Source organism: Manihot esculenta, chromosome 11 (assembly GCF_001659605.2).
Source record: "Manihot esculenta cultivar AM560-2 chromosome 11, M.esculenta_v8, whole genome shotgun sequence".
In the NCBI taxonomy this organism is placed as follows: domain Eukaryota; kingdom Viridiplantae; phylum Streptophyta; class Magnoliopsida; order Malpighiales; family Euphorbiaceae; genus Manihot; species Manihot esculenta.
The window spans coordinates 15,366,174-15,438,262 of NC_035171.2; the positions used below are offsets into that span (position 1 = coordinate 15,366,174).

At 32.4% G+C, this 72,089-nt stretch overlaps 3 protein-coding genes across 4 annotated transcripts; 2 read left to right on the forward strand and 1 right to left on the reverse strand.

Annotated features, from left to right (window-relative positions):
* The first annotated feature begins 23,030 nt into the window (after positions 1–23,030).
* LOC110607697 lies at positions 23,031–24,502 on the forward strand. Its single transcript, XM_021746843.2, has 3 exons — positions 23,031–23,189; positions 23,295–23,360; positions 24,171–24,502. The coding sequence occupies exons 1-3, from the start codon at positions 23,142–23,144 to the stop codon at positions 24,216–24,218; spliced, it is 162 nt and encodes a 53-aa protein (XP_021602535.1). The 5' UTR covers positions 23,031–23,141; the 3' UTR covers positions 24,219–24,502.
* A 781-nt stretch (positions 24,503–25,283) lies between these two features.
* Positions 25,284–29,286, reverse strand: LOC110607696 (probable ribosome-binding factor A, chloroplastic). Of its 2 annotated transcripts, XM_021746842.2 has the most exons (5): positions 28,740–29,286; positions 28,475–28,648; positions 27,295–27,502; positions 26,508–26,683; positions 25,284–25,467 (listed from the first exon to the last, which is right to left on the reverse strand). In XM_021746842.2, the coding sequence occupies exons 1-3, from the start codon at positions 29,274–29,276 to the stop codon at positions 27,356–27,358; spliced, it is 858 nt and encodes a 285-aa protein (XP_021602534.1). In that variant the 5' UTR covers positions 29,277–29,286; the 3' UTR covers positions 25,284–25,467; positions 26,508–26,683; positions 27,295–27,355. The 2 variants fall into 2 exon arrangements, with proteins under 2 accessions (XP_021602534.1, XP_021602533.1); XM_021746841.2 differs by lacking the exon at positions 26,508–26,683.
* Positions 29,287–57,363: 28,077 nt separating this feature from the next.
* LOC110607694 (indole-3-acetic acid-induced protein ARG7) lies at positions 57,364–58,170 on the forward strand. Its single transcript, XM_021746840.2, has one exon. The coding sequence runs from the start codon at positions 57,459–57,461 to the stop codon at positions 57,867–57,869; it is 411 nt and encodes a 136-aa protein (XP_021602532.1). The 5' UTR covers positions 57,364–57,458; the 3' UTR covers positions 57,870–58,170.
* Positions 58,171–72,089: the final 13,919 nt, after the last annotated feature.

The following is a 72,089-nucleotide window of genomic DNA, read 5'->3' on the forward strand; positions in this document are numbered from 1 at the left end:
AACAATATACACTACAAAAATCTGTCGGAACAGTAACAGATATTAGTAATGGATTTAAATCCGTTATAAATTTATAACGAATTAGTAATGGATTTTGTATTTTGTTACTAATTTTTATTAGGGAAATTTACTTTTTAGTCCCTGAGGTTTAACGTAATTAACACTTCTGTCCCTCTATTTTGGCGACCCAACACTTAAGTCCCTCACTTTCTCTTCCGTCCAAATTCGTAGTCCTTCCGTCCATTTAAATCATTTGGTCAAAGAGTCAAAAGTGAGAGGTGATAATTTTTTCCAGAAATACCCTTCTCTTAATGTGAAATTCCTTTTTTTTTTTTTCTCTTTCATGCTTTCTCTCTCCAGTTGCAGAAGAAGAAGAAGAAGAAGAAGAAGAAGAAGAAGAAGAAGAAGAAGAAGAAGAAGAAGAAGAAAGAAGAAGAAGAAGCTGCTGCAGAAAGAGTAGGAAGAAGAAGAAGAAGAAGAAGAAGAAAGAAGAAGAAGAAGAAGAAGAAGAAGAAGAAGAAGAAGAAGAAGAAGAAGAAAGAAGAAGAAGAAGAAGGAAGAAGAAAGAAGAAGAAGAAGAAGGAAGAAGAAAGAAGAAGAAGAAGAAGAAAAGAAGAAGAAGAAGAAGAAGTTGCAGAAAAAGGAGGAAGAAGAAGAAGAAGAAGGTTAATTTTGTCAATTCACGTGTCCCAAACGGCTATTTTGGACGGAAGGACTACGAAGTTGGACAGAAAAGAAAGTGAGGGACTTAAGTGTTGGGTCGCCAAAATAGAGGGACAGAAGTGTTAATTACGTTAAACCTCAGGGACTAAAAAGTAAATTTCCCTTTTTATTATTTAGTAACGGATTAACAAATCAGTTACTAAATCTGTTACTTAATAAAATTATTTATAAATTTAATAACTGATTTTGAAATCCGTTACTAAATTAGCTAAAAATTAGTCACGGATTAAATTTGTTAGTTAATAAATTAATTAAATGAATAAAATAGTAACGGATTTGATAACGGAATGCAATCTATTATATAATTATTAACGGATTAAATCCGTTACTATTTTTTTAACAAAAAATAACTTTTTATTTTTTGAAATTTCATATTTTCTTTTTAAGTTAGTAACGGATATAATCTGTTATTAAATCCGTTACTAATTCGAAATTTAGTAACGGATTCTATAATCCGATACTAAATTTTATAGAATAAAATACCACGCTTTTATTTTAAAATTCCGCCTTTTTTATTTCTAATTTAGTAACGGAAAAAATTTATTACTGAATTCGTTACTAATATAAAAATTAGTAACAGATTAAGAAATCCGTTACTAAAATTTAGAGAATAATACCGCATTTTTTTTTTAAATTTAGTAACAAATTCAATCCGTTACTAAATCCATTATTAATTCGCGTATTTATACACTCACTCATTTTATCTCTCTTCATTTCATTCACTTTCTTTCTCCTCTTCTCTCCTCTTCTCTCCTCATTCCTTCATTTTCCTCCTCTCTTATTTTCTTCTCTCATCTCCATTCATTTCATTCATTTATTTTATTTATTCTCTCCTCATTCCTTCATTTTTCCTTTATCTTATTTTCTCTCTCAATTATTTTCTTCCATTTTCTCTTTAATTTTCTTTTATTTTTAATCTTCCTTTTATCCCTTAATTTTTGTTTCATTTTCTTTATTTTCTCTCCTATTTTTCTCTTTCATTTTCTTCTATTTTCTTTCATTTTCTTCCATTTTTTTATTTCTCTTCCACTTTCTATCATTTTCCCTTCCTTTGTCTTTCATTATTCATTCATTTACTTTCTTTTCTCTCATATATATACTCTAACTGTTTTCTTTCATTCTTTCTATATCTTCATTTTCTATTTATTTTTCTTCATTTTTTCTTCATATTCTCTCATTTTCTTTTCTTCTTTTTTTTTCTCTTTTTTCTTCCTTTTTTCTCATTTTTTTTAATTTCCCCTTTTCCTTATTTTTTCTTCATTTTTATCATTATTTTCTTCTATTTTCTTATTTTTTCTTTTGTATCTCATTTTTTTCTATTCTATCACATTTTTTCATTTTTTAGATTTTTCTCATGTAATTTTATAAGAATTTTCTTATAAAATTAATAAAATTTAAAATATTAAAGTTAATATTTAATGTAAAATACAATGAAAAAATTAATAGTTTACCATAATTAAATTATTATTTAATGTAAAATATAATGAAATAAATTAATAATTTAATATAATTTTTTAAATATTTTTTAAAAATTAACCATAAATTTAATAATGTAATATAAATTTAATATATATATATATATTTTTTTATCAAATTAGTAACGGATTAGTAACAGATTTTTATTCGTTACTAAATTTAGTAACGGATTTAATTTATATATATATATATATATATATATTAAAATTTTTATTAAATTAGTAATGGATTTTGAATCCGTTACTAAATTTTATTACAAATCCGTTACTAAATCCGTTACAAAATTAGTAACGGATTGCTAATCGATTACTATTGCATTAGCAACGAGATTTATAGTAATGGATATAAATCCATTACTAATTCGTTACTAAATAGATTTGTAACGAATTTTTCATTTATTAGTAACGGATTTTTCCGTTACTAATCCGGAAAAATCTTGTAGTGAATGCTACCATTTTAACTTTTAACGACATATCTTTACAATTTTTTTTTTTTTTTTTTGAAATGGGTATCTTTATGCTGTTAAAAGCTAAAAACATGCAAAATAAGAATTATCATTAATAATGTAATTGTGTATGAATTTTAAGATAAGTATTCGGTCGGTTTGATTTAAAATTGAATTGAACGGAATAAATCGAAAATTAAAATTTTGATATTTATGAAAATCAAACCGAATTAATTTTGATTAAAAATTAAACTGAATCGAACCGATGTGATTTAGTTTGATTCAATTCGATTTGAACGGTTTAAACTTTTATTAAATTTTTTATATTTTACACTTTTTTTTAACAATTTAAATTTAATTGAAATATTTTAATTTTGATATAATCTAATCTTTATATATTATTGAAAATAATATATTACGATCACTAATCGGTTCGATTCAATTTTTATGATTTTTTCTTACTAAAATCGAATCATATTGAAATTTTTAAAATTACAAATTAACTTAAATCAAAATAAATAAAAAATAGAATTAAATTTTTAAATTAATTCGATTTATTTGAGTTTTTCAATTTAAATTAAATATTGTTAACACACTTTCACACTAATTTATAGCACTACTATGCATAACAGTCTATTATTTTAATATATTTATTATATTTATACCATGTGTAAAATAAATATTAAAAAACTACCGTTAAAATCTAATTTTACTATAGTGGAAGTATCCGACAAGTGGTTAACTATTACCCTTAATCTCTCATTTTAGATCCAGTTTTCCTCTAGAAGCTAGGTCTCTCTAACTCCTGCTGTCCCATTGACGATTAGAAGGGAGCCTCTCTCTTGACTGCTCGGATAGTGGATTCCTCTCCTCCAGCTCCATATGGTTTTTTTTCTTTTAGTTTCTTTTATTTTTTTACTAGATCCAATTGAGATATTAAGGGTTTGGTTAGATCTACTGCTCCTCTTTTTGCTTGCTATGTTTTCTTTGACTTTAACTGATACGGATAAGGAAATAATACGATACTTCAAAGATTTAAAAAGGGAAACTCCAAATCATGACAAATCAAGTTACCATCGCTTAATTCAAGGCTTACGAGATGAGAACTATATTTGGGAAGTATGGGAGAATAAGGAAACAAATCAGACTCTCTTCAACACATGTAGACGCACAACACAATTTCAGATCGCATAATGCATGTATGGCCAAATTGCATTTAGGCCAGTTTTATTATTTTGGTATTTTAGTATTTTGTGGGATTTGTTTTAAATTAATTTGGCCTATATTAGAAGCCAAATTCGTGCAGCCCATTTAGGAAGGAGATTTCTCCAAGATAATTTAGGAAAATGATCTTTAATGTAATCCAGATTTGACTATTTGACTAGATACCCTTCCTATATTGTAATTACACCTTCCTACAATAGAATTAGGGTTTGAAGGCTATAAAAACACCCTTAAGGTGGCAGCCACGAGAAGGCAGTGAATAAAAATGATTTTTTGAACAATATTTGGTTCTTCTCCATTATTTGGTAACTTATCAAGGTTTAACCTTGTGGCGTTCTGATATGGATTTCCTCCATGCTTAGTTAACTTATCAAGAATTTCTTGTGGCGTTCTCGAAGCTGGAATCGCTTGATTATCTATGTTTCTAATCACATGGTTGGTTAGGGGTGTGGTAGAGCAACCTTCGCTTGATTATCCATGTTTCTAATCACATTCGTTGGTTAGGGGTGTGGTAGAGCAACCTTCTGGAAGATATCTTTATCTTGTTCATGTCACAGGACGCTTTTGAGCACTGCGCCTGTGCGGCACTTGGACAGGCCCCAACGAGGTTACAGCCCGCCAAGTTCAGCCTATCGAGGAGTTCTGCCATGCTGACTGGTTTCGCCCTGCCTTGGGCTCATCAGGGGAGCGGCTCCAGCCCCCGACCAGGGTGTGCAGGCTTGATGATCCCACACACAACGGCCCTTCGAGTCACTCCCCACCCAATCTTTACGGCAACATCTTCCCCAGTATGGTGTCACGGCATCCTCGAAGATTTATGCACGTGACAATCTCCCCCACTCAATCCATGCTCGCCCTCGAGCATGTCTTCAATTAAGTACTTGATTCCAGCATTGTTTCTCCGAAGTGATGCTTTTTCACCCAAGCTACGAGCGCAACGAGCCAATGGGGACGTCCCTATCCCGTCGGAACGCAGGCTTCACCTTGCCTTGCCCCACCCGTTGAGGCACCCGAGGACCCCTATCCTCGCTCACTCAGTTGCCCCGCAATACTTGCTCTGGACATCACATTCACCTAGTGAGTCTGATGTAGCACCTCGGTACGCGCAGCATCAATCCTTGCTCCCCTCCACCAAGGAAGCTCAACTCAACTACGCGCAGTCACTCTGCTGGTTCTCCACACCAGGAAAGACAACTCCTCTTCTCCTCTATTCTTCCAGGATCTTCAGGCGGGATGGCAACAAGCCATGCGGAAGCCCACCTTGGCTCTGATACCACATGTCACAGGACGCTTTTGAGCACTGCGCCTATGCGGCACTTGGACAGGCCCCAACGAGGTTACAGCCCGCCAAGTTCAGCCTATCGAGGAGTTCTGCCATGCTGACTGGTTTCGCCCTGCCTTGGGCTCATCAGGGGAGCGGCTCCAGCCCCCGACCAGGGTGTGCAGGCTTGATGATCCCACACACAACGGCCCCGTCACACAACTTGATAAAGAACAAGATAAAGATATCTTCCAGAAGGTTGCTCTACCACACCCCTAACCAACGAATGTGATTAGAAACATGGATAATTAAGCGAAGGTTGCTCTACCACACCCCTAACCAACCATGTGATTAGAAACATAGATAATCAAGCGATTCCAGCTTCGAGAACGCCACAAGAAATTCTTGATAAGTTAACTAAGCATGGAGGAAATCCATATCAGAACGCCACAAGGTTAAACCTTGATAAGTTACCAAATAATGGAGAAGAACCAAATATTGTTCAAAAAATCATTTTTATTCACTGTCTTCTCGTGGCTGCCACCTTAAGGGTGTTTTTATAGCCTTCAAACCCTAATTCTATTGTAGGAAGGTGTAATTACAATATAGGAAGGGTATCTAGTCAAATAGTCAAATCTGGATTACATTAAAGATCATTTTCCTAAATTATCTTGGAGAAATGTCCTTCCTAAATGGGCTGCACGAATTTGGCTTCTAATATAGGCCAAATTAATTTAAAACAAATCCCACAAAATACTAAAATACCAAAATAATAAAACTGGCCTAAATGCAATTTGGCCATACATGCATTACGCGATCTGAAATTGTGTTGTGCGTCCACATGTGTTGAAGAGAGTCTGATTTGTTTCCTTATTCTCCCATGCTTCCCAAATATAGTTCTCATCTCGTAAGCCTTGAATTAAGCGATGGTAACTTGATTTGTCATGATTTGGAGTTTCCCTTTTTAAATCTTTGAAGTATCGTATTATTTCCTTATCCGTATCATTCTCTGCTTCTTCAAAAAGATTCGTCCTCGAATCTTCAACCATAATGATAAGAAAAGAATCGATCGACATGGGATTCTCCTTGAATTTAGTATCATATTTCACGAATAAAATACTAAATTTTGACATCTCTCCTCTTTTTTTCTTTTTTTTTTCTTTTTGAAATCAAACAATTGAAATAATTTTTTTTTTCTGTACTCTTCTTTTTTTTTTCTTATCTCTCACTTTTTTTTTTAAAGAAAAAATCTCACTGAAATAAAAAATAAATTCTCTATTTTTTTTTCCTTTTTTGTTGAGAGAAATTATAAAATAAACTGAAATAAAAAAAATAGAGAAAAAATAAAAAAAAACTTACGAAATAAATAAATATAGATAAATAGGAATTTATCTATCACTAGGGGTGAGCATTCGGTCGGTTCGGTTCAAAACCGAACCGAACCGAATAAACCGAAAACCGAAATTTTAGATTTTATGAAAACCGAACCGAACCGATTTTGGTCAGAAACCGAATCGAACCGAACCGGTCTGATTCGGTTCGATTCGGTTCGGTTTGATCGGTTTCGATTTTTAATATTTTTTAAATTTTTTACACTTTATTTTTAGTATTTTAAAATTTAATTAAAATATTTTAATTTTAATATAATTTAATTTCTCTATATTATTGAAAAAACATATTATTATTCCTAATCGGTTCGGTTCGGTTTTTTCGGTTTTTTTCTGATCAAAACCGAACCGAACCGAAATAACCGAAATTTCTGAAATTTAAAACCGAACCGAACCGAAATGTATAAAAAACCGAACCAAATTTTCAAATCGGTTCGGTTCGGTCGGTTTTTTCGGTTCGAACCGGATTCTGCTCACCCCTATCTATCACCGTGCTCTGATACCAACTGACGCGGAACCCTATGGCACAAGCCTCAAACCCACACGCACAAGTAGATATGGAATCCAAAGATCTGATAAACCCACCTCCTATGGCACCCCAAACTTAGAGAAGCTGAAACACCAATGATCGAAGGATTTAGATGAGAATCCGACAAACGCCACAACGAATAGTTGATAAGTTAGCCAAGATTCCTGGTGCAATTGATGAAAGCAAATCCTCACTCTCACTCAAAGCAATACACGCCAAAGGCATGAAAGAAATTCTGAAAAGTTTGATTAAAAGCTCCCTCTTACAATTGTTTCTTATCCTTATATAGTAAGGAGAAAAAGAAATAAAACCCTAAGACACTCTTCTTGGGCCTGACTTAAACACCTAAGACCCAAGCCCAATCACACACTAAAATAACATATAAGTATTAAAATATAAGCCCACAACATGGCCCAACACTCTAAAACTTAAAAGATAAAATATGGCCAGAATACAAGCCCAAACAAAACTAAAATAAAACAAGTGTTTAAATAATAAAACTAGCAAGCCCATCATAACAAAGTTGAATCTTCACAAAAGTCTTACTTGATCTTCACTTTAGGCTTTCCTTTATGTAGTTTTAGCTCATAGGTTTGATTAGGCTCCCTCAGCCTATGATTGCAAAGTTTGCACCAAATCTGTCCCATATGAGTTAAAGCACGCCCTAAATATATATGGATTATATGAATATGATTTTGAACTACTCTTGGATCCATTGGAATGATATAAGTTTGCTCCACACCATTGTTAGAAATTTGTCCTATTGGATCCGTATCATTCCCTCTTTCTTTAGAAAAGATTCGTCCTCGAATCTTGCTGATATTTATGTCAAGAAGGAAAGCTTTAGGCACCCATGTATCTTCAAAGACCTCCTTTTGAATAGGTGGAAATAGTATAAAACTTTCATCATGGATGTTTTCATCAACAACCTGCACATCAAGAACAAATGAACTAGACATAAAAATATTAGTCATAGAAAGATCATGTGGATGTGACCCATTCTCCTCTACAACTTCCAAAACAGTCTTATTCACCTCCTCCACCTCATCAATCATGTGCTCCCCATGTCCACCATCATTCACAACCTCTTCTATAAGTTCATTAATGGAAATTTCAATTTCAATCTCTATGGAAGTTGACATTGGAACTTTAGCCTCTTCTTTCTCCTTTTCTTTCTCCATCTTCCCTCCTTGAAGTAGTCTTGATTCTTTTCCAGCCTCGTTACCCTCAAACTCACTCTTTTCTCTCATTTTTTCCACAGAACTCAAGCTCTCACTCTCCTTTGTAGCCAAGGCCGAAGCCTCCCTCTCCCTCTCCAGCATTTTTATGTGATCGGCATATACCTCTTGAGGTGATAAAGGAGCGAGTATAAGCTTCTGTCCTTCATGAGTGAAGGAGTACTTGTTATTGAGCCCATCATGTTGCACCTTTCTATCATATTGCCATGGCCTACCCAACAATATATGGCTTGCCTGCATAGGTACAACATCGCACAAGATCTCATCCTTATACCTACCAATAGAAAATGGTATAACCACTTGGCGTGTAATTCTGACCTCACCACAATCGTTCAACCATTGCAATCTGTATGGCTTAGGGTGTTTAATAGAAGCCAAGCCCAATTTCTCCACCATATACACACTAGCCACATTTGCACAACTACCTCCATCAATAATGACAGTACACACTTTTCCATTAACCAAACACCTAGTGTGAAATATGTTTTCCCGTTGTTCCAGGCTTTCTTCCTTAACCTGCATATTCAGAGCACGCCTAGCAACAAGCATCTCACAATGTGCAGCAAGCAACACATTATTAACAAACACATCCGAATCATCACAGTCATTATTGCAATTATGAGTTCTTTGAGGTATTCTTGTAGAAGTGGACGTTGGTGAGACATTCTGATCTTTACTCATCCTACCTTTAATCAACAAAGAACAAAGAGAACTAGCAAATATTGTGTTAGAAAAGAAAGAACTCAAGTGTTTGCACACTTACCACTCTTTTGCTGATTCTTCAATTGCACTTCAGAAACTAAGGTCAACCAACTAACCACAAGGTGCGTTTAATGAAACAAAAAAAAAAAAAAACCTAAGGAAAGAAGGAAGCGCACAAAAACTAGAAAGAAGACACTGACAATTTGGAAAGTAACACCAGAACTAGGTGGTGTGCTACTTGAAAATATCACCTAGAGTATAGACACAAGCAAATAATACTCCAGCAATGTCAAGGAAATAAAAACAAGCTTAAACCAAAAAGGAAACTTAGAATTCAAATAAAAACGAATCTGGAAAATTTTGAATTTAATTCACTTCAAAGTAAATTAAATATGGATCTATTAAAATCTACCCAAAAAGGCAAGTATCAAGACCCACAAATAGAGACAGAAAAAAAAATCAAATAAAATTCAATAGGCAGATTTCTTTTGTCTCTAATCTGGATTCAACCCAATTCAAATTTCAAATTTCCAAATTGATTCCCACAAACTACAGCAATCAATTGAGATAGGTACGAAAATATAGATACAATCACAATTTCTGCCAGAACAAGATAAGGCAAAGGGAATTTTTTTTTTTTTCGTTTTTTTTTTTTTTTTTTTTTGTATTGCGATTTTTTTTTTTTTGTGATGCACGAAGAAAAGGAAAACTCAGAAAAAAAAAAAAAACTCAGAAAAAAAGGAAAACTCAATAACGAAGAAAAGGAAAACTCAGAAAAAAAAACTCTAGATCCTGAGATAAATAAGAATTTACCTCACTTTGGCTCTGATACCAACTGATGCGGAACCCAGGACCAACTTGTGATCAAAAACCCCGTCACACAACTTGATAAAGAACAAGATAAAGATATCTTCCAGAAGGTTGCTCTACCACACCCCTAACCAACGAATGTGATTAGAAACATGGATAATCAAGCGAAGGTTGCTCTACCACACCCCTAACCAACCATGTGATTAGAAACATAGATAATCAAGCGATTCCAGCTTCGAGAACGCCACAAGAAATTCTTGATAAGTTAACTAAGCATGGAGGAAATCCATATCAGAACGCCACAAGGTTAAACCTTGATAAGTTACCAAATAATGGAGAAGAACCAAATATTGTTCAAAAAATCATTTTTATTCACTGCCTTCTCGTGGCTGCCACCTTAAGGGTGTTTTTATAGCCTTCAAACCCTAATTCTATTGTAGGAAGGTGTAATTACAATATAGGAAGGGTATCTAGTCAAATAGTCAAATCTGGATTACATTAAAGATCATTTTCCTAAATTATCTTGGAGAAATCTCCTTCCTAAATGGGCTGCACGAATTTGGCTTCTAATATAGGCCAAATTAATTTAAAACAAATCCCACAAAATACTAAAATACCAAAATAATAAAACTGGCCTAAATGCAATTTGGCCATACATGCATTATGCGATCTGAAATTGTGTTGTGCGTCTACATGTGTTGAAGAGAGTCTGATTTGTTTCCTTATTCTCCCATACTTCCCAAATATAGTTCTCATCTCGTAAGCCTTGAATTAAGCGATGGTAACTTGATTTGTCATGATTTGGAGTTTCCCTTTTTAAATCTTTGAAGTATCGTATTATTTTCTTATCCGTATCATTAACCTTTTACATAAAGTTTGTGAGGACCTTAGTGACTGATTGTGTTTGCTTGAGGCATCTGCAAGAGATGGTCATACACTTTGAATGGTGCTCTGTTGATACGTGAAAAGGGTCTGACTTTTAGGGATGGGTATCTCTTAAGAGTCTTGTACAAGACTTTATGATGGTCCTCAAGACTTAAATCTACTGAAGAGTTCTGCACACTATCCCTTGTCATTGTTACTGATGTTGTTACTTCTTATCTTGGCCACGATGATCTCAAAACTATCAAGCCTTGGCTCTATTATCTAGACGCTCAAACCCAACTCTTTTGTCCTGTTTGTTTTTAATGTGATGGGTTTTCTCTCGCACTTCATTTAATTTATTTGCTTGTAACAAAAGTGATTGTGAAATGCTCTAGATATGGTTTTTTGAAGTCTTCCACTTTGATGTGGTTTGGAGCTATTTTGGTTCTTATATGCTATCATACTTGTATATCTTTTAAAATTCTCCAATAAAAATTTAATAGAATTATCACCGTCATATCACCACACCATATCAACAAAATTTAAAATTAATCGCTATAAAATAAAATTAATCGCTAAAAATATTTTATATATACTTTTATTTTTTATCAATTAAATTCTGTCGTTTTAGTGTTTGACTAAATACACCTATTACTTGTATAATTAGAAATTTATAAAATTATAAATATATTCTTTTTCACTATTAAATATATTTAAAATTATTAATTATATTTTTTTTATTTTTTTATTTTTTATCAATAATTTTATAATAATAATTCATCTTGATTTTATTTTAACTAAAATTATTATCAATCAATTTTTCTTAAACCTGTCTAATATGCTTACTATTTAACATTACTTTTAAAATTATCGTTAAAGAAAATAATCTTATTAAATACATTAGTTATGAAATATTAAAAAATAATTTTTCTTGAATACGTATAATATACTTACTATTTAGTTTTATTTTTAAAAAATAATCTTATTAAATATATTAGTTATGAAGTATTAAAAAATAATTTAAAATAATATTTAATATTGATTTAGTTTGAAAATATTAAAAATAATAAAACAATTTTTTAGAATATTTTTTAAAATTTTTTTTTTAAATTTTTTTTAACTTTCAAATATAATACTAATTCATTATATTTTTTAAATTACATTAAAGTGAATTTTAAAAAAATTAATAATATATGAATTAAATATTTAATTATTTAGTCTCAGTTTGTTAAGTGATTAAAAAAATATTAATTATCTGAAATTATAAATTTAGTTTTTATTTCTCTGTCTCTTAAAAAAATATTAATAAAATAAATAATTTTTTTTAACTTTTAATTTTATTATAATTATATTCTAAATTTTTAAATTATTATTAATTTTATTTTGAAATTTATTAAAAAGATACATCGATCTAGTATTATGTGATAAATGATGTGATAAGTGCATTAAGTTTTAACACGATATAATTAAAATAATTTTAAAATGTCAAATTTTAATTAATAAAAAAATATGTAGTGAAATTACAATAAAATTAACTTTATTATCCTTTATAATTTAAATAATAAAATAAAATAAAACAAAACAGGACAAGACAAGACAAGAGAGATAAATAGAGAAAATAGTAGACAATCAACTCTTGAGGAAGGCTTAAAAGAAAAAGTAAAAGAGTATGAGATTGTCAAGTTAAAAGCAAAGCATTAGTGAATAGTCTACATGTTTAATTTGAGGATAAAATATATTTAATTAAATTTAAGATTTTTAGGTTTAACATCCAAATTAAATATTAAAAAAAAAAAAACTCTCAAAGTTTTTGGTTGATTAACCAAATATATAAAATAGTATAAGTGAAACATATAAAAAGTTCACATTGTCAACTTATGAAATAGTATTTTTGGAGACAAATCTATGAGATTGTTTCTAATAATATTGGTTAGTGACAAATAATTTGTCACCAATGCATATTATTCTTTGCTTACAAAAAAATTTTAAAAATTTAATTTCTAATGTTATTATAATTAAATAAAAATTAATATTAGTTATATTTTTGTATTATGACAATTAATAACAACTTAACTTGCTTTTGAGATTAATTTATTTTTAATTTTTATTATTTAAATTAATTTGAAGTTTATACAAATGTAAATTTTTAGTCTTCCTTGACTTAAATTTCAATAATTAAGTCCTTTATTGTAATTTAAAATAAATTTTTAGAAAAATAGTTCTTATTTTTTTAATTAATTACTGTTCAAATTGATTTTTTATAAACAATTACCAAAAAACGAGAAATTCATTTTTATTAAACAAAATTTTGATCAATTTAATAAAAATTGAATGAAAAATAGAAATGTATATAATTTCTTAATGATATTTATATTTTTAAAAATGAAGTTTATTACTCTTATTCAATTCCAGAAAGTAACAATAATATATAAATTTATATTATTTAAAAAATTGCCACTTTCATGTCTATAAAAATTGAACTCTAGCATTCATATTTAAAAAAAAAAAATTAAATTAAATCTACTAAATAAAGATACATATTTCACCTTCAAGACTATATAACACTCCTATCAAGCCAAAATTCATTATTTTGGTAAATTAAAAAGCATATTTTTATTAAAAGAAATTAAAATTTTATTAGCTCGAAATAATAAGAATACAAACGGAGATATTATAAAACAGAAAATATAGAAAGAAAAGCAAACATAAATTAATTTTTATGTGTTTCAGCATAAAAATGTGCCTAAAATATCTGTGGACATTACAGAAATGAGAAATTATATTTTTATTTTATTTTAACATTAATATATTCCTAATATAAATCGAATTTACATGATCATTCAATAATTTAAAAAAATGAAAACTAATACTTCTTTCCCTTTCATTATAAAGCTCATATTAATTTATATTAAATAATGTATTAACAAATATAATTTTTAGGAAATAATATTTTTTTAACAAACAGGAATATGTAAAGCAAACATGACAGTAAAATCCCCTAAATACAAAAATGTATTAAATTTTGGATTGAAGGTTCATATTTGATGTTATATAATAATAAAATGATAAGAAACATTTGCTGGCACTCGAATATAGGCCATGTCTAACAAATTATTACACTCGAGTAATGGAGTGAAAATTTTAAATATCTAATTCTTTATTAAGACTCGTCCTCTCTCAAAGAGGCCGAGTGTTCACATAAAATTATCCTAATCTAGCAAATCACCATTACGTCTTCCTTTGAAAAGGCTGAGTCTTCACATAAAATCACGGTTAATCTAGTAAATCACGCAAATTACCACTACACCTTTCCTTGAAACGAACGAGTCTTCACATAAAATCATGATTAATCTAGTAAATCACTATTACGCCTATAATCATAGAATCACCAACCGATTAGTTTGCAAGATCTCTTATCAAGGCAGCCAGCTCCATAATCGCCAAATTATCAGAAAATATTATATTAACTTCATCATCTTACAGTATAAAAAAAAATGATCACAGAGACAAACATACGTTGTTCTCCAATACTAGAAAAATTCTAAACAATCCATTATATTTGCTCCATTCTCCAGTATACTGATTTGAGTGTTGGAGTGGCTGCTGGGAGTACTCATCAACTCACATTCTCTCTTACAGACTAATCACAATATAGATTCATTCTAACCATATCATCAATTTCGTTTGAGTAACATCAATATCAAATCAAAATTTTTCTACTTATTTTTTCTTAATTATTAAGTTGAAAAAATAGATTAAATAATAATAATAATAATAATAATAATGGATTGGACAAATTTGGAGGTAGGTTAGATCAACATATAGATGGCAAGTTTTCACTATTTTGGTAACCTAATTGACATTTCCAATGAATTATTAATAAAAAACATCTAAAGTTTTACGCAATTATGGTGTATGAATCTTAGATATAAGTCAACTGTAAGAAATTAGTTACGGTTGTAATCAGATTCCTAAATCTATTCAATTATATATAAAAATTTGATTACTCATAGACTATTATAGAATGAAATCAAGTCTAATTTTTTTTTAATTATTTTTTTAGATAAATTACATTTAATCTCATAGTTATACCGTAATTAATAAATTAGTTCTCATATTTTTAAAATTAAACACTTAAATCTTTTTATTTTAATTCCGTCCAAATGCAATCTCTTCATCCTTTTCTACGTTAATTTAAAGGTAAATAGCGGGTCAAATTTTTAAAAATTATTTTTTCTATACACAATACTCTTATTGCACCATATAATACATATAAAATAAACTTTTACATCTAAAAACTCAAATCCTCCTTTTTCCTTTCTCAAATTTACTATAATTTTTAAATTTATTTAAGTAATTTTAAATATTTAAGTCTTTTTATTTATATACATTAAAACACATTAATTTTGGAAAAATTTACATTTTTCTTAGATTTTTTATTATTTTCAATTTTCTTAGTATAAAATTAAACTAATTATGTAACAGTTAACTCCATTTTTTTAAAAATTAAAAAAACATGTTCCGATCTAAAATAATTTGAAATTTTCTAATTTACTGTCATTTCTCAATTTTCTGAATATAAAATTCAATTAATTATAAACACTTAAATCATTCATATTTTATATATTAAAACATAACAGTTTCTGCGAATAAAATCACCAACGGCCATTAAAGACTAACACTTTCATTCATTCAAACTTTTGTACAATTAAAATATTTTTGCTACTAGCACAAGTAATAAAAATATACAAATTAAAAATAAAGTTTTCAAATTTTCTAATACACATTCAACCATTCCAAATTTTTCTAAAATAATTTTAGGATCTTCTTTAACATCCTTCACATTATAAAATGCCCCATAACCATTTGAAATAGAGATTTCTCTACCTTCAACTATCCTTCAAAGAAGAGAATGAGAAAGGAAAAAAGAGGAATTGTGTTTTTTATTTGTAAAAGTTTTCTCTAAATATGTTGCAGGGTACTGTAAGAGTATTATGAGAATAAAAATATATTTTATTAAGTTTGACCAGCTATTTATCTATGAACTAACAGAAAAATGAATGGATAGAGAGATTGTGCATTTGGATGAAATTAAAAAAGAGAGGTTTAAATGTTTGGTTTTAAAAACATATAGACTAATTCGTTAATTATGATATAATTCAGATACTAAAGTGTAATTTATTTTTTTAAATATAATATTTTAAAATATACAATTTATAACAAATATTTTAAATTTTTTAAAATGTAATTTTTAATTCATTTAATTTCAAAATTTTATCTTAATTTTATATTTTAAAATTTAAAAATAACGTGTTTTACCGAGTCTAATTAAATTTGTACCTAAAATAATAGTGATATCCATATAAAATCTCATATATTTATATTGCAAATTCATATAGATCGATGTAAGTAAGAATTATCCCTGAAATTGTTTTAAATCTCCATGAATTTTTTAAAATTTTAGAGAGGGCGGGCTGGGATCATTTGATTTTGGATAAATAAGTGTAATTTATTTTTTTAATATAATATTTTAAAATATACAATTTATAACAATATTTTAAATTTTTTAAAATGTTAATGTAAACACAATCAAGAACACAAAAAATGATGAGATAGCATTGCCTCAAGGACCAATTACAATGTTGAGATCCAAGAGGTTGAAGAAAGCACTTCAAGAATTCATGAAGGAATATATTGAAACTTTGCAAGTTCATTTTGAAGTTGAAGAATAATCTGGTCATTCCAAGTCAATTAGGCTGAATATATCCTTATTGACAATTCAAATTTTGTATTTATAGTGGGTAGTTATTTAGTAGTGGGTAGTTATTTAGCAGTTGATAGTTAAGCAGTAGTGGGTAGTTATCCAGTAGTGGATAGTGGCATAGATCATGGATCTATGCAGAGTAGTGGGGGTAGTGGCATAGATCATGGGTCCATGCATAGTGGTGGGAAGTGGCAAAGATCATGGGTCTTTATTTAGGTTATATAAAGCATCTCTTTTTCCATATTGTACATAGAATATCAATTATTCAATACAGTTACTTTATGCGATTCTTCTTTGAGAGCTTAAGAGAGATCTTGGTTCTTGATATTGCATCACGAATATGGTTTGATACTAATTTGTATGTTTCTTATTATTGCTGCTCTTAAAATTAATCAGTTATAAGTGTTCTTAATTGCATGTTAATTAAGGGGGCTTTAGATTAGGGAATTGTTTTCTGAACTAAGTTCTTTTTACTAGGGTATGTGTCGTTTCAGTCTCTAATAGACTGGAGTTCTGCATCAATTGGTATCAGAGCTAGACTTAGTAATAATTTCTTAAATATTCTTTGTGTCTTTTCTTCAATCTTACATGATCTTTCCGTTTGTGATACCTATTAGAGTCGAATACATTGTTTAGTTACTGTTCAAATCGAATTTTACTCTAAATTCTTGTTTAGGCGGAATTACTATCTTCAGCAGTTTGGTTTGTGATTTTTGCCCTAATTCGTATACTTCTATTCTAACACTCTTTGAATAGTATTTTCAGTGTTTTACTTTAGTCCATATAAAAAAAATACAAAAAAGAAGAAAAAAAAAAAGAAAAAAGAATTTCTGCAATTTGGGTCAATTATTCAAACTTCATTTTAATATTGATACCTACTGGTATAAATCATATTTCATATACCTTGAACATATTTCTGGGCTTGGGATTCGAAATACATGTTTGGGGTAGGTTTAGGGCAAATTTGGGTAGTATTTTCACAAAAACAGTTGTACTTAATACTTGCTGTTTTAAGTGTCTATTTTGTTTACTTGCTTTGAATTGTTTTTGTTGAGTCAATATTAAGATCAGTTAACCTAGGATTGCATGCTTAGGGATAACTTCGTGTTAAGCACATCCGTTTTGTTAATTTTTTATTCTTAGTTTGTCAATTTGGTGTCTTTCTGTCTGTTAGTTCCTTACACTTAGTTTGACAAATTGCACATTGTTGAACATCTAATTACACTTAGTACATGAAATTTGACTTTTGTGTGCTAAATCAATCCGTTTGTTCATTTTAGTCAGTTTGCATCTAGTGTTGTTTTCTATCTTTTCTTATTAGGTCTTTCCTTGCTTTCCTTATTATTTGAATCACACAAGCTTGGCTTATTGAGTCTTTATTCTGAAGTATACTTTTGAGATACCAAGTGATTGCATGAAAGTTAAACACGTGAGTTGAGAGAATTGTGAATTTTTCTATAATGTTTGGGCATAATACTGGTGATACTTCTGACCCTACGTTTGATCTTAAAGATATGTATAAAGCTTTCATGGATATCATTCAGAAGCTAAAATTGAGAATGGATAACCTTGAGGATAACCTTAGATCTTCAAAGGGCAAGTCCAATCAGGGGGATGACACTTGATCCATCCTATGAAGAGGAAAATGTGGCACAATCAGCCCCTTTTCGAGCCAGAAGGTTTAATGATCTTGTACCCTATGTAGATAACAATATGAACTCCATAAAGATAAATATTCCAACCTTCAATGGTAAGGCTGATATTGATGCCTATTTAGAGTGAGAGCATAAAGTGGAGATGGTTTTTAACTGTCAAAGCTATTCCGGCGATAAAAAGGTAAAACTTGCTGCCCTTGAGTTTTCAAACTATGCACTAATACGATGGGATGAGCTTGTGAAATCTAGGATAAGGAATGGAGAGTTACCCATTGCTACTGGGGAAGAGATGAAGCGAATCATGAGAAAGAAATATGTGTCTACTTATTACCATAGAGATCTCCATCATCAGTTGTAAAGATTAACTCAGGGATCAAAATCTGTTGATGAGTATCATAAGGAGATGTAGTTGCTCCTGATCAAAGCAAACATACTGGAGGAGGAAGACTAGACTATGGCTCGTTTCTTTGGTGGTCTAAACAAGGAGATTGCAGATGTGGTTGATTTGCAATCATATGTTGATTTGGAAGACTTGGTAAACATTGCCATTAAGGTGAAAAGACAAAGAGGCAGAAGTAGATGGGGGAGTAACAGGGCTGCTCAAAACTCCAACAACAAATGAGGTTCCAAATGGAACACCAAGACTGATCCTAAAAGGTTTGATAAGTCTTCAACTCAAAAATGCATGTTACCTTCCAAAGAAACATCCAACTCTCATGGAAAAAATGAATCAGCCCCTACATCTAATAGGACTAGAGATATTCATTACTTTAAATGTAAAGGGCGTGGGCATTATGCCAATAAGTGTGTTAATAAACGTGCCATGATGGTGAGGGGAGATGAGATAGTCTCCGAAATTGATTCTGATTCTAATGAAATACCACCTTTAGAAGATTGTTCTGATGTAGAGATAGAAGAGTACCCTGTTCAGGGAGAGTCCTTGGTGATATTGCGTACTTTAAATGTTTCTATTAAAGAAGAGAGACTTGAACAGCGTGAAAACATCTTTCACACTCGTTGTTTGATAGGTGATAAAGTCTGTTGTATGATAATAAATTTTGGTAGTCAAGTTAACTGTGCTAGTACTATTTTAGTTAATAAAAAATAAGAATATTTTTATGGTATTTTTATTTTAATTTTGTATTTTTTTACACTGTATTATAGTTACATATAATTCTATTAAATAAATGAATAGAAAATAATTTAAGTGATTTTTATATAATATTTTTTAAAATAAAACCGCAACAATCATGAATTTGAGAAACTGCGAGTCTTATTCACTTTAAATTGAATTTAAAAAAAATGTTATTGGAAAGACTTTACTGCAAATACCCAAAAGTTTTATTATTTATAAATAATTTTTTATATTACTCCCATTCAATAATTTTTTTATATTACTCCCATCCCAAATCGATATATAATTTAACACATATTTCTCACACTCAGAATTATATGAAAGCATAATATATTTACGAGAGACTCCAATTATGTTAAATTTAAATCAAACTTAACTCACTCCAAAAGGTATTTGAATGAGTAGGAATGCCTAAAACTCTTATAGGACACATTATCTCTATTTCAAACTGATATAAAATTTATGGAGATTTATAATTTAGTCCCTGAGTATTGTCATTACTAACAAGTCAGTCCCTGTATTTTTAGAAACCTATTAAAACGTCTTTATCTTTTCTCTCCGTCAACAAAATAATCATTCCGTCTATTTTTGCCGTTAAAAATATAGTAAAAGACTAAATTACCCCCCATTATTTTCCTCCTCCTCCTCCTCTTCCTCCTCCTCCTCCTTCCTTTTCTTCTTCATCAATTCTTCCTCCTTCTTCTGCTTCTTCTTCTGCTTCTCTTTCTTCTTCTTCTTCTTCTTCTTCTTCTTCTTCTTCTTCTTCTTCTTCTTCTTCTCCTTCTTCTTCTTCTTCTTTTGCTTCCCTTCTTCTTCTTCTTCTTCTTCTTCTTCTTCTTTTTTTTCTTCTTTTTCTTCTTCTTCTTCTCCTTTTTTTTTCTTCTTTTTCTTCTTTCTCTTCTTCTTCTTCTTCTCCTTCTTCTTCTTCTTCTTCTTCTTCTTTTTCTTCTTTTGAGGAGGAGGAGGAGGAGGAGAAAAGAAAAGATAGGGACTATTTCGTTGACAAAAAGAAACGATAAGGACATTTTAATAGATGTGAGAAAAAATAGGGACTATTTTGTTGACAAACAGAAACGATAAGGATGTTTTAATAGATTTCTAAAAATATAGAGAGGGACGATTTCGTTGACGGAAGGAAACGATGAGAAATGACTATTTTGTTGATGGAAAAAAATGATAAAGACGTTTTAATAGATATAAGAAAAGATATGGATTATTTTATTAACGAAAAGAAACGATAAAGACGTTTTAATAGATATGAAAAAAGATAAAAACGTTTTAATATATTTTTAAAAATATAAGGACTAACTTATTAATAATAACAATATCCAAGAATTAAATAAAGGATTTTATTTGAGGGTAAAATTGGATTTTAAAAATTTTCTCTCTCCTCCTTTATCTAATTTAATTGGAAAAGAGGACGGAAGGACTATTTCGTTGACGGAAAGAAAACATAAGGATGTTTTAATAGGTTTCTAAACATACAGGGACTGACTTGTTAATAATGGCAATATCTAGGGACTAAATTATAAATCTCCCTAAAATTTAATAATAACAAAATCAAATTAAATAAAAAAAATTAGCCTATTAAAAATTAAACCCTAAATAGATCAATAAGTGTTTATAATAGAAATTATTTTAGATGAATTTTAAGGAAAAAAAAGTCTCATTTCGATTGTCACTATATTTATAATGAAATTAATAGTATTTTCAAAGAAAATATTTTTAAAAATATTAACTGAGATATATAATTATTTATTCTAAATTTCAATTAGAACTTAAATCACATTTGACATATATAATTTAAAATTTTTACCATTAAAAAGAAATTTTAGTGTGGTTTTAAAATGTTCTATGAATAATTTTATTGGCAAAAAAAGTTATGAAATATTAAATTGTTGTTTTAAAATAAAATAATAAATAATTTCCTTAAAACGCTTAGTTTAAAAAGAGATGAGTGTAATAAAAGTAATATGAAATAATCTTAAAAAAGAAAGTGAGATGAAGGTGGTTAAGATTGGGTGGAGTATTTTGAACTGGATCATATTATAATTGGTTTAAGTAGTTTACAAACGGTTTGAAATGGTTTTGATTTTAAAATTTAATATTCGTGATAAATTTAGATGGAATTCAAACCTTATATGTTTTTTTTAATCATATAAAAATTTGGGTGAAAGGTGTAATGTCAAAAAATTCAACATATCTATGACCTAATTCATAGTCATTGTTGCGTGACTGCCCATAAACAGCACCAACCGAATATGTTGTTGAGATATTGACAGTGCCATTACTAAAAACCAATAACTCAAAAATGTTAAAGAGAAGCAAATATCACCGAAAGCATGGTAAGAAAAAAAGAACAAAAGAGCAAACAAACTTAAAAGAAAATCTCTGAAGTAATTATAGCAACAACAGGTGAATTCAAACAAACAAAAAAAAAATAATGAATCAAATTGAACACATAATCAAACATGTAAAAATCTAACAAATCGAAAAACTAGCCAAAAGTAAAGACTATTAGAACTGCCGAAACCAGAAGCTAGAGACTTGAAGAATAAAACCATCACCCAAATAGAAGGGGTGCAATAGAGTTCAGCCATTTATTGACCTAAAGAAACATAGATCATCATCAAACATAGTGGTACAATTCTCGAGATGCCGACGTCAATGATTGAAAGTCATTCCCCTAAACAAAAATCATTGTACTCAAAACAAACAAATTCAGAAACCAGCAAATCTTTTCAAACTATCAAACTTAAAATCAACAAAACACTCGTATCTAAAATAATTAAGACAAAACAAAGTAGAACTATACACCAAATGCCTAATTAACAAAGGGAAATCAAAGCTCTCCCCGTTAACGCTACCTATTTTCTCATTCTCACGTTCTCTCTTTAAATCTCTTCAAAATTTTATATGATGTATAATAATTATTTAAATCTATTTATATAAATAATTAATTTAATATAAAATATATTTTTTATAAAAATATTTATAAATTTCGTATGTATTTTTATTTAAAAATTTAAATTTAAATATTTTTTTAAAATATTAATTTTAAAATAAAAAATATTAATGAAAACTATGTTTTTATATAAATTATTAATCAAAATATATAAATTAAACAAAACAGGTGTTATCTAGATTATAATGATTGGATTTTGAAATTGGTTTGGATAATTAGGATAAATTCTTGTTATGTCTAGGAATGTAAACGGGTAGGGTACCCGCGAAAATTAAACTATTCGAATTCGAACCCGATTTATATTAGTAATATCCGAATCCGTTCCGAACCCGATTAAAAATTAATTTAAATTATCTGAATCCGTCCCAAACCCGAATATTATTATCCGAATAAAACCCGAACTCGTTTAATTTTACATATTTTAATTAATAATTTATATAAAAAATATTTTTCATTAATAATTTTTATTTAAAAAATCTAATATTTCTAAAGAATATTTAAATTTAAATTTTTAAATAAAAATATATAAAAAAATTTATAAATATTATTGTAAAATATATTTTTTATATTAAATTAATTATTTATATAAATGGATTCGAGTAGTAGGTACCTACATATAAAATCTGAATCCGATCCGAACCCGCAACGGGTATTATTTTTAAAATCCGAACCCGTCCCAAACCCGATTATAACTACCCAAATTCATTCTATTAGGATTCGATCGGATTGGGTACCCGAAAATATCCGATCCCTTGCCATCCCTAGTTATGTCCCAAGACTAAGAGAGTTATACTGTAATTGCAGTAGACAGGAGTGTAGTGAAGTAGAGCCATTTTAATATTTAACATTTCATTATACAGGTAGTGAATCGTCTCAAAATCTAGGGCTTAGAATAGGAGAGACTCTCATTGTTTGCAACCCTCTTCTTCTCCTTTACTCTTCTTTGCATCCTGCCTCAAGAAATGACGCCGCCGCCTGGACTCTACTCCGGCACCAGCACCTTCGCCCTGGTTATTTTCCCATCCTCTGTTTGCTTCCCTAGAAATTACAGGAAAAGGGAAATAATTTTGCAAGTCATTATTGTTGATTTCAATCTTCTGTTGCTGTCATTTTAGGTGGCTCGTGTGTCCGCTTTCTCTGTCGGTCTTGTGTATGGGAACCTGAAGCTCAAATATCTCAGGGTACGTACTTGATTTTTTTTTTTTTTGGTTTATTGATTTTTTGTTTGTTTGATTGTAATCCCATTGCTTTATAATGCATTTGCACTTTCTTTTCGTCCTTTGATGGGTTTGTGCATTTTCCTTCCATTTCGATTGGTCTTTAGGTTTTGAATGGAGGATATTGTCCGGTCTGTCATCTTGGACTTATCCATTTGATTGGTTGTTGTTTGTAGTTCATCTGCTGAGTTGTTTTTCTGCTTGGCAAATTTTGATCTATTAAGAAACTCAAAAACTCATCTTTGAGAAGTTGGGTGTAAATGATTAAATGAAGTTTCTTGATTGCTTGTAGATTAAATTGCTAAGTTATTTTCGGTGCTTAACTGGATATTTGTTTGTGGGACTTCAAAGATTTGAAGATTGCCTGAACCTACGAACGACAAAGCTAAATGTCCAATGGGCAATGCCAAATCACGGCTGGATAATGAGAATAGATCAGATGGAGAAACTTTCTTGATAAGATGAATCTGTTTTTTTGTTTGAGAGTTGTTTTTTTTTTTGTGCTTGTTTAGTTTCACTTCAGAAGTTGCCGCTGCCTTTTTTCTTTTGGTTCTTGTTCTGTTTAACTTATTTTCTTCTTCTTGCTCTATTTTATTTGTTATTAAAACATTTTTAAGTTAAATTGGATTCCATATGACATACTCACATTTGCTTATGGTACTTACTTCTAATAGAGGACATAATTGAAACTCTCTCTCACACACACTCGTTCTTATCACTGATGATAGAGAATACATATAAATGCTTACTTGATGCCTTCTTTTTCAAATATAGGCAAAAGCAAAGTCTCACAAGAAAGCCGAAGCAAAGGCTCATCACTGAGAAAGATGGGTTATTGGAAGTTAGAAAATCTGAGTTTTGCTGGCATATATTAATAATGCAATTGCATGGAATGGAACTGTACCCAATTATCAATTTGATGTAAAGCTTTTGTAGGCCACGTGCACTGGTTATTATCTTTTCAAGGCTTTTTGGTGGAGGTTTGTAACCTAGTCTTTTGAGAATAGTTTACGTAGCCTGCCCTGGCATTGCTTAACTGACACTTAAATGTTGGAAGATTTCCTTGATTGAAATAATAAATATCCGACTTTCCCCGATTGAAATAATGCAGTAATGTTTTAGTTGTGTTTGGTTTGTGCGGAAGTTGATCCATGCATTAATCCTATTGTCTGTGATGAACGTTTGAACCCCAAACTTTTGGAGGAATACTTGCTTCCTCTGGTTCTTTGATTTTCAATGCCCTTGTTAACACGCAGTTGACTCGTTCTATTTCTTCTTTCTTTCTTCTTCGTGCGATGGTTCTCATGTGAGTTGTATGCAATTATAGCGAACATTCAAGTGTGATGTTGAATTAGTTGAATGCTTGGCTTGTGATGGTGAATACACTCTTTAGAATCCTTTGCCTTTAGCAGATTGCATAGTGCTTGTATTACATAGAAGAACAATACTACCTTTGGGAGGAACCTACACTCGTGCACCTAATTGGTTCCTTTAAAAGGGAATTCCATCAAAGGGGCAAAAAAAGATGGTTTGCTGTATCTTCTCATGTTATGGACTTGGGAAAGATGCGGTTCAAAAGCTAGCTATTGAGACCATCAGTAGTTTTAATTTGGCCAGTTGGAGAATCATATTCTAAAGATGTTGAAGTGATATAGGGTTGAAGTCCTTGTGAACTCCACATTGAAATCCAATCCCGGGTATTTTAAATTATTGAAATAGTGTTCTTAATTTGAGATTTTCTGCTGCTCGTATGTCAGTTGAGGATTTGCCACTAGAAGCATGAGAATTAGGTGAAGCTAGACACGTGACTTGATGTACTTTCTGTTGAGCCTAGCACGTTAGCATTCGAGATGTAAGCGATTTTCAATACTGTTCCACGTCCGATGCTCGCATTAAAATCGAGAACGTCATATATACGACATGAATAAAATACATAGGAGACCAGTAAGACATGAAAAATCATGGCCAAGTTTATACAGTACGAGATAGTTCAAATCTCTGATTTAGTTAGATGAGCACCAGGGGGCAGATTTGCTTCAGCCATATTTAAAAATATGCTTATGTCTCTCCCCTGCATCAGATCAAGTAAAGGCTTTATAAACAACAGTTAAAGCATCCAAAGCGAGCAAGTTGAGACACTACATGCCCGAGAATAGTTCCAAAATAAAAACATGAAATGTGTGATATACTATTCAATGAATCTATGGCCAGAAGCTTAGGTTAGAAATATGCACTACAACAGCATTTTGCTTTGAATCATCACAGAGAGTACACCTACTGATAGGCTTTCCGATCAAGGTCATCAAACGTTTATATATATATATATATATATATATATATATATATATATATATATATATGTATACATATATATCAAAATGGAGTCGGAGATCCACAAAGGAGTAAACCCAAATCATATGACCACAAGGTTTTATGAACTAAATAGAACAGCTGCCAAGTATGTAGCTTTACAAGTAAAACTGTTAAAAGAACATAAAAAAGCTTTTCAGCAATGCATCGAGTGATTTGATCATCGAAGTAACGTCTCTATGATCAAAGTCATCAATGTGCGAATAACTATAGTCACATACCAATTTGACTACTTCACATTTTTTTAAAGTTCATTTCTGGAAAATTTATTAATAAAGCAACAACAGTATTAACGATGACTATTCTACAGTCTCATCAACCTTGAGGTACATCATCAAGAGAATAATGTACGTCCAAGAATAATGTACACGAAAACATAAAATGTAAAGACTAATATTATTATAGGAAATTAGCAATATTTCCAAATATAATTTTTTGCCATAATATTTCCGAATATAATTTAACAATGCTTAAGTAAATAATTTAACATTTAAAACTTTAACTTTAAGAATGAAGAAAATTTGGTGCCAAATTGAATACGCCTAAAGTAAATAAAAACTAAAAGTACGACTTGGTTTGCTTAAGTAAACATTTAGAACTAAGAACTAGGAAGGAAAAAAGATATTCCATACTGAACAAGCAGCAAAGGTTTGCTTGCTCGGAGAGGTGAAACTTAAAACTCAAATTAGTAGAATCAGGGGAATTTTATGAATTAACCATGTAAAACTGAATTGATGTTACCTTAAAAGCACTGATAGTCCAACTCTTCATTTTACCATGCCATACCCGTGTCAACACAACACTTCGTAGGATATAACATGAATGAAATATGTGCCGCGCACATATTTGTGCAGTACTTGAATGACATATTGATACATAGTTAGTCCAGCGTTCTTTCACTTAAGATGATCTTTAGCCTGTATTTAGAAAAAAATAGTTATTTGATTCTATTTTAGACGATGTATTTGATAATCTATTTAGACTATAATTATTACCATATAATTTTATATTTTTTTATTTTAGTTTATTTCATATAACATAAGGTATCCAGGCACTTTTGTCTAAACTTATATCCATATCTCCATATTTTATATTTAAAAAGTTGACAAGTCAAACATAGGGATACACACCCATTTTTGACACCTATATCCGAGTCCAAGTAACATAGCTTACAAGCATGAATTTGACACCACTTTTATTGGCTGCCATGTTTGTAAATTTTCAAATTGTGCACATATTTTTAACTCAAGGTCATAAAACCTACAAATGAACTCTCAAACTCATAAAACAACATTAATTCTAATTACGTTTTGCATGTTCAGCTCCTCTTTAAGTTAAAATAAGAATTCCTTAAATAAAAGTTTTATATTTTGCAGAATTAGTAAACCAAGCTATTATTAGCAATGCAGATTTTTGTATTGCTGATAGTAATATAATTACACGTGTAAACTGCAAACCAACTAATAACAAAACCAGATAAAAGCATCCTCCATCCAAAGAAGAGGGTCAAGTGATAAGGAAAACTAACCTGATATTTACAACCATGCCTAAAAATCAAACAGCTGGAAGCCAGGCAATTGCTGATGGGTCTACTTTACATATATAATGTCCTCGTCAGGGTCATCACCCTCCCAATCTCTATCCTCTTGAGGTGAATCAGATGATTCAGAGAGATCATCATCTTCATCAAAGCCATTCTCCTTCTCAGCTTTAATTCTGTCTAATATTGCTATCACCTGAAAGGTTAAATTGAATGTATCAATATCAGCTAAAAACCCAATGATTGATTCGCAGAAGATAGAATTATTTAACATGTTGCAAGAATCATGCAAGAACAAATACATAAATGAAAAAACATATTTCATTATCATTACAGAAGAAAAATTCAAACCAACATATTTAATGAGTCTTGGTAAGATTGGCCAATCTTCAAAGAGATTCTTTGACAAAAAATAAAGCATATGCAACCTATAAATTGATTAAGTAGGTGAATAACATACACAACATAACAACTTAGCATCCGCCCAGTTGAACAAAAAAAGCTCTAACTAGAACCAACTGAATGCTATATGAGGAAAAGGAGAAATAATAGTGCACAAGGACTCAAGGACAGACCAAAATAAGCAAGAAGTGGACACAATCATAAAATATCCAAAATTGAGGGACAAATACCAAAATCTTTATTTCTCACCAAATCATCTGTAACAGATCCTTAAAGTTGATATAGGCAAATGTCAAAACGAAATTTCATGGAAAGGGGCATATGATAGATTTATAATGCATTAAAAGACCACTTTAACAGGTTATCCAAAAAGACCATGTCAAAAGATAGATATCATGAAATAAAAGCTGCAAAATCCCAACAATCAGTCATCACTTCCAGCATCCTCAAGGAAATTGAGCAAACGAAACCATAAAAAACATACGCAGTAAAATACATCAACATATGATACTTTCCTGAGAAGCCTCCCTAGCTACGTCAATAAAAATGTGATGAGCATACAAGAGTCGACTCCATACGTCTCATCTTTCAAGAGACATTCTACAATGCATAGCAATGTTCCACCTTTATCATGGCAACGTTAGTACCTAATTTTCATGGCTTCACTAAAAACCATAGACTTGGTTTTTAACTTTTCCACTAGCAAAGACAAAACATTTTTTTCCCCAATGCAGAGATGCATATAGAGGCATAATAAAGAGCTTACCCTGCTTCCTCTCTCCAGAGATTCATCTTCTATAAAACGTATCTCAGGAGTGAGCCTCAACTTCATACGCCTTCCTAACTCACTCCTAACATACTTGGCTTTCGATTTCAACCCAGCAATCGCAACTTCCTTTCCTCTGTCATCTCCAAATACAGATACATACACTTTAACCACCTGCAAACACACGGACCACCCACTTACTCCACAAAACATCACTCACCTTCACGAATAATCAAGAATATTAACTAATTCAACAATTGGGTACCTGCAAATCAGCGGAGACTTCAACGTCGCTGATGGTGGTAAGAGAAGACAGATATCTATCGGCACCCAAAGCAGACTCCGGCAGAACGGCGTACTGTAGCACCTTATCTGTTAGAAGCATATCGGAAAGCTCCCTTTGAATCTGCTTGGCCACCATTTTGACTCTTCTGGGTCTGGCCATACATGTTATGGAATTAATTAAGGGTTTCGATCGAAAGTGAACAGAGGCTATTGACGCTGGGTTGGAAATGGGGAATAGGTTGGAGTGGCTGGTGGCGATTGGAGGTGAAAGTCGCCGGGAAATGAGTATAGGCTGGTGTGGATGGAGAAGGCGAAGATGAAGGTGAACGTGGAGCATTGCTATAAAGAATCGTAGCTCTTGGCTTCTCTGGTACTGCCTGCAAGTGCTTGTGCTTCTTGTGGATTTTGGATCATTTTCCAGAATATCCAGAAGTGAAGACACTATATCTAAGGGCATTTTGGGAAGAGGAATATTGAGCTGGATCAGTTGCCTTTCAAGCCCATGGGCCTCTGACATAATTTGTATGAAACCCTAATAAATTCTTAAATTCCCAATTTTGTTTCCTTGCTTTTGTCTAATAAGGAATGACGCTGAAGTGGCTAAGCAATTGCGCAAAACGCTGCGTTTAAGATAAGTAAAATGCAGAATAGTTTTTCCCTTCACCACCAATTATTTTTACACCCTTCCACTCCTCATCCTTACCTCTCATCTTAGGTTGGCAAACTCAAAATCGAGCCAAATTGAGCCGGTCTAACCATTTTAGACTTTTTTATATATAATATATATATGGCAAATACTATTAACTGATTAAACGATAAGAATTAATATTTTTTTTTTATTATTTTAAAATATATGGTCAGACATACTCAAACTTAATATGTTACTTTCTATATTCTATATCTTAAAAATAAAGAAATTCAATTGAATTATCCTGATTGTTATTCAAAATTTTTATTTTTTAATTTGTATTGTTTAAGTTATTAATAAATTTAATTAATTAACTGCCTTATATCAACATTTTTTTCCCTCAATTATGCTTTAAAATAAATTTTACATTAATATGTGAGTATTTATTACATTAATTTTTTTTTTCAACCAGTGATGAAATTTAATAAGTTACACAATTTTTTTTTACCAATGCAAATAAGCTGCATTTTAAACAAGGCTCAATGGGCTAGGAACAGGTTACAAACAACAAAAGCAAAATAGATGGATGGTGCCAATGCACCAGCAACCGACTGCTTCACCAACGGCAAGCAATACACACTCTCAAAGAAGACAACGACACCAACCCATCGATGCAACCAGATTTAGATAACAATCGAAACCCTTGGCATGCAAAAGAAAGGAAACTAAAGCAAAATACAAAACAAAGGATCATTTGCAAAAATCCAGATGAACCCTGAACACAGAGGACCACTATTGCGCGGCATGCAAGGACGACCACCGCCGACAGCCACAAGATAGAAAAAACACCGGTCCATGACGATTTCAGTCCTTATAGTCATGGAGCAGTCCAAAGAACTAAACTCAGTTCCGGCGCCGAAAAGTCACCGTCTCGCAAGCGAGATCGAAATAAAATCAAGACCACCTTTTCAAATTCAGCTGCAACAGAAACCAAAAATCACACACCAGCAAATAATAAAAAAAGACTATACAAAGCTGACAACATTAGGCACACCCTGCCCAAAAAGCAAAGCAACCCGATGCCCACGCCAACAATCGTTCTCTCTCTTGTCTCTCTCTCTCTTGTCATTTTAGAATTTTAGTCCCACAATTTGGCTCACTTTTCTTCAAGTTGATAAAAGAGTTTGGCAACCAATTGAAACCACCTCAGATTGCTGTGAAAAAAGAATATTGATTTTTCCCACAGGAAAATAAATAAATAAAAAGTCGTTAAATAATTTTAATAATGTGAGAAATCAGAAATTGAAACGATAATTAGTAAGAGACAAAGCCATGTGAGAGATGGAGATCGTACATAGAAAAAAGCATAGGGCCTATGGACTACTATCGAGATTTTGAACGACTTTTGACTCGGATTTTTATTTGCGTTTCTTCTGAAGGAAAAAGTGAGCCCTTCTCGCACGAAGATAGAGATACAACTCGGAGTCGGAGGTGCAAATGATTCATTTGTTTGAATTTTTTTTGGGCGGAAAGGGCTGCTAGCCTCATTTCGTTCTCTGGCCGTGGTAGGCTTAGTCTAGGTTTAGTGTTTTGCAGGTTCGATGCTGGATTGAGATGTGTTAAAATTTAAAAAATAATATTTTATTATTAAAAATAATATTATATTATATAAAAATTTATTTGATTATTGAAAAAAAATATAAGAGTTTAATTAGTTAAAATTTTATATTAAATATTTTATTATTAAAAATAATATTATATTATATAAAAATTTATTTGATTATTGAAAAAAATATAAGAGTTTAATTATTTAAAATTTTATATTAAATTTATTTACCATTAAAAAAATATAGATATAAATTTAATTAAATCTATGTATTTTTTTCAAAAATTAAATAAATTTAATTTATTTTTTAAACTAATTAAACACTTCTTCTTCTCCTGCTTTAGCAGTGGAGTGGTGCTGGTGAGTTGCAAATGGTCTTGAATTGGGCTGATGAATGGGTGCTTTGTTGGGTTTTTTTGGTACTGAGTTTAGATGGTTTACTTTTATTTGTTATTTATGACTATATTCTTAGCTCAGTAGACTATACAATAGTTTTTGCCTTGTTAAACAAACATATAATTAAAATATATATATATATATATATATATATAATATAATATTAAAAAGAGTTATTTTAAATAATTGTAATTGTTTTTAGTAATCTATTTAAAAGAAAATAATGCTTCATGCCAAGGCTGCTATGAAATTTCATAAATATGATTTGGAGGATTGACAAGTTGGCTTTAAAACACTCTTTGACCAAGTGTTTTAGAAGTAAGCTGGCTCTCAAGAAAACACTCTTTTTCTTCCTCTTCTTTTTTAGGATCAAGTTTCATTAGTGATTCAAAAATAAAAAATTTCTCCCATAAAAAAAAATTTCAAATAATTAAAAAGCGAGTAAAATAAAATAATTTAAAAAAATTCAAAAACATCACCATGCTTTTAAAGCTCAAAAATGCGGTAATGCATAATTTCGGATCTACCCTACTCAATTAATTTAAATTATAAATTTAATTAAATATTATATTTTATTTATTTAATTTATTTAATTATATATTAAATTTATAAAATATAATTATAAAAATTATATTAATATTAATATTATTTAATTTAAATTATTTGTAATTTAATATTATATTTATTAATTTATATAATTTAATTAATTATATATTAAATTTATATAAATATAGTTATAAAAATTATATTAATATTATTATAAATATTAATTATTTTAATTTATTTACGATAAAATATTATATTTTCATATTTATTATTTTATTTTATTATTTTTATTATAATTAATTTATAAATATTTAATATAAATATTTATAATTATAAAAATTATAAAAAATTAAAATTTATTTTATTTCATATTTTTTCTCATAAGTTTTTTTACTTTCTCATATTTCCCACAAAATATCCTATAAATATTGATTTTTAATCTTTCTATAATCTTAACTGAAAGGAGATATAAATGATAATCGCTAATCATTTAAAACTCGACATTCTCGGAAAAGGAGGAGACGACCATATAGTACGGGAGGAAATTTGATCATCCTTAATATTATTTTTTAATTTTATCATTTGTATATATATTAACTTATTTTTACTACATTCCACTATTTCTAAGTATTTATATATATTTTTTATTTAATTTTTTATATTTTTTTACATTGATAAAAATAATTAATAAAATAAATTCTACATATCCTTAGCATTAATTAATACATTTGTAAAATAAATTATATTAATACATTTATATATATTCTTAGCATTAATTAAATTATATAAATTAATAAAATAAAATGATAAATATGATAAATATAATATTATATTACAAATAATTTAAATTAATTAATATTAATATTAATATAATTTTTATAATTATATTTTATAAATTTAATATATAATTAATTAAATTAATAAAATATAATATAATAATTAATTAAATAAAAATTAATTAATATTAATATAATTTTTATAATTATATTTTATAAATTTAATATATAATTAAATTAATAAAATATAATAATTAATTAAATAAAAATTGAATTTATATTTTGAATTGATTGAATGCAGTAGAGTCGCACTCGTACGTTACTGCAATATATTTAATTTTTTTTGTTTTAATTACTCTATTTGACCGCAACTTAAAAGTGCGGTAGGTTCGTCTTTTCATATAGAAAAAAATTTTTTCAAGAACAAATTTAAGAAATTTTTTTTTTTTAACTTAAAAAAGCAAAAAGCTAGATGGAATGCAACTTCTTTCTGCCTTTTCTAATAAGGAGAGCTCTCCTTCTTCTACCTTGTCGAGAAGAGATTGTGTATATTTATATTTTATTTTTTTTATTCATAAATCTAAACTTTATTTATATACGAAAGTTCTTGCATGTGATATATGTGGGTTTTGCTTCATTTTCTTGCCTTTTTTAATTGTTTTACATTTATTGGTTCGAATTTTTGAATGTTATCAACTAATGATCTTGAAAGTGATGACATATAAATAGTCTATAGAGTTAAAGTGAATAAAAAATTTATCCCCCTAAATAAAGAATGACTCGTTATTTGGAAATAGTAATGACACTCGTGATTTATGAGTTCCTTAAGATTCTTATAAACTATCTAGAAAGTCAGAGTTATGTCATGTCCTCTTTAAATCGTTTATTTCTCCATGGTGTTACTTTTCTTTTTGAATCTTCCTCAATTCTTAGTATTTCTAGATTCCTCTAATTTAGAGCTTATTATGCTTGATCTTTTGTATGCCTATGGCTTTTAAGTTCTTAGGAATCAAATAGGTGCTTCTCTAAACTGTTATAGATGATGATGGCGGCAAGTTCTATTGATTTATCTACATCTTTTGATTTAGATCATATTCACTTTTTTTTGTTAAAAAAAATTAAAATAATATATTTTTATTTTTTTAATTTAATTATAAAATATTAATTCCATATTTAACATTAAAATTCTAATTTATAATTAATATAAGAAACATAAAAGTAAAAATAATTAATGTTCATTACAAAAATAAAAATTCTATTATTTTTATGTATAATAATAGAAGTTTTAATATTAACTATAATTTAATATTTTATTATTAAATATTGAAAAATATTATTTAATATTTTTTAGAAAAAAATGGAATAAATTTGATCTAAGTGATTTGATAAATTTTTTAGGTGCAAAAATAAGATTTGGCTGTGAAGTATTATAAAAGTGATTTGATAAATTTCTCTTAAGAGAAATATTAAAAATGTCTTATGTTATTAATATGATTCCATAATAATACAACTTGTACTTATTCAGTAAGAGAAATAATATATGTATTTTCAGATCGGGTAATATAATAAAAACTTTAAAATTTAAATTATAATCTGATAAAATATATATATACCGCTAAAATAATTAATAGAATAATCAATGAATTTTAATTCATTGTTTTGGAGGCACTTTACAAAATATTAGATAAATTTAATTTAATTTAATTTAGATAAAAAATAATTTAATATTTCTATTTAAAAAAAAAACTACTGTTTGTATTAATAAAATTTTATCAAATAAAGAGGGATATCATCCCAAACAGATAGATAATCATGCCTAATAGATTTTCTTATCAAAATATGAGTAATTAGAGTGGCATGACAACGAACTCATTTAACAAAAATATCAGTTGTAGAATCTAACAAAAATTTACAATCATTCAAAATCAAATCAAGTTCAGAAATGTCTAAATCTATAAACTAAAACAAAGATTTATAATCATTTAAAATCAAATCCAGTTAAAAAATGTTTAAATGTGTACACTGAAGAGTTTGAACTACCTGCAAATAGTTTATAAGAATACAGCCATTAAAAGACAAAAATTATGTCGTAAAGAGCAAATAGTGACGGAAAGAGCAAATAGTAACGGAAAGCTAAAGTTTCAACAATTACTGGCGTACCATTACCTTCCGAAAAACCAGAAACTCCATGTTGAAATATACTCTCAGAGTTTTCCATAACAAAACCGTAGTCAATAAAATCTTGAGTTTGAAACAAAATCCCATCAACTTGACAAAACCAGCTGAAATTGTCCAAGCTTGAAGATGACGCACGAATTTGGAGAGGAATAGCTTCAGGATCACGAGCAGGGTTGGAGAAATAAAACAAGTTCTTGCCTGATATAAAGTAGCAGTGGTATTTCCATGCAAAGCACCAGCACATTGAGTAGCCTTCCAATCCAAGATATGATGCATGATGTCTTCCACAAGGTGAGCTGCTGAATTTTACACCTGGTTCCATAATAATGAGTTTTTTGCTAACCATAATCTCCATGCACAGACCATTACAAAAATTTTTCGAAACTTGTCTTGGGACTTAAAAAATCTGCAGTAAAAAATTAAAAAAATTATCATTAGGCTACACCAAGGACATCTAGCATCCACATCCACACCCTTTTGCCTTAAGTTATTTCGTAGACAATATATTTCTACAAGCTCTCCAACAGAAATCCTTCACTTTTGGAGGGAGCGAAACATTCCACAAACTAGTCCACAACTCACCCCCATATTAAAAGATGATCTTCCTAGCAAGTCCATACACACAAAGTATGCGGACGTCACCGTATACACACCTCTTTTATCAAAGTGCCACAAGAATGAATCTTTCTTATTGGTAATACTAATAGGAATACTAATAATAGCCCTGATATCTCTTGAAAAAAAAAAGCTCCATTAAAAGAGCAATGTTCCAAACCCTCCCATTACCTTCAAAAAGATCACAAACACGCAAATGTGGTTCAATAAAATCGGGGCCATCATTCGCAAAAAAAGTATCCTCCTTAGGAATCCAGAGAGCTGAAGCCACTAAAATCTTCTCTCCATTACCCACCCTCCACCTTGTATCCCTTTGAATTAACTTCCTTGATGCCATCACACTTTTCCAAACAAAACTAGCACCATTACTTACATTGGCGGAAAATAAATCACAATTTGGGAAGTATTTTGCTTTAAACGCTCTATAACAAATAGTATTAGGATTTGTTAAGAACCTCAACAGTTGTTTGCAACCTCAACAGTTGTTTGCCAAATAAAGACAAATTAAAACTCCTAAAATCCCGAAACCCCATACCCCCCCCTCCTTCTTTCTACTACACATCTTCTCCCACGCTAGCCAATTAATACCCCTCCACCCTTCTCTTTTACCCCCCACCAAAAGTCATTGACCATTCTATGCAATTCATTCAAAATGGTAATGGGAATCAAAAAAATATTCATGCAATATGCAGGTATAGCCTGCAACACAGATTTTATAAGAACCTCCATGCCTGCTCTAGATAGAAATCTGCTGCTCCATGAATTAATCCTCTTCCACATTCTTTCTTTCAGAAAACCAAAAATCACTTTTTTGTTCCTCCCAATAAGAGAAGGTAACCCCAGATAGACACTATGACTCAATTGTGAATGAACATCCAGGATATTACTGATATTAGACCTTACAGAGGAGACCACATTGGGACTGAAGAAAATGCCAGATTTGTTGAAGTTCACCACTTAACCAGAAGCAGCTGCATAGGTATTAAGAATAGATTTAATACTATCTGCTTCCTTCATTCTAGCATTAAAAAATAGCAGAGAATCATCTGTAAAAAATAAATGTGAGATCTTTAGGCATCTAGCACCTACCCTACAGCCCTGCAACCAGCCCCTAGATTCAGCATCTTTAAGTAGTAACGATAAGCCTTCCGCACACACCAAATAAAGATACGGAGAAATAGGATCATAAGCCTTAGAAATATCAATTTTAAGTGCACAATTACCTTCATTTATGCCCTTATTAATTTTCATATTGTGTATCATTTCAAACGCAACCATAACATTATTGGTAATCAACCGATGAGGGATAAAGGCAGACTGATTCTCAGAAATAATCATAGGAAGGACCCTTTTAAATATGTTCGCCAAAACTTTAGCCACAATCTTATATAACACTAATAACGCAATTGGACGAAAGTCTTTAACAGTTTCAGGGCTATCCACTTTAGAGATCAAAACAATCAATGTTTCAGTAAGAAAAAAAGAAAAAGTACCTTGTTGAAACCATAAGTGACAACCATCGAAAACATCATTGCCAATCAAGTGCCAAAATCTCTGGTAAAATGCAAGATTTAACCTATCCGGCCTAGGTGCCTTGTCTGAATGCATCTGAAAAAGAGCAGTTCTAAATTTCTCATTCGAAAAGGGAGCACAAAGATCAGCATCATCGGCATCACTAATCAAGGGCGACACCAACTCAAAAATCCGTTCACAATCCACATAATTGCCATAAAAAATAGATTGAAAATAATGCAGAACATGATTTTTAATTTCCTGCTCATCCTCAATCCAGGTACCCGACGACTCCTTTAATTTAGTAATACAGTTCATTCTTCGTCTACCATTAATTTGTGCATGAAAAAAATTTTGTATTTCGGTCCCTATTTTTAAGCCAAAAGCACTTTGCCTGCTGTTTAAGTCTAGCTTCTTCCTGCTCAAAAAGACGATTCCAATCTTCCTTTAAAGAGGCGTGAGAAACAGTACTTGACTCATTATCTAATAATCTCTGTATAGTCTTTTTCTTTTGCCAAAATTCTCTATTTCTAATCCCACCCCACAACAAAAGAGCAGAAACTAAATCATCACGTTTCATCAAAAGATTGCGTGGTATAGAATTAACCCAAGCTCCTTTAACAACCTCAGCTAGACCCTCATCACATAACCATGCATTATCAAATCGAAATCTCCTTCTATCTCCCCTATTATCCTTAGGAGTTGTATTAATCACCAATGATTTGTGATCCGATCTAGGAACATGAACAACCGAGCAGACAACATTAGTGATTTTACGAGCCCAGTCCTCAGTAGCAAGGGCTCTATCAAGCTTCTCTCTAACCAGATTATTCGACTACCTGTCCTTCTCCCATGTGAAGAAAGAGCCAACAATGGGTATTTGAATAAGATTACTGTCCTCAAATGCCTATCTAAACACCTGCATGAGATAATTTGACAAAGTTGCTCCTCCTTCTTTCAAATCTCTCAAGCATAAATCATTGAAGTCTCCCGAATAAAGTCACGGAAGAGAGCTTCTACGAGATAAAGCTCAAATAAGGTTCCAAGACTGACGTCGTCGTTGCGATTTCTGAAACTCATAATAACCAGTAAACCTCTATTGGACATTACCTTGCGAAACAACCGAATCAATAAAATTTGAAGAAAAGCCAATCACAGAAACAGATACATGATTCTTCCACATTAACGAAATGCCTCCTCCCAATTCTTGTCTATTGACTGAGAAGCAACTATCAAAATGTAAAAAATTATGAAAAAATTCCATACGAGAACTAAGAGCTTTTATTTTCATTAAAAATAAAATGTCTGACTTGTAACTAGTAACCAAATCTTTCAATGCATTAACTGTTCGAGGATTGCCGAGTTCTCGGCAGTTTCAATACAAGACGATCATTAATTTTGGCTATCCTGACCTTTGACGGGATGAGCCGTTTCAAAGAAGAAGTTAGGTTTAGAAAGAGGTAAAAACGAGAGTATCGAGTCACAGAGGAACCACAAAAGGAAACTTAATATTTCTACTTATATATCAACCAACAATAATTTTAATAATTAAAAAAAATTAGGAAGCAAATGAGTGGCTACTTTAATGTAAAACATGAAAATATAATTGACAGTCGTCTCTTTCCAAACTACCACCACACATGTTAGATGAGTTTTTTTTTTTTTTTTTTCTTTTTTTTTAAAGGCTCTTTCTTCTGCAAACAGCTGCATATATTTATTATTTAATTTATTTCATCATTTTGAAGCTGCCTATTTATATAAAATTCTGAATCCTAATAATAAAATTAATTAGATGCTCTGAACCTCAAGACTGTATCTTTTATCTGATATGTTCATCAGTTTTAGTTCCTTCAGTTCTCAGACTGTCTTATATATTTGTTGTGTCTGTTTGTCACTAACATTACACTATTTCTTTGACTGTCTTATTACCCGTTTCCACATCTGCTCAAAGATTTCCCTTTTGATTTGTCCCCTTTTTTTTTTAACTCACTTTAATATTTCTTCTGACAATGTATGATATATGTCTTAACAACATGATGAAAGATAATAATAATAATAATAATAATAATAATAATAATAATAATAATAATAATAATAATAATAATCTTTACTTTTTATTTTTTTTCTAAAATCTTTTTCAGTATAAAATTGATTAATTTAAATTTCTGCTCAATAAATTTATTGAAAAGATAAGACTCTCTTTTCCATATTTTAAAGATATGTTATATTTAAAATTTAGTCTCAAAATATTAATTAAAAAAAATTCACGTAATCTCATCTCTTGAAAATAAAGGAAAATTATTACTGACATGAAAAAATTTAATAAATTACTTTTTAATTTAAAAAAATATATTAAAATATTTTTAACATTTTAAAAAATTTATTAGTTAATATTTCGTTAATTTTAGTCTTATATATTTTATTATTTAATTTTTATAATTTTAAAAAATTTATTTTTTTAAAATAACTTTTTTATCATAAAAATATTTTTTTATTAACTATATTTGCTGAATATTAAAAAATATAGAAAATATTTTTAAAATAATAGAATAAATAATTTTAATATTAATGAGTTAAAACCTAAAGATGTAACATATTTATTGGGAAAGGAGTGATGGGATTTGAATGATTGGTGTGATGCTTCATGTCAACAAGTGTCTGAAAAGAAAATGCCAACTCAAAATGTTGCTTAAAATCCCATTTTGAAAGGTAACAATCTTGAATTATAAGTGTAATGTGTTTGGGTTTTGAGAGGAAACAAACAAATCAATACAACTTGAAGATTGAAGTAGGATTTAATATATATGCAAGTCAGTTTCAGACAATAAATCAAATCATGTTTAGAGCAAACAATTGCATGTTCATCACCGTTGATTTAGGTACTAATTAAAGATTACAATTTCAGAATCTTATCTTAATTCTACTTGTCATTCTCACTCCTAATGTATATAAACATTAAGCAATTATACGATGGCATTTAGCAAAAAGTTTCATTTCTTGAGCGGTAGTTAAGAGTATATATTCGATCGATTCAATTTAAAATCGAACTCAATTAAATAATTAAAAATTAAAATTTTAATATTTATGAAAATTAAATTAAATTGATTTTAAGCAGAAATCGATTTGAATTAAACCGATGATTTGATCAGTTAAACTTTTTAGTAAATTTTCTATTTTCTACTCTTATTTTTAGTATTTTAAAATTTAATTAAAATATTTTAAATTATATCTAATCTCTCTATATTATTAAAAATAATATACTTATATTACTAATCGGTTTGATTCTTTTTTTTTTATTTTTTTTCTAACTAAAATTAAACCAAACCAAATTAATTAAAATTTTTAAAATTAAAAATTGAACTGAATCAAAATAAATAAAAAATCGAACTGAATTTTTAAATTAATTCGGTTCGATTAATTTTTTTGGTTTGAACCAAATACTGCACATATTTATAAATTAGCTGGTATAAAAAAATTAGTCTCCCTACATATTTTAATCATAAAATTTCAATAATAAAACAAGACAAAATTATTTTATTATAATAAAATTCATTGGTTAATCTATTAATTTTAAAAATATATTAAAATATTTCTAAAATTTTAAAAATTTATTATTTAGTCATTTTAATAATTTTAGCTATTAAACTTTAATAGAAAATCTAAAATCTCTTAAATTTTTTTTTATTATTTGCTTAATAAAGAAAAAAAATAGTTTTAAAATGAAAAATTTTCTATCTCCTCTTCTTGAGCAAAAGATCATGAAAATAGCTAATTAGTAAGCTTTTAAAAAATTTAAGAAATATTTAATATATTTTTAAATTTGAGCTATCAATTAATATATTTTTTTATATTATTAAAATTAAATAATATTTTTTTATAAAATAATTATACGGTATAAAAATTGTTAAGGTAAATTGTGAATTGTCACCACAAAACCAGAATCATGATGTGATAAAGATTTAATAATTGAAAAATGTGGTTTTATTCGAGAAAAGAAGGATTTAGACACTTCAATATCTAGTTTATCATCAAAACTCATTTTCCTTTGAATATGATGAGTTTTGACATAAAAGTATCGTTAGTAAGCACAATCCTGTATGCTCCAGTTACATTTGTCATTGCGGCTGGCTATATCTTTTATTAAGCATCTAGCCACACTGCTGAATTATTAAAAAATATTATATTTATTTTTATTTCATCAAAAAATATTATATTTATTTCCATTTATTTAATGTATAGAATGAGAAGGTTATAAAAATAAAAATACGTTATTCTTACACTATTCAAATTTTAAATAATTCCTTTCGCTCATATTTTTTTTAACTTATTAACTTGAATATCGGAGCGACTGTTGAGAACATCTGCTGCCTCACATCCTCTTTTTTGCATATTTAATCAATCGCAATACAATTCTGTTTTTTCGTACATCACCTATCAACATTTAAAAATTATTACGAGAAATTTTATTGTTTCTTATTTAAATTTATTTAATTTTTAACTATATAATACATTCTTTACAAATATAACATTCAAACCCAACTTAAAAAAAAAATTATTTTAACTTATAAAATGAGTTAACATAATTTTTTAGAAAATTTTACAAATTTATAAGCTTAAAAATTAGAATAAGATAAGGAACAAACTTCTTATTTAGTGTGAAAACTAATTTGACTAATTATTTTATTTTATTACTTTAGTTATTTAATTTCAAAATTTCAAGCCGGAATTCTGTTTAATACTCTTTTTATACTCTTTTCATTTTATAATTTTATTAATTTTTATTTTAAAATTATTATCTATTTTTTTTACACTATAGCAAACTATAAATTAATTATTATAATTCTATTTAATTTTATTTTATTTTAATGAAATTTTTAAAAATATTTTTTAATATTTTTAAAGGAATATAATTGAAAAATTAATAAAAAAATATTATTTTTTAATATAAAGTGACTGAGAAAATATATTTTTAATAATAAACATAGTTACAGACTATTTTTTACCAAACACAATTTATTACTTACACATAAGTATTCTAATTTCAAGTTAAAAAGAATGAAAATTTTCAAAGTTAAAAATTTTTTAATAAAAATATTAAAATTTTTCAACAAAATAAAAATTTAATTTCAATAAAAGAAAAAATTTTAAAGTTAAAAAGAATGAAATTCTTTCATATTAAATAAAAAATTATTAAAAAAAAATAAATGAATTTGAATACTTGGGCAATCCTTAATTTCAGAGTCGGAGAAAGATGAGGAGGATTGCTTCATAGCTTAATTAGAAAGTATCTGACTGACTATCCTTTAATGTCCCTGTAATACCCGGCTAGACCCCGGTATCGGAATTCCTACGTTCCGGCGGATTTTCCGTTGGAAGTCGGGATTCGAGGATGTCGGAGCTTGCCCTAAGGGTATAAGAAAGGTTTTTAAGATGTTTTTTAAGTGTTTTTATCATGTTTGCATGTTTTGAGTTAAGAAAATTGAGTTATGAAATGAAAAGGCCAAGGGGACAAAAGCCAGGTTCGGCCGCCGAAAGTTGCATGGTTTCGCATGCACGTTAGGCCGCCGAAGGAAGAGTCGGTTGGCCACTACAAAAGCCCCTTTGCCCGAGACTTGAGTGTTAAACACTCTGTTTTTGGGTCAAAGGTAGGTTCAAGCTCTCCTTGGTGTGATTTCTCATGTTTTCCTCAAATCTTGCATGTTTTAACTTGATTTGAGCTTTGTTTTAGAGATTTGAGCAAAAGGAAGCAAAGTTGAGCACTTGGAGAGTTTGATTGAGTTTTCTCCTATCTCCAAGCTTGGATCATCAATCCTCTAGTTCTTCAAGAGGTAAGCATGGATCCTCACCTCCCCTTATGTTTAAAGCAAGTTTTAGAAGTTTTGGAGAGGTTTATGGCATGTTTTTGGGGTATAAGCATGAGTTTGAGCATATGATGCTCATATGCGTTTTGTTGTTGTTTTTGGGCTTGAACGAGTTTTTAGGCCTCTTTATGCATGAGTTATGTTATATGTTGGTTGAGAAGTGTTGGTATGCATGTTCTGGGTGTTTGATAGGAGTTTGGAGGCTGAGAGCATGAGTTGTGCTCGGATTCTGCCTTTCTGGAGAATCCAGGTTCGGCCGCCGAAGCAAGGTTCGGCCGCCGAACCCCTTGTGGAGGCAGTTTCGGCTGCCAAACCTTGCCCCCGAAAGCTAGGCTTTTGGGTAAGAAAGGGGCTTTCGGCCGCCGAAAGAGGGAGTTCGGCCGCCGAAAGTGCATGAGTTTCGTCTCTGGATGAGACTTTCGGCCGCCGAAGGTGCCGCCGAACATGCATGAGTTTCGTCTCTGGAGGGAGGTTTCGGCCGCCGAACCAGCCGCCGAAAGTGCCCAGTCCAGCCTTCTTTTGCCCATTTTTCCATGCATGCCTATGATGTTTTAGAGGGGTTTTGGGGAGATAGTAGGAATTATGTTTAAGTAAGTTTGGTCCTCATTTGAGTCCACCTGTGTAGGTACGGACCCGAGAGACCAAGGAGGCCCACAGAGTTAGAGTCCTACTATCTCCCCAAAACCCCTCTAAAACATCATAGGCATGCATGGAAAAATGGGCAAAAGAAGGCTGGACTGGGCACTTTCGGCGGCTGGTTCGGCGGCCGAAACCTCCCTCTAGAGACGAAACTCATGCATGTTCGGCGGCACCTTCGGCGGCCGAAAGTCTCATCCAGAGACGAAACTCATGCACTTTCGGCGGCCGAACTCCCTCTTTCGGCGGCCGAAAGCCCCTTTCTTACCCAAAAGCCTAGCTTTCGGGGGCAAGGTTTGGCAGCCGAAACTGCCTCCACAAGGGGTTTGGCGGCCGAACCTTGCTTCGGCGGCCGAACCTGGATTCTCCAGAAAGGCAGAATCCGAGCACAACTCATGCTCTCAGCCTCCAAACTCCTATCAAACACCCAGAACATGCATACCAACACTTCTCAACCAACATATAACATAACTCATGCATAAAGAGGCCTAAAAACTAGTTCAAGCCCCAAAAACAACAACAAAACGCATATGAGCATCATATGCTCAAACTCATGCTTATACCCCAAAAACATGCCATAAACCTCTCCAAAACTTCTAAAACTTGCTTTAAACATAAGGGGAGGTGAGGATCCATGCTTACCTCTTGAAGAACTAGAGGATTGATGATCCAAGCTTGGAGATAGGAGAAAACTCAATCAAACTCTCCAAGTGCTCAACTTTGCTTCCTTTTGCTCAAATCTCTAAAACAAAGCTCAAATCAAGTTAAAACATGCAAGATTTGAGGAAAACATGAGAAATCACACCAAGGAGAGCTTGAACCTACCTTTGACCCAAAAACAGAGTGTTTAACACTCAAGTCTCGGGCAAAGGGGCTTTTGTAGTGGCCAACCGACTCTTCCTTCGGCGGCCTAACGTGCATGCGAAACCATGCAACTTTCGGCGGCCGAACTTCACCTTCGGCGGCCGAACCTGGCTTTTGTCCCCTTGGCCTTTTCATTTCATAACTCAATTTTCTTAACTCAAAACATGCAAACATGATAAAAACACTTAAAAAACATCTTAAAAACCTTTCTTATACCCTTAGGGCAAGCTCCGACATCCTCGAATCCCGACTTCCAACGGAAAATCCGCCGGAACGTAGGAATTCCGATACCGGGGTCTAGCCGGGTATTACATTCTCCCCCCCTTAAGAACATTCGTCCTCGAATGTTCCTCTCTAACTCGAAACAGAGTAAAAACATAACATAAAGCACATAAAGAACAAAAGAAGCTAACACTAACCTCAAAAGAGATGGGGGTACTGTTGGAGCATAGACTCCCGTGTCTCCCAGGTGCACTCTTCTATGTTATGGTGGTTCCAGAGGACTTTCACCATCGGGATCTCCTTGTTCCTTAGCTTTCTGATCTGGGTGTCAATGATCCGCACTGGTTGTTCTACATACGTGAGATCACCTAGGATCTCCACATCTGGTTCGCTAAGAACCTTACTCGGATCTGACACAAACTTCCTTAGCATCGAAACATGGAAGACTGGATGGATTCTTTCCATAGACATAGGCAAATCAAGCTTATACGACACATTTCCGACCTTCTGCAAAATCTCAAAAGGTCCAATGTACCGCGGAGCCAGCTTACCTTTCCTCCCAAAACGAACCACCCCTTTCATTGGAGACACCTTCAACAAGACCAGATCCCCCTCCTCAAACTCTATGTGCTTTCTGCGAACGTTTGCATAGCTCTTCTGCCGACTAACAGCAGTCTTGAGTCTCTCTCTGATGATGGGCACCACCCTGTTCGTGATCTCTACTAACTCAGGCCCTGCTAGGGACCTTTCTCCAACCTCTTCCCAACAAACTGGTGACCTGCACTTCCTCCCATACAGAGCTTCATATGGGGCCATCCCTATGCTAGCATGATGACTATTGTTGTAGGCAAACTCCACTAAGGGTAGATGCTACCTCCAAGATCCGCCAAAATCTAGCACACACATTCGAAGCATATCTTCTATGGTCTGGATGGTCCTCCCTGACTGTCCGTCAGTCTGTGGATGGAAAGCAGTGCTGAAGTCTAATCTTGTGCCCATAGCCTCTTGCAGACTTCGCCAAAACCTGGAGGTAAACTGGGGTCCTCTGTCAGACACTATAGAAATAGGAGCCCCATGTAACCTCACGACTTCCTCAACATATACCTGCGCTAGCTTGTCCACAGAGTAGCCACTCCTGACAGGAATGAAGTGAGCAGATTTAGTCAGTCTATCCACAATCACCCATATGGAGTCTAGTCTGTTGGACGTCGCCGGTAACCCCACTACAAAATCCATGGCTATATTCTCCCATTTCCATTCTGGAATCGCCAGTGGGTTAAGCATTCCAGCCGGCTTCTGATGCTCTAGCTTCACCCTTTGACATATCTCGCAGGCTAACACAAACTGTGCCACTTCTCTCTTCATTGCTGGCCACCAATACACTCTCTTCAGATCTTGATACATCTTGGTGGCTCCAGGGTGAATGCTATATCTCGCATTATGAGCTTCCCTCATAATGTCTCCTTTCAAACTGATGTCGTCTGGTACACATAGTCTATACCCGTAACGGAGAATCCCTTGGTTGTCGAATCTAAACTCTTCGCTCTTGCCTGACTGAACAGTCCTGGCAATCTTGATCATCTCTGGATCCTCATGTTGTTTCTGAGCCACCTGCTCCAGAAACACGGGTGTAACTTTCATCTGTGCAATCAAAGCACCTGTACCAGTTAACTCTAACTGTAGCCCTTCCTCAACTAACATGTAGAAGTCCTTCACCACCGGCCTCCTTTCTGCTGTAATGTGGGATAAACTGCCTAATGATTTCCGGCTCAAGGCATCGGCTACAACATTTGCCTTTCCCGGATGATACTGGATCTTGCAATCATAATCACTAAGCAATTCCACCCACCGTCTCTGCCTCAAATTTAACTCCCTCTGACTCAGGATGTGCTGTAGGCTCTTATGATCTGTAAAGATCTCACATTTTACCCCATAGAGGTAATGCCTCCACATCTTGAGTGCAAAGATAACAGCTGCCATCTCAAGATCGTGTGTTGGATAGTTCAGCTCGTGCTTCTTCAGCTGTCTAGAAGCATAAGCTATTACTCTGTCATTCTGCATTAACACACAACCTAATCCCACTCGGGACGCATCACAGAACACTGTGAAGTCTTCATCACTAGTAGGCAGAGCTAACACCGGTGCTGAAGTTAATCTTCTTTTTAACTCTTCAAAGCTCTCTTCACATTGGTCAGACCATGTGAATCTCTGGTTCTTTCTGGTTAATCTGGTCATAGGAGCCGCTATCTTAGAGAAGTCCTGAACGAACCTCCTGTAGTAGCCTGCCAAACCCAAGAAACTCTTGACCTCTGTCACTGTGGTGGGTCTAGGCCAATTGGCTACAGTTGCTATCTTCTTGGGGTCCACTGCTATACCTTGATCTGACACTACATGCCCCAAGAATGAAATGCTCCTTAGCCAGAACTCACACTTGGAGAACTTGGCATATAAACCATGCTCTCTCAAGGTCTGCAGGACTATCCTCAGATGATGGGCATGCTCCTCTGCATTCCTGGAATACACCAAGATATCATCTATGAAGACAATAACAAAGTGATCCAGGTACTCTCTGAAAACTCGGTTCATGAGATCCATGAATGCTGCAGGGGCGTTAGTCAACCCGAACGGCATCACTAGGAACTCATAATGCCCATATCTGGTCCTGAAAGCTGTCTTAGGTACATCCTCTTCCCTGATTCTCAGCTGATGATAGCCCGATCTCAGATCTATCTTAGAAAAACAACCTGCTCCTGCTAGCTGGTCGAATAGATCATCGATCCTGGGTAGAGGATACTTATTCTTGGTAGTGACTTTGTTCAACTGCCTGTAGTCGATACAAAGTCTAAGGGATCTATCCTTTTTCTTGACAAACAACACTGGAGCACCCCAGGGTGAGGTACTTGGACGGATGAAACCCTTATCTACCAACTCCTGTAGCTGCTCTTTCAACTCTTTCAGCTCTGCTGGTGCCATCCTGTAGGGAGGAATAGAGATCGGTCTGGTACCAGGCACTAACTCTATCTCGAACTCTATTTCCCTATCAGGTGGTAGTCCTGGAAGCTCATCTGGAAACACATCTGGGAACTCTCTGACTACGGGCACTGAACTGGGGTCCCTAACCTGACTGTCTAGCTCTCTCACATGTGCTAGATATCCCTGACATCCCCTCCTGAGCAACCTACGAGCCTGTAGGGCTGATATCAGACCTCTAGGCGTGCCCCTCTTGTCTCCTCTGAAGACAAACTCAGATCCATCCTCATCTCTGAACTTAACTACCTTGTCTCTGCAGTCCAAGGTAGCACCATATGCAGATAGCCAATCCATCCCTAGAATGACGTCAAAATCTGTCAACTCTAGAACCACAAGGTCAGCTGGAAGGCATCTACCATCTATAAATACTGGACTATGTCGACAGACTGTCTCTGCCAACGATGGATCACACTTAGGGCCACTGACCCATAGGGGACACTCTAACCCAGACGTCATCAAACCCACTCTCTCTATGGCTCTGGGAGCAACAAAGGAATGCGAAGCACCAGGGTCTAACAAAGCATACACCTCAGAACACCCAATGAGAAGATTACCTGACACCACGGTGTTAGAAGTGTTTGCCTCCTGCTGTGTCATCGTGAAAATCCGCGCCGGAGCTGACGGACCTCCACCTCGGGGACCTGCAGATGAAGAGGCTGACCCTCTCCCTCTGCCTCTGCCCTGCGTCATAACTGAAGCTGGTGGCTGTGGCATGCTAGCTGGAGCTGTCTGCTGGGATGGTGCCGTGAAAGATGCCTGAGGGCACTCACGAGCCATGTGTCCCTCCTGGCCACACCTATAACATCCTGTCATCCCCAAACGACAAACTCCTCTGTGCGCCTTACCGCACCTGCCACATACTGGAACCTCTGAGCCTGAACTCATGCCACTGCCTAATCCCAGACCTGCTTTAATCTTATTCCAGAACTTATTCTTCCTCGACTTCTGCGTGGAACCACTCCACTTCTTACCACTGGAAGTTGCTGCACCCTGTGAAGAGGGATCTGACTTACCCCTACCTGGGGTCTTAGAACCAGAAGACTGTGCCGGCTGCTGTTTCACTGTACCCTGTATAATGGCACTAGCCTCCATCCTCCGTGCTAAATCCACCACGGTGTGGAAACTCTCCCTCTCGGCTGCATGGATCAAAGAGGAATATCTGGAATGCAGTTTCATAGCATACCTCCTAGCCTTTTTCTGTTCCGTATCATAGGCCTGTCCTGCATACCGCAGCAACTCCAGAAACCTGTCAGTAAACTCATCAATACTCATATCCTCTGTCTGCTTGAGCTGCTCAAACTCTATCATCTTTAGCTCTTTCGAACTAGCTGGGAATGCCCATCCGGCAAACTCATTAGCAAACTCCTCCCAAGACATGTTATCCAACCTAGGGTCCACATAGACGCCAAACCATTCCTTCGCCTTCTTACATTTTAAAGTGAACCCTGCCATCTAAATGGCTCTGGTATCATCTGCCCCTAGCTCATCTGCTATCATCTTGACTGCTTTAATGTACTCAAACGGATCATCTCCTGATTGATACTTAGGAGCATCTAACTTTAGGTAATCAGTCATCTTTACCTTGCTCCTCACAGATGGGCCAGGTTGAGGTGTTTGGATAACTGGGGCTTCTGGTTGTACCACTGGTGGTGGTGGGGGAGGTGCAGAACTTTCTGGTGTAGAGTATGCTGGACTGGGGTAAAAAGGTGAGGGTGGATACATGGGATATGGTGGATATGGGGGGTAATACGGTGGATAAGGCATATATGTGGGATATGGGTGAAAACTAGGATAATCCGATGTACCTCCCATCGAATATCCTGGGCCCTGTGGGTAGGGCTGATAGTGGGGTGGATAACCATACCCCGAGGCCTGACCGCCTCCCTGTGATGATCCCACATCCTCCTCCGTAGTGCCAACACCTAACCCTTCATCCCTTCTTGGATCCACATCCATCTCTTCCCTTGTATCACTAGATCTTCTTCTCTGTTCTGTCTCCCTCCTGCTTTCATCAAAAGACCTTCTAGGGTCCCTTGATGATCTTTCTCTGCCTGCCCTTTGGGACATAGCTCTTGGCAAAGCAGGGGGACACCCTTCCATACCCTCATTCTCGGGCGGAGCTCCAGTCAATCTAGCTGATCGACGGGTTCCTCTCATCTTAGCTTCTGAAAACATAACATAAACTTTAGCATCATAGGATCCATGTAAAAACATGAACCCTCAACTCATAGCATAGCATATCATAGCATATCATGAAATGCATGCATAAAATCATGGCATTACACATCAAGACAGGACTCAACATCCTATCCTAGTGGACATGATCTTCCTATTGTGCTTGCCCTCTAAAACAACCTCTTTCCGATGTGAGATCTCTCTAATCCCTGAGCATCTTAGCTCAGCACACCGTACTCTAGAGGCCCTATGCTCTGATACCAATCTGTAACAGCCCGCTCACCGGACCATCACCGGCACTAGGATCCAGATCGGCTTAAGGCCGCCGGGACCCGTAGTAAGCCTACTGTCAACTCTGTGTACCTGATAAAGCCCATACATGATCATACTTAAGCTTAAAACTGTTACTTACTCTTTTTTTTTTTCTTTGCTTTTCTACTCTTTTCTTTCCGTATACCTTCCACTAAGCCTGGACTATGCATGCTCTGTCTGTATGCACTCGAAGAGTGATACCTGCTATGGTACCATACAGTGACTACAGAGATAGAAAGACTACCATGCACCAAGCTTAGCTCATCATCATCACAACATTATCTCAATCATATATAACATAAAAGGATCATGTGCAAAGGGATAACAAGCACTAGGGCCAAGCACAATTCTATAACTCACTATATAACTTACTATTACATCATTTCGATACATTACATAAACTCTGTACTGTACATCATTATCATGTCCACTATTCTATACTATTACATATGCCTTTTACCCTTGCTATCTCTTTCTCTTTCTCTTCTCTGAGGCCCTGAAAAAATGGGGTTAGGGAGAGGGATGAGCTGCTAAAGCCCAGTGAGCGGAATCTATAAAAAAAAAATCACATTTAAAACATGCTATCATATGATGCATCACTGCACAAACATTTCACATCTCGGATTGGACATGATCCCAAAACTCCCTCTGTCAGTGCCCGGCCCCCAAAGGAGCTCACACAGGTCTTTCACTAACTACTCATGGTGCCCGACCCTATAAGGGCTCTCACAGGACTCATCCAAGATAAATGCCCGGCCCCAAAGGAGCTCACACAGGACATACAATAATGACAGACTTATGGGCTATTGAGATCGCCTCGGTCCAATCCACATATACAAGTAATAATGCAATGCATCAACTTGGTGAATACTAATGCAAAGCATCCTATATAAACATGGCATTAATGATGCATGAATCATGCTAAAACAGTTCTTAACTTTTAAAATAACGTTCTGTTCCACTCACCTCTGTCAACTGCTGAGCAGTCTTCACCAAGTTGATGCATTGCATTATTACTTGTATATGTGGATTGGACCGAGGCGATCTCAATAGCCCATAAGTCTGTCATTATTGTATGTCCTGTGTGAGCTCCTTTGGGGCCGGGCATTTATCTTGGATGAGTCCTGTGAGAGCCCTTATAGGGTCGGGCACCATGAGTAGTTAGTGAAAGACCTGTGTGAGCTCCTTTGGGGGCCGGGCACTGATAGAGGGAGTTTTGGGATCATGTCCAATCCGAGATGTGAAATGTTTGTGCAGTGATGCATCATATGATAGCATGTTTTAAATGTGATTTTTTTTTATAGATTCCGCTCACTGGGCTTTAGCAGCTCATCTCTCTCCCTAACCCCATTTTTTCAGGGCCTCAGAGAAGAGAAAGAGAAAGAGATAGCAAGGGTAAAAGGCATATGTAATAGTATAGAATAGTGGACATGATAATGATGTACAGTACAGAGTTTATGTACTGTATCGAAATGATGTAATAGTAAGTTATATAGTGAGTTATAGAATTGTGCTTGGCCCTAGTGCTTGTTATCCCTTTGCACATGATCCTTTTATGTTATATATGATTGAGATAATGTTGTGATGATGATGAGCTAAGCTTGGTGCATGGTAGTCTTTCTATCTCTGTAGTCACTGTATGGTACCATAGCAGGTATCACTCTTCGAGTGCATACAGACAGAGCATGCATAGTCCAGGCTTAGTGGAAGGTATACGGAAAGAAAAGAGTAGAAAAGCCATGAAAAAAAAAAAAAAGAGTAAGTAACAGTTTTAAGCTTAAGTATGATCATGTATGGGCTTTATCAGGTACACAGAGTTGACAGTAGGCTTACTACGGGTCCCGGCGGCCTTAAGCCGATCTGGATCCTAGTGCCGGTGATGGTCCGGTGAGCGGGCTGTTACAGTCCCCTCCACCACTCAACAAAACAAAACAAAACAAATTAGTGGTTGTTTTGCCCCAAAGGACTAATTATAGGACACTCTTTTTGGCCTCAAAATCCTATGTTTCCATTTCTACAGGCAAAGGCAACAACACATCATTTACAAATTGGAAAAGGACTTGCCCTGCCCATTGGGTATTTTAAGTCCTTAGAAAATGTCCTCATTACTCCACAAGCTGCCCATAGCCACCATATATTCCTTAAATCTTTGATTATTTTCTACTTTAATCCAAATTACTTTCTTTACAACCTAATTTTCTAAATCAATCCATCCATGATCCTTTTCTTTTCTTGATTAGTTCAATTTTAATCAATTATATTTTTTTTAAAACAAAAAAAAAATTATTAAATATCTTCATATTTGGTTGATTCTCACTAAATTTAATAGGTGGTTAAGTTGATTTTTGCAATCGCAAGGTAAGATTGTAATCTGGATTTCCTTCATTTACTTCAAAAAAAAATAATTTACATTTAAAAAATATTTTCTAAAAATAATATTTTTTATTATTTAATTTTAATTTAAAAATAAAATTTATATATAAAAGTTTTAATAAGATTTTTAAAGTTCTTAAAATAATTTATTTTTTTACTAAATAAATATTTTATATTGATTAATTTTCTTAAATACTTTAAACATTAAAAAATGTAAATCAAACAAATAGAGGCTAAACTCTATATATATTTTTAAGAATATATTATAATTTAAAATCCAAAATCTCACTTAAAAATTTTAGATTGTTTATGAAATATAAAATTACTTCTTATGCTAATTTATTATTATTGTTGTTGTTTCTTAGAAAATAATATATCTTCATCTTAAAAAAATACAATAATAATTTAATAAATATAGTTTTATATACTAACTTCATTCTTATTTTAATAATCTATAATTTTTTTCTTTAATAGTTTTATTTTCAAATTTTTAATAGTCCTATTATCTATTTTTTAATTAAACTATATAAAAATTATATTTTTCTATATATATAATTAATTATTTATATAAATAAATTTAAACTATCATTAACATCTATTTAAATTAAATTATATATTATCTAAATTCGTTCGAAAACAATTAATTTTTACTAATTAATTCAAATTAGTGGTAATTTTTTTCAAATTCAATTATTTTATTTTTCATCATAATTTTGATCCAATTTTATACGAGATGAAAGTTAAAAAAACCCATTGTTATCTCAAATTTATGTAATCTACTATAAGTATCGTTTATTATTAAAATTTTAATTTATTTTATATATATTTAAACATGTAAATAAATATATATTTGAAAATTTTCGTAGTTAATATTTTTAAATAAATAAATTTATATTTTACATTAATAAATTAAAACAAACAATAAAAAAAAAAGGAAACCTATGCGGAGAAACTGAAATCCATTTTCAGTCTCAATTTGGAATCTGAACGGGGCGGAAATATGGAGCGATTCTCGGCCCGATGCCATTCCTAACTCAGAGAGAGAGATCGACTTCAATTTGAAAATAAAAAAAATATTGGGGGACAAAACATCGTGGGAGTAGTACAAAACTGAAATATAAATTATATTGTTATTATTATCTCCTTTTGCTAAAGTGCTTCTGTTAAATATTAATTAATTATTAAATTATAAAAATTACAACAAGTATAAATGTAATTAAAATGTAATTTGTTCTATTTTATAATTTTTATTTATATATATATATTAAAAAATAATTTTTTTATTGTATTTATTTTAAATATATTAAATTTTATTAAATATTAAGAGAACTTTTAAAAAGTTTTTTGAAAATAAAAAAAAATTAAATGAAATTATAATAGTCAATTTATATTATTATAATATAAAAAAAGAAAATAAATAATAATTTTAAAATAATAATAATAAATAGATAAAAATTATAAAATGAAAATATATTAAAAAGTGTTTTTTTTATCATTAAAAAAGCCATGTAAATAATTTTTTTTTTTTAAATGCCACTTGTTAATTGATTGTATAATTATTTTAATAAGAAAAAGGAACGACAATTGTTAATTGAGTGTCCCTGATTTTTTAAGGAAATAATCAGAAGTGGAGTTTACCTGCCATATTTGATTCATAATTTTAAGAATGGTGTGTAAAAAATCTATGTTGTCTGTTGCTAGTTAAAGCTAAAGCCATTCATGTTACTAAAAAATATTTTCATTTAATTTATTTTTTAATCAATTTTTATATTAAAATACAATAAAAAATAGTCCTTTTAACTTTAAAAAAAGAAATTATTTTATGTGATATTGAATTTATTCTAGACGATTTTGCAATTCTTATAATCTGAATTCTACACAGTCTTAATGGGTAAACAAATTTAATTTGCTAATATGTTATTGACATGTAAATATATATATATATATATAAGGAATAATTTTATGAATAAAATCTGTAATTTTTGCCTTAAGAGATAAATTTATTAAAATCAAGAAAAATTAATTTATTAAAAAAAGAAATTAACACTCGGTTAACAAATATTAAGTGTAAAATTCTTTTGCACTCTTTAGTTTACCAAAAAAAAAAAGTGTAATAACTGATATTATGTTGATTAAAATTTGAGAGTTTTTTAATTATTTTAACGGATTTCCATTAAAATTTAAATTTTAAAAAATATAATATTAAAAATACTTAATATTAATAATCTCAATCCCTCTGTTTGAAATAAATTTTTTTTAAGAATTTAATTTAATTATTTTTTTATAAAATTTTTATTTAAAATAAAAAAATTTAATTTTTTTATTATATATAAAAATGAAATCATAAATAATTTTTTAAGAATTTATTTAAATGATTTTTTATATAATTATTCATGCAAAAACGAGGGAAGTATTAGTATATTAATTTAGTAATAAAACGAAGTATTACTTTTAAATTAAATAGGGTTTGCTATATAGATATTTACTGATGTTTATTACAAATTTACATTAATCTTTAAAATTTAAACAATGTTTTAGAACCACTTTCCTTGGTATTATTTTAGAATTTTTTTTCCTTCACTTATTTCTCGATTAATAAATTATTTCTCATTTTATCTCCAATAAATAAATACATGAATAAAAAATTAAAAAAAAAATAAATAAAAAATGTCATGATATGATATAACAGTTATTCGCCTAAAATATATTATATATTAGCGAACTACCGTTAGTTCATGTGCCCACGCCCTTGTATTTAAAGTAAACGGATTTCATAGCTTAACTACTTATAAATGTCCTATTCAATAAAGGCTCTCCTTATTGGGTTGGCGGAATTTCTTACAATATTTTGTTATTATTGAAAAACATTACAAAGCAAATCTATAGAATACTTGCTATTATGAATTTCTTATTCACTAGTTATTATTAGGTATAGTACGAATTAACTCTATTTTTTTATGATATAAAAGCAATTTGGATACAGTTTCAAGATATGTATTATTACACATTTTTTTCAAACTCAAATTTTTTATTTACACTCGACTTTCTAAAAAAGTTTATTAACGACTGATTTTAGACTACTACCATTTTATATTTCTTTTTTTTAAACGGATAGGTTATACTCAATTTTTTTTCAGAAATATCAATTTATGTATAACTAAGTATAAAAGTCTAAATATAATAACCAAATATAAAAATCTATTTAAATAAGTAAAATATTTGGTGAGTAAAATACAAGTTAACCTTTAATTTGTATTATTGGTGAGTAAAATACAAGTTAGCTTAAAAAAAACCTTTAATTTGTATTCAGGCTTAATTTTATGTATTGACTTTAGATTAAATTTGATTAAATTATTAAAAAGTTATAAATCCAATAGGTTTAATACATAAAAAAAGACTCAAAGCATATACAATAAAAAATTTTCATATAATAATCCAGCTAAAATACAGGATTTATCCAACCAACCCTAACACATAAATGGGTATTTGACTCAATAAAGAGAACTTGGTTATCACTAATTTTTTAAAAGAAAAAAAACTTTTGAAGCTCATAATAATTTGAGGGAACATACAACCCTAATCTTACTAAAAAAACTCGAAAGTTTATGCTTCTCTTCAATTAACAACTTATAAATAGGCCTGTTTTATAGACTAATCAACAACTCGATTAGGAAGGAGACCAATAGGTAGTAGCAGCAGGCAACGGTAATAAAGGATATAAAACCCCAGAAATAACTTTGAGGTCGTCTTAAAAATATCAACATGTAAAAAAACCTACAAGAAAATAGCCAAACAAGCCATGATATACTGCAAGTTGGAAAATAGCCAAACAATCCATGATAGCTTGCAAGTTGGGAAAAAGCATGAGGTGGAGGCAGAGCCTATAGCCTTTCAATCTTTTATAGTCGGAAGGGGTTGGCAATTGAGAAAGACTGCTTCAACCAAAACTTAAATTTTCAAGATAATAAAGAGAAAAACCTATAGAAATAAATAAAAAAAAAAAGTATGGGACCCAATAGTTTGTGAATTTAAATCTGAGTGATAAGAAATATTTTAAGTTTATTTAATAACTCGTAAAACATTATTAATTAATTCGAATTTAATCATTTTGAACAAACGGAAAAATGACTTCAATATTTATTTAGATTAGTTTTAAACGAGATTATTATAGTTAATATCGAAACCATTTTAGATTAGAAAAATTGAGATAACTAATATAGATATGCAAGGAAATGATTACTCGTCAGATAAAGTAAAACTGTTCAAAATACTAACAAATATCAATACTTAAGATCTAATCTTAATTTAGTAATTATAATCAGTGTAGTACAACATAATTATGACAAAAATGTCATAAAATTTAGTGAAAAATAATATTAAATCCAATGGATTGTTAAGGAGGGATAAGAAATATATGAGGTTTAAATAATAATTAAAAAATTATTAAATAATTTAAATTAATTATTTTAAATTAAATAAAAAATAATTTTAAAATTATTTAAATCAATTTTACCGCTGTTATTATAAAAAAGAGAGAAGTTCTCTTTATCGAAGAAAAGAGCTAAAGCATGCAGTTTAGGGTTTTAGGAGAGATGGAAATGTTAGATAACATTAAAAATCGATTTTTAATAAGCTTTCAAAATACAAGGATCAATTTATTATAATAATATTATTTAAGGATGTTTTTGTAATTTATCCATACTTGAAAAACATTGTCTATAAAGCTCTTTTTTTTTTAAAGTAAACTAATCCCATGTTAGTGGTCTGCCATCACATGGGCCTGACTACAACTGAAACAACAAACACAATCTCGTAATTATCTCCAAATCCAAGGGCATTTCCGTGTCTTCATACCCTTATAAGGACTTTCTGGCTACTCATATTCGCCTACACTCCACTCCCACTGCCTCACTCCCATTCAAATTATTGTCCCTTTTTTTCTCCCCACTTTCCATCACTTTCCGGGAAAATGTCCAAGTCTAACAAAATTCGTCACATTGTTAGAATCCAGCAAATGCTTAAGCGCTGGCGAAGGAAGGCGAGGATCACGGCCTCACACGCACCCTCCGATGTTCCGTCAGGTCACGTGGCTGTCTGCGTAGGAGATCATTGCAAGAGATTCATCGTTCGAGCGACGTATCTGAACCACCCTATCTTCAAGAAGCTCCTCCTACAAGCCGAAGAAGAGTACGGTTTCAAGACCATCGGACCGCTAACGATCCCATGCGACGAGGCTGTGTTTGAGGAGATTCTCCGAGTCGTATCCCGATCTGACTCGTCCCGGTTCTCCAATCTTGAGGAGGTTCAGAGATGCTGCCACGTCAGCATGAGGAATCATCTTGAGTTCTTGGGTGAATCAAGGCCGTTACTTCGTGGCTAGCTAGCCTTAGACTAACTATATATTTTTTTTCTTTTTTAGGTTATTATTATATTTTTTTGGCTTTGCTTGGGCAAGCTGTAGCTCTTTTTTTTTTTTATTTTTTTTATTTTTATATTACCTAATAGGGAGATGGCGAGTCGGGTTGGGGTTTTTTTGGATAACCGAGTCATCCCGAGTTGAAGAAAAAGCAAGCAAGGGTGTGGGAAAGCTTATCTCTTGTAAATTATGACTTTATCGGCTAATTATGAAAGATTTGTAGTGAATCAAAATGCTTAATTTAAGCACAGCATTTGTTAAATTTTCAAAAGCATATTATTGTATTTTGAATTTTATTTTTACATAATTAACAAACCTTGATTTGATAAATCTGTCAGATTTATCAAATCAAGACTGAATTCAGTTAGATGCTTTAGCAAGTGGATTAAATATATTCAGTATATTTTAGAAATATAGTAAATAAAATTATTACATTTTCAAATACAGAACTTATCTAAAAGGTGTCCTTTTTGGCTTTTAAAATTAACCTTTTAATATTAATACACCCAATTCTATCTTAATTAAATTCATTTTTGTAAGATTAAATATTAAATTCATTTTTCCAATATAAGAATTAAAAGGTAACCCAAATTGGAAGTTCAAAATTAATTGGCTAAAATTTTCTTTCTCTGAAAATCTAATTTTATTCATTTTATTTTTTGAATTCGTAATTATCCTTCTAAAAAATATTATCTTTAAAAATTAAATTTAAATTCTCTTTCTTAAAAAAAAAAACTACTCCTCTTAAGGTGGAAGGATTCTTAGCATTACATTCAACAATCATATAAATTTTCATGCAACTAATTGTACAAATTTAATAATATAGACTTTTTTTTTTTTTTAACAATATTAACTTTAACTGTTTTAGTAATAAATAATTATTATAATGATAGTTAATGGAGTAATTTTTTATAATTTATTTTTTTAATTATTAAATAATAATATTTTAACTGTACACAAATTATATAATTGTTGTTGATCAAAATCAAAGATATATGTATTGAGTGAATGGGATCCTTTAAGTAGGCAGCTGCATTCCAATTAAGCTAAATTATTTCTTTATATATATATATATATATATATATATATATATATATAGTGGCAACTATAAATTAAAGATGATAGCAACGTATCAAATTTTGGTGGATAAAAGATATTAAAATATGGATAGGTGGTATTTGAGAAGTATTAAATTTTAATTCTTTGTCCCTAATTTCATTTTAAAAAGAATAATATATATAAATATAAAACAACCTTCACCACAGTGAAAACAATTGCCATTGTTTGATGGACGCCAGCCTAAGTGCCAAACCAGCTTTATAATTAATTATCATCTTGCCTTAGTTACAATATCAACTGGCCACACTACCAAATAGGGTAAATTAATCGAGCGAATTTAAAAAGTTTAAATTCACTTCGTTAAAATTTTTTTAAGTTTGATACTCATTTTAAACTCATGCCGAATGTTAATAAATTTAAATTTAGCTTGTTTAAAAAATGAATTTAAATAAATCGAATTTAATTTTGAATAATTCATAAATAATTCAATTTATTTATATATATATAATAAATTTTAATTTAAAATTAATAAAATTAAAATTAAATAATTTTAGTATATATATATATATATAAATTAGCTCGTAAATTTATAAAAAATGAGTTTTTAAATTTAAAAAGTGAATATCTACAAGGTTTGTAAGTATATATAATTAAACTATATAGAACTGAATTTTAAAAAATTTAGACTTTCTTATAAAAAGTCATGATTTGAGTTTAATTCTGTTATGATATTAATCTCAGTCTGATTAATAAAATTGTTCGTGAGTTTGTTCGCGAGTTTATCCGTAAACTCAAAAATAAATTAAGCTCACGAGTTAATGAGGCAAATACTACAGTACTTAAATTTGGCTCGTTTACTAAACGGGTCTAAAAATTAAGATTAATTTGGCTTGTTTAGAAATTAAGTCGAGTCCGTTTAAGTTTTTATCGAATTAAACTTGAAGTAATTTACGAATAATTTAATTCATTTAAAGTCCCCAATTATGAAATCCCTTTTCTCCCACTTCACACCTCGGAACGCACCGTTCATAGTCTGGGGCTATTTACAACTAGCCAATTAAGAATTTTCAGATGTACTAGTACTAGCAAGTGCATCAAAGATGCAGTCATCTAGAGCCACTTGGCGTTCCAATCCAGTTCCAACAATGCATTTTTCGGACCGAGAAAGTGGAACTGCTTGACGTTGCATATTAGAACTCATTAAAGCCGGATTCACATCATTATGCTCGATAAAAGGAATGAAAGATTCTGATTTTTTTTATAAATTAATTTTTTAAATAGTAAAAATAATTTAAAATATACATAAAATTACCCTTATTATATAAGTAATTGTTTTCGTTCACTTAAGTTGGGCTATGTGATTATAGCAAATAATAGTTGATTTCAAGTGTAGCGAAAGGAGGATTGTGATAAGTTAATAGTTGAACGTAAAAATTGAGTTAATTCTCGTAAATATTAATCCTTTTGCATATTTAGATAAGTCATATATGGCACTCAGTTACATTATTAAACAATAAATAGTAAGTAGTTTTTTATATCGTTGTGCCCCGGTTATTTGATTTTGATAAGTCATATAAGATCTTCTGATTTTTTAAAAATTAAATTTAGAATCAAATTTTGATTTAATTCTAATTCTTATTTTGATTATATTTTAACTTTAATTTTAATTTAAATCTTAATTATGCACATTAAATTACAATATTTTTATATTCATTTTAAAATTATAAATAATTAGCATTACAGCAATAATAAAACTAATACTATTAATATTATATATAATTATTAATTATATAATTTTAAATTAAAAAAGACACATGTATAATTAATACTTAAAAATATGTAATATAAATAATATGTGATTTAACAAAAAAATAATATAATTATGGAGAATATACAAACATGTGTGAAAGAGAAAGACTATTGTAGCCACGAGAGCCGGACCTTCTTCGACACTCTTTGTTTTTGGACGGAAGGTGATTGACTCGATTTTATTTTTTTATTTTTTTTATCTTTATTTTCTGTTTTGTGTGGGTTTGGATCTGTCGAGGGATTTATTTTGATGAAGAATTCTGACTCACCATGTGACGGTGAATGTTGGAATTAGTGATAATCGACATTCAGATCTTCAGTTTGATTCCATCAAAGGAGTCAATGACTATATTAAATTAAAATACTATGGATTAGATCCTCTATTTCGGCAACTCTCTTCACAGCCCATGGAGGTTTTTAATTTGATTTTGGTATTTGTTGGTTATTTGAGTAGGCTGCTGCTTCCTAGGTTTGTCTTTGCTGAATGGCATGATTTGGATTCATTGTCGACGCTTCTTGTTGCGGCTGAGTTTGGGATGGTGGCTATTTGTTGCCTTGTTGATTTGGCCGGAGCTTTGGCGTCTATTGATGGCGTAGATGCATGTTGAACAATGTTGTGCTGGAGTGGTGTAATGACATGAGTTTGTTGGTTGACAGTTTGCGTGCGATGCAAGAAACCTTGATTGTAGTTGCATTCAATTAGCTTGATTTTGGTTATCTAATTTAAAGTTGAGTTAATTTGATTTGATTCTCTATATTCTTGTGAGTTTGTAACTTGGTATCTATTTTGTATTACTTTATACTTAAGCACACTAGAACTTGAAATTAATTTATTCATAAATTTTTAATTTGATAAGTTATTATAAATAATTAAAATCAAATCATGAATAATGTATAACCCTAATTAGGTGATGTATTGGAGGATAAATAATATTTGGTATGTGATGAATGAGTTTAGTTTTGGGCTATCTCAATTATGATGCAGTACATAATAGACAAGGATAAATAATGCGTCTTAATAAAGGTAGGTTTTATAGCTTAGCTTTTATTCAAAAAGCAAAGTGGATAGGAGAAAATAGTAATGCCACTTGTACTACTTCAACATTCAAAATCAAGCAACACTCAAGATACAACTACTACTCACAAATAAGTCCTTGCGAATCTAGACCAGATAGCCCATTTTGACAACACTATGATTCATATTAGAAGTATTCAGATGATTTTTTTTTTTTAAATGAAACTTTTATAAATTGAAAAGAAAATAGATTTTTTATTTATTTTAATAATAAAATTAATAAATAAAAATTGAATTATTGTGATTTGTTTGGAATAAAACAAAGGATATAAATAGCTTTCTGAAGCCAATTTGTCACAATTGCGCGTGAGAAATGAATGCATGTCAATTTTTAAGTGATTGCTTTATAACCAAATTTTGTCAAACAACAAGCCAATCATCTACTTCGCCTACATTAGAGAAGATTAGGCGATTAATATATATATATATATATATATTGAAATTAATAATTCTAGTAGGATTTGAAATAATTCATTTCTAATTTGGGAGAAATATTATTTAATAGATGATTAATTTAAAGAAAAAGTAGATATCATATTTATTGTTTTATTATTAAATTTAATAATTTCAAATTAAATTAGAACTAAATGTCAATCATTAACTATTATTATTGAAGAGTTTATTTTTGGCCTATTGCGCTGGTATAAAGGGAGAGATAAATTCTCGTCTAAAGTAAAAAAAAAAGAAAAAAAAAAGTAAAAAAAAAAAAAAAAAAAGATGAAGGATATAGATTTTAAAGTGGAAAAAATTTTGAAGACAATTTTTGTATTGTATAAAATATTGTTCAAAGTGAATTATGTATTGTCAATATGCGATTGGATCACGTGATAAAATCTTAATAGATCATGACTCTCGGCCATCCAGATCTCACCTTCTGAAGAGAGGACCGGATGGTCGATGTTCGATTTAGTAGAAGGCTCGCCCTGTAGAGTTGATCGAGCCTTTCCTAAGATATTATTATCATTAAAGAGCATTACACAATAGATCCCTATTACATCTAAAATCACGAAATCTCTTATCTACTAGCTGATACTGGTCGGATTTTCAGAGAAAGCATCGACTAACCTTATCTTATTATAGTATAAAAGCAAAACATACATAAAAGTTCAAAGTACGCATTTTAATACACTCTTCTTTAAACTCAAACTCTTTATTTATACTCACTTTACTTGAAAAGTTCACTGACTTGAGTATCGGAGTGGCTGCCACTAGGTGCCAACCGCCTCACCGCCTTCTTGTGCAGATTGTCGGGTCATATTCAGTTCAGTTTCGGCAACATCATTTAGTTCCATTACCGGGGTCCTATTGATTCTTTTGTTCATTTGAAAAAAATTCAGTCTAGCAATTTCATTAGCCTTTTCACTTAAAATCGTCCACATTTCTTACACCTTGCTTTTAAAATTGTTGAAAATTTACGAGCTGTTGCTAAGTTTGCTGTCAATAGGGAAGCCATCGTCTCCTCCACCACTTAGCAAAGGACAGGATATCCCTCCCATGGTAAATGAGACTAATCTCAATAATCTGAATAATGAGCAAATGATACAATATATTAAGAAGCTACAGGCAACTCTCGAGCAATATAAAACTCGAGAGGAGGTCTCATTCATGGCCCCTAGAATAAGAGAAGAAGCTTCCTTGAAGACTCCAAAGACTTGGATGGAAGCACTTCACACAGTCTAAAGGAAAGGCTAAAGTTAAGGATGAGAAATCATCAGACGAAGCTCTAAAAGATGTAGATTGGAAATTGATATATGTTGTATAAAGGTACCAAAAGGAACAGGAGAAAGATTATAGTCTGTATCATGTCTCGCTCCTGTAAAAGGAAATGCTCGCGAAGACCTTTCCCATGAAGTTCAAGCTTCTCAGCTTGGATAAGTACGATGGGATAGCAGACCCCATGAGCCATCTGGCTATCTTCAGGACTACAATGCAGCTCCAAGATGTCAAAAATTTCGTGCTGTGCTGGGTCTTTTCATCCACCCTTACAGGTTTGGCCTAAAAATGGTACCAATGTTTGAGTCCAGGTTCTATCAATAGTTTTACTCAACTTGTTATGCTTTTTAAATCTAAATTTATTACCTGCATACCTCCTAAAAAGCTCTCCTCAGACTTGCATAAAATTTGGCAAGGTGAGGGCAAGTCTTTAAAGAGTTCTATCTCATGTTTCAATGCTAAAGTGATACAGATAGAATAGTTGAATCATGAAATAGCATGCGGGGTATTGAAGAAAGGAACTCGTAACCTAAAGTTTATAGATTCGTTGATTAATAATTCAACAGCCACTTATCAGCAGTTGATAGACAAGACTAAAAAATTTATACGACTGGACGATGATGTCCAGGACTAAGAGAGGATAAGAAGATAAGTCATATTAAAACTCAAAAAAAAAAAAAAGGTGAGGCTATAAAGGAGATCGGAAGAATTATCCTGTGTCACGAGGGAGGGATGACTAAAGTAAGTATAGGAACTATACTCTATTAAATAACTCACACACACATATTTTGATTTAAATAAGGAAAAATGACAAAGAGGTTAGATGGCCTTCCAAGATCAACCCTGATAAAGCAAGCAAGCGGGATAGAACTAAATACTGTCATTTTCATAAGGATCACGGGCACATAACTAAAAAATGCTAACAGTTAAAAGACAAAATTGAAAGGTTGATAAGGAACAACACAGTCCAAAAGTTTTATAGGAAGGATAGAGCAGACAAGAAACCTAAGCATGAGGTTAGAATATCCAAAAATTCCATTAACAATGAACACATTGGGGTTATACATGTGATTTCAAGAGGACCTAACGACTGTAAAGGAAAGAATAAACGTGCCCCTGAGTATGTCCTGTCCATAGAACAAGAATCATGGACGAAACAAGAGGTAAAATTTGGGCCAACTGACAGCGTGAGAGAGACTTTGCATAATGACCCTTTAGTCATAAGCGTTCGATTGAATAAGTATGATATAAGGCGAGTCTCAGTGGACATAGGTAGTTCCATTAACCTTCTTACCTTGAAAGTTTTCAATAAATTATGCCTAGATAAAAATAACCTTACCAAAGTCTCTTACCCGTTAGTTAGGCTAGGGGACAAAATCGTGGCAGTGCTTGGCACTATTAACCTCCCGCTTTTGCTAGGGGATGAAAAACACAAGCAAAAGGTATATGCAGAGTTCACAGTGGTAGATATTCCACTCACTTATAATGTTATACTCGGTCGTCTAGTCTAAAAATGCCATAAGATAGTAATTAATATGGGTGCTTTGTGTTTAAAGTTGCCAGCTCTAGGAGGATTGGCGATTGTCTGAAGCAGCCAAATATCAGCGCAAGAGTGTTATAGGTACTTTACAAAGAGCCTCAGGAAAGCATCAATGCCAATTCATCTGCTAGAGAATCAGATTCTCATACGAAGCTAAAACCAGCAGACCTGGTGGAGGAGATCTTATTATAAGCAGATAAAAAGGTGTATTTTGAAACTACATTAAATAGTGTAGTAAAAGATGACTTAGTGAATCTACTAAAGTGAAGAATGAAAACCTTTTTATGGTATCCAGAGAATGTAATAAGTTTAGACCCGACCTTAATCACCCACAAGTTGTCTATAGATGAATTGATTAAGCCGATACAATAAAAGAAGAGAAAATTTGCTCCAGAGAGATAGCAGGTGATTAAAGAAGAGGTTAATAAACTTTTAAGTTCAGGTTTAATAAAGGAAATCCAGTATTCTACATGGATCCCCAAAGTAGTACTGGTTAAAAAGGCAAACGAAAAATGGAGGATGTGCGTGGACTTCACCGATCTAAATAAAGCATTTTCAAAGGACCATTATCCAGTCCCGTTCATTAACAGGTTAGTAGACTCTACCTGAGTCATGCAATAGTTTCTTTTTTGGATGCAATTTCAGGATATCACCAGATTCTTATAGATTCCAAGGATATCGAGAAGACCACCTTCATTATAGATGAAGGGGTTTTTTGCTACAAGGTAATGCCATTCGGATTAAAGAATGCAGAGGCAGCCTATCAAAGGCTCGTGTCCAGTATTTTCAAAGATCTAGTGGGAACAACAGTGAAAGTGTACATTGATGATATGATGGTAAAAAGTCAAACTTTGGAAGACCACCCAGGCAACATTCAGAGGGTCTTTGACATGTTGGATAAAGCAGGTATGAAACTCAATCCTGAAAAATGCATTTGTGGGGTAAAAGTTGGTAAATTTTTACGGTACATAGTCTTTTAGAAGATAACTCTGACAAAATTAAAGCCATACAAGACATGAAAGCACCTAAATGCATTAATGATGTTCAAAAACTAAATGGGCAAGTAACAGGTTTAGGCCGGTTCATATCATGATCAGCCAAAAGATGTCTCCTATTCTTTAAAGCAATAAAAAGAAAAAATAAATTTGCACAGGGGGGAGGGGGGTGAGGAGTTTGTTGAGGCTTTTCATAATTTGAAGCATTTTTTTTGTCATCCCCACCTTTGTTAAGCCTGCCCATTAAAGTCGAGATTTTGGTTTTATACTTATCTGTTATGCAAGAAACAACAAGCTTAATGCTTGCACGAGAAGACAAGAGAGAGCAAAGCCTGGTCTATCACACTAGCCAGATCTTGAAAGGGATAGAATTAAATTATCCCCCTCTAGAAAAGCTGGCCTTCATAGTTTTAATGTCAGAAACTAAACTACGGCCTTACTTTGAGTCCTACGCTATTGAGGTAAGGAAAACTACCCTCTTAGGAAGGTGCTCCATAGGCCAGAGCTTTCAGAGCGGCTGATGAGGAGCCTAGGATCAATTCATGGTCAAGAACCCCAAATGCTCACTTGACAAAGAACAAGGCTAAGATATCTTTCAAAAGTTGCTCTACTACACCTCTAATTGACCAATGTGATTAGTAACATAGATAATCAAGTGATTCTAGTTAGAGAATGCCACAAGAAATTCTTAATAAGTTAATTAAGAATGAAGTGAGAAAATCCATACTAGAATACTGCAAGGTTGAACTTTGATAAGTTGCTAAACAATGGAGAAAAATAAAAATTCTAAGAATAAATTCTTATTATAAGCCTTACTTTGAGTCCTACGCTATTGAGGTAAGGAAAACTACCCTCTTAGGAAGGTGCTCCATAGGCCAGAGCTTTCAGAGCGGCTGATGAGGAGCCCAGGATCAATTCATGGTCAAGAACCCCAAATGCTCACTTGACAAAGAACAAGGCTAAGATATCTTTCAAAAGTTGCTCTACTACACCTCTAATTGACCAATGTGATTAGTAACATAGATAATCAAGTGATTCTAGCTAGAGAATGCCACAAGAAATTCTTAATAAGTTAATTAAGAATGAAGTGAGAAAATCCATACTAGAATACCGCAAGGTTGAACTTTGATAAGTTGCTAAACAATGGAGAAAAATAAAAATTCTAAGAATAAATTCTTATTATAAGGAGAAATCAACTTCTTTATCTTATTGATCAATTAATCATCCATGCTTCTCTAATATAGTTCTCACTCGTAAGTCTTGAATTATGCGATGATAACTTGATTTGTTATGATTTGGAGCTTCCCATGTTGAATCTTTGAAAAATATGAAAACTTCAATGCACAACTTGTTTTTAAAGAATTGTGTCATTCCTGTGCTCGCATTTGGAGATTGTAGAAATTATGGAGGAGCTCGAATAATCGCCTGAAAAGCATTCAAATAAGGATATTACTGGCTTACAGTAATATAAGATGCAAAGGAGCTCATTTAGATGTGCCAAAGATGCTAAGCACATGCAAGTATTCCTTGAACTCCATCTGAAATGCAAGCAGTAATTAGTAGCCCCAGGCCCTTCTTCAAATGGGAGTTGGATATCCTTGGCCCATTCCTCAAAATGACTGGGTCAAGGAAGTATGCAACTGAGGTGGTTGATCATTTCAACAAGTGGGTCGAGGTAAAGGCGGTCCAATCCATCACCACTCAACAAGCCAATAAAAGTAGCCTTTTGGGATCCAAACCTAATTGATGTTGTAACGACCCGGAAACTGGACCGCTACCGGCGCTAGGATCCAGATCGGCTTAAGGCCGTCGGGACCCGTAGCAAGCCAAACATTCATCCTATATACCTGTTTAATCCCATACATGATCAACAATTACATAAAAAATTTTAAAACTTTCTCATTTAATCATTCATTCCTTCATTCATACTTTCATTCTTACTTAACCTGTGCATGCACAAATCATAACATAAAACCCCTCACTGGAGTCCTCATCAAATACTCTAATGGGGTAACATAACATACATTAAGCTTGGTTTACAATAATCATCATTAAACATTTAAGATCATGTACCACAAAGGGATTAACAAACATACTATGGTCAAGCACATGTAACGACCCGGGAATCGGACCGCTACCGGCGCTAGGATCCAGATCGGCTTAAGGCCGCCGGGACCCGTAGCAAGCCAAACATTCATCCTATGAACCTGTTTAATCCCATACATGATCAACAACATACATAAAAATTTAAAATTTGCTTATTGGTCATTCATTCACTCCTTCATTCATTCACCAAACTCAACCTGTGCATGCACTATACATAGACATAATCATTAACATTAACCCCTCCTTGGAGTCTCATCAATGCTCCAATGGGGTGACATAGCATATATTGAGTTTGATTCATAAAAGCATCATTACACGTCTAGGATCATGTACAAAAAGGGATTTACATCATACTATGGTCAAGCACAACTCTAACATCCATAACCATTGTTACATAACATTTCTATACTATACTTTTACATTACATCATATTCATGTCCACAACTATCTATTACATGCATCAAGACTCTACTCTTGCTGACCTCCTGGTCTACCCTGTACCTGAAAACCTGGGGGTTAAGGGAGAGGGGTGAGCTATAAAGCCCAGTGAGCAGAATAGTAAAAACATATATTAACATTCATGCTTTCATGAAATGCATCACATCACAGACAATTCACAGCAAGGGTGAACCTGTCACCAAATAGTCCCAGCATCATATCCGTGCCAGGCCGTAGAATGGGGTCCTGGTCTTCCTGTCATATCATAACATTACTTACCATTGCCCCAGGGCCTCATCTGGGCACCTGGTCTTCGTGTTCCATACCGTGCCAGGCCGTAGAATGGGGTCCTGGTCTTTCCTCAGGGACTAATTGGATCATACAGCATTCACCCACATCCACAACAAAGAATGCAGTGCAACATATTCATGGATTCTAATGCAAGCACCCTAGTATATTTCATGGCATTCATGATGCGTGTATCATGCTCAGAATTTAATTATTTACTTTAAAACAACATAAGGTATTCCACTCACCTCAGGCTATAACTGACAATGAACTGAAACAGCTGACTCACTGCTGGGGTCCTCGGTTCCTTGGGTCCGAACCTACACAGGTGGACTCAAATGAGGGACCAAATATCTATGAACATGACTCTAAAAATACTCTCCAAAAACCCCCTAAAACACCTTAAAACATCCATAGAAAACATGCAAAGGAGGGCTGAACAGGGCACTTTCGGCGGCAGGTTCGGCGGCCGAAAGACCCTCCAGAGCCGAAAGTCATGCACCTTCAGCGGCACTTTCGGCGGCCGAAGGTTCCCTCCAGAGACGAAACTCATGCATGTTCAGCGGAACCTTCGGCGGCCGAAACTCCCTTCCAGAGTCGAAAGTTCTCTTTCGGGGGCAGGGTTTGGCAGCCGAAAGGCTTGCCTCACAGACAGGTTCGGCGGCCGAAAGACCTTTCGGCTGCCGAACCTGGTTTCTCCCAAAAGGGCAGAAACTCAGCTCAACATGCAAAAATGCCTCCCAACTCATTCAATCATGCATTTTCCTATTCTACAACATGCATACTCAAGCATACAAGCTCCTAGGGGCTCCAAACTATCCTAAACCCCATCTACAACACATCAAACATGTATATCCAACTTACATTGCTCATAAACACACATTTAGCCAAAAACTCAACATAAACCTACACATGCATTTCTACCCCAAGAAACTTCATAAAACTTACTTAAAACATGAAAGGAACTATGGATCTACTCTTACCTCTTGTAGAACGAGAGGAGAGACGATCCGACTCGGAGATGGGAGAGATCCGCTCTTTGGTCTTCAAGTTTTCAAAACTTACTCTTTTTGCTCAAATCTCTTCAAATCAACATAAAGCTTGTTAAAACATGAAAGATCGGAGGAAAACATAAAAAACGAACCATAAGAGAGCATGAACTCACTGTGGCCGAAAATAGGGAGAAAACTCGCCCGTTTCGGCCATGGAGCTCTTATATAGGGCTGGCAGACCACCTTTCGGCAGCCGAACGTGCCCCTACATCTCATGCAAGTTCGGCGGCTGAACATGAGGTTCGACGGCCGAACTTTTGAGACTTTCGGAAGCCTAACATGCCCCCTAAACCATCCCACGTTCGGCGGCCGAACCTGGAAATGCCTCCTTGGTCTTTTTCATACAAAACTCAATTTCCTTTTTACTTAAAAACATAAAATACGTTAAAACATTTTGTAAAAACATGGTTTTACCCTTCTAGAGGTTTCCGACATCCGAGATCCCACCGGACGGTAGGGATTCCGATACCGGAGTCTAGCCGGGTATTACAGCACAACTCTAAACTTCCATAAGCATTATTACATTACATTTTTATACTATACTTTTACATTACATTATATTCATGTCCATATCTAGCTATTACAATAACATAACTCTACTCCTACTGACCTCCTGGTCTACCCTGTACCTACAAACCTGTGGGTTAAGGGAGAGGGGTGAGCTATAAAGCCCAGTGAGCAGAATAATAACATATTGAATTTATATTTCATGCTTTCATGAAATGCAACACAGCACAAACAAATCACATCAAGGATGGACTTATCACCAATAGTCCTCAACATAGTCCAATCGTGCCAGGGGCGTAGAATGGGCCTCACTGGTCTTTCTCTTAACATAACATAGCATAACATAACATAACATTCCATAGTGTCAGGGGCGTAGAATGGGCCTCACTGGTCTTTCTCTTAACATAGTGCCAGGGGAGTAGAATGGACCTCATTGGTCTTCCATATCGTATCATCATCATAACATATCATACGAGGACTAAAGGATCATTCAACATCCATCCACATCATCATCGAGTTATGCAATGCAACATATTCGTGAATTCTAATGCAAACAACCTAATATATCTCATGGCATACATGATGCATGTATCATGCTCAAAGTTTATTTATTTGCTTTGAAACGTAATGAGTTATTCCACTCACCTCTGGCTGAAGCTCTAATGACTCTGGAGCAGCTATCTCATTGCTGAGGTCCTCGGTTCCTCGGGTCCGAACCTACACAGGTGGACTCAAATGAGGGACCAAACATCCATGAACATGACTCTAAAATACTCCCAAAAAACCCCCTAAAACACCTTAAAACATTCATAGAAATCATGCAAAGGAGGGCTGAACAGGGCACTTTCGGCGGCAGATTCGGCGGCCGAAAGGCCCTCCAGAGTCGAAAGTCATGCACCTTCGGCGGCACTTTCGGCGGCTGAAGGTTCCCTCCAGAGACGAAACTCATGCATGTTCGGCGGCACCTTCGGCGGCCGAAACTCCCTTCTAGAGCCGAAAGTCCTCTTTCGGGGGCAGGGTTCTGCAGCCGATACATGCTACCACAGGCAGGTTCGTCGGCCGAAAGAACCTTCAGTTGCTGAACCTGAGTTCTTCCCAAAGGGCAGAAACTCAGCTCCAACATGCACAAAAGCCTCCCAACTCATTCACACATGCATTTTCCTAGTCTACAATATGCAAGCTCAAGCCAACAAGCACATAGGGGTCTCAAACTAACTTAAACCCCAACCAAAACACATCAAACATGCATTTTCAACATACATTGTTCATGTAATGACCCGAAAATCGGACCGCTACCGGCGCTAGGATCCAGGTCGGCTTAAGGCCGCCGGGACCCATAGCAAGCCTGACATACAACCTGTAAACCTGTTTAATCCCATACATGATCAACCGCATACATAAAATTTTGAACTTTTCTTTTTACCAATCTCAACCTGTGCATGCCCATAAACATATACATAAACATAAACCCCACACTGGAGCTCTCATCAAATGCTCCAATGGGGCATCTCATCATACACAAGCTTGATGGAACATAACATCATAAAACATAGATCATGTTTACAAGAGGGATTTCTATACAAACTCGGTCAAGCACAACTT

What these genes read in the sequence shown, in the direction of transcription:
- LOC110607697 (XM_021746843.2), top strand. Translation starts at nt 23,142, where the DNA reads ATGACGCCGCCGCCTGGACTCTACTCCGGCACCAGCACCTTCGCCCTG. An exon ending in GCACCAGCACCTTCGCCCTG is followed by an intron (nt 23,190 to 23,294) that starts GTTATTTTCCCA and finishes CTGTCATTTTAG; the next exon opens with GTGGCTCGTGTGTCCGCTTT. An exon ending in TGAAGCTCAAATATCTCAGG is followed by an intron (nt 23,361 to 24,170) that starts GTACGTACTTGA and finishes TTTCAAATATAG; the next exon opens with GCAAAAGCAAAGTCTCACAA.
- LOC110607696 (XM_021746841.2), bottom strand. Translation starts at nt 29,276, where the DNA reads ATGTCAGAGGCCCATGGGCTTGAAAGGCAACTGATCCAGCTCAATATT. An exon ending in AAGTCTCCGCTGATTTGCAG is followed by an intron (nt 28,649 to 28,739) that starts GTACCCAATTGT and finishes GTGTGTTTGCAG; the next exon opens with GTGGTTAAAGTGTATGTATC. An exon ending in CTCTGGAGAGAGGAAGCAGG is followed by an intron (nt 27,503 to 28,474) that starts GTAAGCTCTTTA and finishes TTAACCTTTCAG; the next exon opens with GTGATAGCAATATTAGACAG.
- LOC110607694 (XM_021746840.2), top strand. Translation starts at nt 57,459, where the DNA reads ATGTCCAAGTCTAACAAAATTCGTCACATTGTTAGAATCCAGCAAATG.